At 40.0% G+C, this 71,924-nt stretch overlaps 2 protein-coding genes and 1 long non-coding RNA gene across 3 annotated transcripts; 1 reads left to right on the top strand and 2 right to left on the bottom strand.

The window, feature by feature from the left end:
• Positions 1-21,357: 21,357 nt before the first annotated feature.
• On the bottom strand, positions 21,358-24,263 carry LOC112180946 (cyclic nucleotide-gated ion channel 1). The gene is made up of 7 exons (XM_024319534.2): positions 24,157-24,263; positions 23,395-23,950; positions 23,040-23,252; positions 22,704-22,942; positions 22,443-22,554; positions 22,093-22,329; positions 21,358-21,978 (listed from the first exon to the last, which is right to left on the bottom strand). Exons 1-7 carry the CDS (start codon positions 24,174-24,176, stop codon positions 21,505-21,507), a joined length of 1,851 nt encoding a protein of 616 aa, XP_024175302.2. The 5' UTR covers positions 24,177-24,263; the 3' UTR covers positions 21,358-21,504.
• A 7,430-nt stretch (positions 24,264-31,693) lies between these two features.
• LOC112182018 lies at positions 31,694-32,469 on the top strand. The gene is made up of 2 exons (XR_002929247.2): positions 31,694-31,848; positions 32,239-32,469. It is a non-coding gene; the product is annotated as an uncharacterized LOC112182018 (long non-coding RNA).
• A 28,218-nt stretch (positions 32,470-60,687) lies between these two features.
• Positions 60,688-61,642, bottom strand: LOC112182817 (cyclic nucleotide-gated ion channel 1). Its single transcript, XM_040508408.1, has 2 exons — positions 61,484-61,642; positions 60,688-61,392 (listed from the first exon to the last, which is right to left on the bottom strand). Exons 1-2 carry the CDS (start codon positions 61,640-61,642, stop codon positions 60,688-60,690), a joined length of 864 nt encoding a protein of 287 aa, XP_040364342.1.
• Positions 61,643-71,924: the final 10,282 nt, after the last annotated feature.

Raw genomic sequence — 71,924 nt, 5'->3', positions numbered from 1 at the left:
ATAATGTAGCGGACTTATTTACTAAGTCGTTACCAAAATCTAGGGGTGGGCACATGTCGGGTCGGGTCGGGTTAGGGCCCAAACCGTTTCCAACCCGGATCCTTCGGTTGGGCCAAAACTCAAACCGCCACCGATTTTTTTTTTTGTGGGCCGGTTTTTCGGTTGACCCGGATTTTCGGGTTGGGTCGGTTCGGTTATGGACTTTTTAAATACTAGCCCAGTTTTCAGAGTTTACAAATTTTCTAAGGCCCAATATTGAAGTTTTCCATATTTTTCAACATGTTTAAGTGACTACAACTTTCAATGGCCCATTTTCTGGAGAAGAAAAATGAGCATCAAAGTTCTATTTCTAACACAAACATGTCACTGATCAAAATCATCAAATGATCAATATATGATCTATCAACCTAATAGTTTACCAACTCACAAAAACCAAAAAGCAAGCATAATACTAATCTAGAACCAGAAGCAAGCAACTAAGGCAACCAAGCAATACAAATCCAAAACAGTTCCGAACCACTTAAGTTTACAGACCAATTAAAATTCAAGAGTTCCAAACATTCAAACAAGAAGAAGAAAGTTCCAGAGTTGACAAGAAATAAAAAATGTTAAGAACATAAGCAACAAGTGGATTTGTCCTGTTCATTCTTCAGCTTGGCTTCTTGCCTTCTTCCCCAGTTCCCTTCCATCAACCATAATCTGTAAATGAAGTATATTATCAACTGTAAGAGATAGGCAGAGCTGCAGTAATAATCTAACAATAAACTAATCTAATTAACTTTGTATTTTGTACCAAGCACTCAACCACATCTGCAGAATCACTCGTCAATATCCGAAAGATTGGTAATTCCAACATCTAGCAAAACAATCATGAAAACAATGTTAGATAAAAAACTAACAGATTTGAGCAAAAGTGAAAAGTTTAAAGATTTGAACAAAAGTTAACACTTAAAAGAAGGAAATTTCTTTTCATTGAAAACTTAGAACAAAAGTTTACCTTGCTCGAGTTTCTCCAATTCACAGTAGACCTCAAGTTCAGTTTTGGTTGGCTCTTTGAATAGAGACTTTCCGGCAGCCTTCAACCAATCCGAGCAACACACGAGGCATTCAACCATTTTAGGAGTCAAGCTGGCCCTAAAAGGATCCACCACTCGGCTACCAAGGCTAAAAGCACTCTCTGAAGCCACTGTGGATGCAGGGACAGCAAACACATCTCGTGCAATTTGAGACAAGATTGGATATCGAGGAGCATTTTCTTTCCACCACTCTAAGATCTGGAACTTAGGATTAGAAGGGTCTTCAGCAGCCTCTAAAAGATACTTATCAACCTCATTTTTAATCTCCACCACATCTTTCTCTTGCCTCAACATCATAAATTCATGGATATTGGCTGCGTGGCTATCGTCCTCACCTTGAGCAGAACTGCTGGAATCAACTTTAGGTAGTGTGATATCCATACTTGCTTGTGCAGCCTCGGGATCAGAATTTGCATACTCATTAAAGAGTTGCAGAAACATGGATTTCACTTCATCAACCATCTCAGCCACCAAAGTTTTGTCTTGCTGCAGCTTTGGAAAAAAGTACTCCAGATACAACATCTTATATCTAGGATCCAACACAACCGCAATCAATAAGATCTTGTTCATGTTTTCTAACTTTTTCCAGTATTTGTCGAATTTTCGCTTCATTGATGCTCCTATGCTCACCATTAGAGGATCGTCACTTTTCACACACTTGTCTAACTCAGCAACAATTGTACACATCCATAACAGAGGCTGATTTGCAGTCACACACTTAGTACCACTGAATTGAAGAGTAGCATCATAGAATATTTTCAGAAACTTCACTAATCGAGCTGCTTTCTCCCAATCTGCACTATTCGGAGGCCCCTCCCTTTTTTTCCCACCAACCCTTTCTTGGAAGTAACTCTCAAACTGAGAATCTTCATCTTCCATTCTCATAAACGCTTTCTTAAACTTCACAGCAATGTCTAGCATGAAATAGGTAGAATTCCACCTAGTGCAGACATCCAATGGCACGATCCCACCCTTGCTCTCGATCTTTTCTTGAGCAGCACACTTCCGAAACCTTTCTAACCTAGCAGGTGAAGACCTTATATACTTAACACAGTTCCTAATCCCATCAATACTTGAATCCAACTCCTCCATGCCATCCTTAACAATTAAATTTAGGATGTGGCAGCAACATCTCATGTGCAAAAATGCACCATCTAACACCAACTCCCTCCAATTCCCTATTTTCTCCCTCATGTAATCAAGTGCCACTTGATTTGGAGAAGCATTGTCAACAACAATTGTAAACACTTTCTCTATTCCCCAACCTATAAGACATGACTCAACAAGTTTCCCAATAGTTTTACCCTTGTGATTAGGAATTACAACAAAGCTTAGGATTCTCTTATGGAGAGTCCATTGGTCATCAATGAAATGAGCAGTTAAGACCATGTAATTAACATTTTGGATCGAAGTCCATGTGTCGGTGGTGAGGGAAACTCGCTGTCCATAAGTGGCCAAGATATTTTTAAGAGCAGTTTTTTCATTTTGATACAAATCCCATATATCCCTAGCAATGGTTCTACGAGAAGGCAAATGAAACTTAGGTACTGTTACCCGCATGAATTCCTTAAAACCCTCCCCCTCAACATGACTAAACGGCAATTCATCTCTAATAATCATCTTAGCAAGCAAAAGTCTAGACCTATCCGGATCATACTGAACAGCCACAACATTACCCCCATTTTCAATGCTATCAAAAGTCAAGTACCTCTGTTTCTTGGCAGGTATGTACAACGGACACTTCTTGCACTGATAAAGCAGATGAGTTTTCATGCTTGATGTCCCATTAGACTTGGAGTGGCAGGCATAAGTCTGTGGGCAATAGTTGCACTTCGCTCGGGGTTTGGCCATTGGAGTCCCATCTGAATTCTTCATCTTCGTGAAGTGCTCCCAAGCCACGGACTTGTTCTTCCTCTTCGATGTTGATTCCAGTCCAGGAGCATCGGTATCAGCAGTACAGTTAGTGGGTTGACCTGAGACAAGGGCAGCAGGACCAGGTGGAACTGAAACAATCATAGCAGCAGCAGTAGGGCTTATTTCAGAAGCAGGGAATGAGGGAACTGAAGTCCCTATGCTTGATGCAGCCTCTACGCTTGTGGGAGTAGGCGTCACAGTGTTTGAATTCCCTTCCATCATCTGAACAACAACACAATTTACTGAATTTAGAACGGACACAAGCTATAACACAATTTATCAATACTGTGAAATGAATAGAAACAAAGCTCCCAAGCAACCAATTTTGATATATATATATATATATATATATATATATATGTATGCACTGTGAAATGAATCGAAACAAAGCTCATCAGTAACAATACAAGCTATAAATCAAAACCCAGTATAAAGTATAAAGTATAAACTGTGAACCCAAGATCGAAGAGATTTATTTTCTGAAAACTCACCAAAGAAATGAAGAAATCAATCTGCGAGAGAGAGAGACTGTGAGAGAGCGAGACTGCGAGAGAGCGAGCTAATGTGGAGAGTTTTCGTCTGGTCTGGAGAGTAGAGAGAGGCTGAGAGCCTCAGAGCCCGAGCGGCTGTGTGGAGAGATCCAGATGCAAATGAGAGCTAGGGCTCCCTCTTTTCAGTTTTATATGGCCATAGGGATTCTCTGAGGTAAGGTATATCATAAGGATATATGGACGAATAGGAAATAAACAACTAATAAAAATAAATAAATATATATATTAATTAAATTCGGTCGGGTCGGTTTTTGTTCGGTCGGTCTCAGACCCGACACCGAACCCGCACCGCATCAATTCGGATCGGCTCGGTCCTTTGAATTTTTCCGCTGTTTTTAATCGGGTCGGTTAACCGGCCCGTTTCTTCGGCTCGGGTCGGGCGGTTTCTCTCCCATTTTCGGTTTTGTGCCCAGCGCTACCAAAATCCACTTTCGAGAAACATGTGAAGAACATCGGATTGAGAAAGTTATCCGAACTCCCATGATTGTAGCAATCAGGGGGAGATATTGACATCAGGGGGAGGCATGATGTCTACATGTTCGATCTCGAAGAGTGAAGGACGTGTTGTGCTCTTTTTGTCCTTCGACCAGGGTTATTTTTGTCCCACAGAGTTTTTGTTACCTGGCAAGGTTTTTAACGAGGCAACAATCAAAGCGTCATCACCAAGTTTGAGCGGCACAAGGGGGAGTGTTGAAGGATGTCGACATTATGTGTGCCTCTACAAACTAGGGTTTAGAGTTGTAATAGGAATGTGTTCTAGGTATTCAATTGTAATCCGATTCTATTACCTTTTGGGTACCTTGTAACTCCCTATTTAAAGGGCTCCTATTATCAATGATAACACACAATTCTATTCTCCTACAACAATCTCATATATGTTTGGTAGACCATAGACATTAGAAGGTATATTTATTATGGAAAATAGGATAGTTCATATGGGTAACTGTGCGAACGAAAAATATCAGCAGCAACTTGACTGACTCACGGACGTCAGTGTGAATTATTCACACACACTACTAGCAAAACAACAATTACCCACGGATTTTAATCTGTGGGTAATAAGACTATCTCACACGGATTTCAGTGTGTGATAGATTTTACACACAGTACACGCACAGATTGGTGTTACCGTGCGGTTTGGAGGGGGGGTAATGCTCATCTCACACGGATTATGTTGTCCGTGTGAAATACTAACGTGGGCCCCACTATAATTCCATAAATCTAAATTACCGGAATGGAACACAATCCGTGTGAACAACTCTATTTCACACGGATTTCTGTGGCAAATGTGTAAATTGTATTTCACACGGATATCTGTGTCAAATGTATTTCACACAGATTTCTGTGTCAAAACCTATAACCTTATTGACACGGATGTCTGTGTGAAATCCCTATACTCTAACTCACACTGATTTCAGTGTGTAATAGTGATAGCATTTAAAAAAAAAAAATCTGCTAATTAATTGTATAAATTGAACATAATAATACTTTTATTTCTCTACAATAAACATACTTCAAACATCCACAATGAAGTGCTTAACATTAAAGAAGCAAAGAAATTGTACAAGACTAGGAATGACAACCCGCGCGATGCCGCGGGAAAGCATTTCTGCATTATGTTCGCTAAATTTCATATGTTTTTTAAGTGTGTGACTTGCAAAAATAACTAAGATGTGATAACTAAATTTCATACTGACAATATGATCTTTGCTACTACCACTAACAGCTCTTCTTCAATTTTTCTGGCCTTCCATCTGCTACTGCTTGTAAATCTTCCTTTCTCATCCTATGGTATATGACTGTTATTCTCACCGAGGTCTATGGCTCTGTTTAACTGTAACCTAAAAAGGAACACGGTTAGCATCTTCCTTATTGCAACCAAACTAATGCAGCGGCATTCTTTCAATTTCTAAGCAACCATTTATAAATCGAGCATATAAAATTCAATGCAGATAACCTGCATACTCAGCACTTTACATATAATAACAGTAAAAAATATATATATATATATATATATATATATATATCCAAATCCCTGCCCCTTGTAACTCAGTTCAGCAGAAGCAAGAGGCAACGAAGTGAAAATTGAGATTGACAATAAATAGGAGTGAATAGTGTTTCAGAGAAACTGAAGAGTGAATTGGTGAGTCTTCTTCTCATATTGAGGGGGTTTATATAGGGTTACAAAGTAGTGTAAATTTGCCCTACATACATTAGTATATTTGCTACACAATTTCTCTACCTCTCAATGTGCATTCCATACAAACCACACATTCTCCACTTCTTAAGTGCATACTCCATGATATAGACATTTTACATATTTACTACAACACTCCCCCTTGGATATATCATGTCAGTAGTATTGTCTTGGAGGTGCGCTTCTAATTTGCCTCGTTAAAAACCTTGCCAAGTAATAAAACCCTGTGGGAAAAACAACCTTGGTCGAAGGAGAAAAAGAGCACAACGCGCGTTGAGTGTGGAGTTTGTTTCTGGATAACATGGTGCTTCTCTTGTTGCCTCATTAAAAACCTTGCCGAGTAACAAAAACCCAGTGGGATAAAAATAACCTCGGTTGAAAGGGAAAAAGAGCACAACACACCCTTCACGCTTTTGAGACGAACATGTAGACATCTCCCCCTGATGTCTGTGCCTCCCCCTGATGACAACGATCATGGGAGTTCAGATAATTTCCGCAAGCCAATTCTTGCCACATGTTTCTCGAACGTGGATTTGGGCAATGACTTAGTGAACAAGTCTGCCACATTGTCCTCAGATCGAACCTGGTTCACCTTGATCTTGAGGAGCTTCTGTTGTTGCTGATTGTAGAAGAATTTGGGCGATATGTGCTTGGTGTTGTCGCCTTTGATGTAACCTTGCTTCATTTGTTCAATGCAAGCAGCATTATCTTCATAAATGCTCGTTGGCTCATCTGTGGTAGACTTCAAACCACAATTGCTTCGAACATGCGTAACTATGGATCGAAGCCATATACATTCACGAACTGCTTCGTGAAGAGCAATAATCTCTGCATGATTTGAAGAGGTAGCGACTAGGGTCTGCTTTGTAGACCTCCAAGATATCGCGGTTTTTCCCATGGTGAAAACATAACCAGTTTGGGAGCGACCTTTGTGTGGGTCTGAGAGGTACCCAGCATCAGCAAAACCTTCCAAAACACTTATATCGTTTTGGGATGGGGAGAGGGAACGCAATCCACCATGTGTGGCGTTCCTGACACTTGATGGGTCCGAATCCATCTTCTTTCTGTAGGGATAGAACAAGCCCATATCGATCGTACTACTTAGGTATCGAAAGATATCTTTAACACCAGTCCAATGGCGTCGTGTTGGCGCAGAGCTATATCTAGCTAGCAAGTTCACAGCGAATGAGATGTCTGGTCTCGTGCATTGTGCTAAGTACAATAATGCACCTATTGCACTTAGGTAGGGCACTTCTGCCTCTAGCACTTCTTCATCGTCATCTTTTGGACGAAATGGATCCTTCTTTGGATCAAGACTACGAACGACCATTGGGGTGCTTGAAGGCTTAATTTTGTCAGTGTTGAAACGCCTAAGCATCTTTTGGGTATAAGCTGATTGATGAATCAGGATACCATCTCTACGGTGCTCAAGTTCTAAACCGAGGCAAAACCGTGTTTTCCCAAGATCTTTCATCTCAAACTCGGATTTCAAGTGTTCAGCGGTTTCCCTTAACTCTTTAAGGGTGCCAATTATGTTCATGTCATCGACATAAACCGCTACTATTGAAAATCCGGAACTTGTCCTTTTTATGAACACACATGGGCATAGTTCGTTATTGACATATCCCTTACCAATCAAGTAGTCACTTAGACGGTTATACCACATCCGTCCGGATTGTTTTAATCCATATAGTGAGCGTTTCAATCTAATTGCAAACGCGCTCCGTGGATTAGAGCCACTTGATTTGGGTAGTTGAATTCCATCTGGAATATTCATGTATATCTCCGTATCTAGATCCCCATATAGATATGCAGTAACCACATCCATAAGCTGCATGTTCAGTTTTTCGGAAACTACCAAACTGACAAGGTAGCGGAACGTAATAACGTCCATTACGGGAGAGTAGGTCTCCTCGTAGTCGATTCCAGGGCGTTGTGAGAAGCCTTGCGCCACGAGACGAGCTTTGTATCTTACAATCTCGTTTTTCTCATTACGCTTTCTAACGAATACCCATTTGTGACCAACTGGTTTGGTGTTGGGTGGTATTGGTACAATTTTGCCAAATACCTTTCTTTTCGTTAGAGAATCAAGTTCTGCCTGGATCGCATCTTTCCATTTTGGCCAATCAGCTCTACGTTGACATTCATCAACGGAGCGTGGTTCGATGTCATCGGTCTCAATAATCTCACGCGCCACTGAATACGCGAATACATCATCAATGATGATGGAGTTTCTTTCCCACGTCCCATGTACACTAGTGTAATTTACAGAGATCTCTATGTTCTCATGGATAGGTTCTGACACTGAGGCGTCCCCCAATGATGTCTCTTGGACATAACCATAATCCGGAACATTCTCATGGGACGGATTTTGAGTATCGATGATCAAAGGATTTATTTGTGCCTCATTCGCTCTTTTTCTAGGGCGAGTATCCTTCGAACCAATCGGTCTACCGCGCTTCCTTGCGGGACCTGCAGCCATAGATGCCACATTATTGCCATGTTGAGCAATGGTGCCATCTCCTGGCGTTATAGGAGTGGCGTTATGTCCATTATTCGGGACATCAATCCTTGCAGGCACGTTTGCAGCAGGTATGTGTGATCTCGTCACTTTAGCAATATCAGAAAACGCATCAGGCAGAGTGTCTGCTACGTTCTGGAGCTCGATTATTCTTCGCACTTCAAGTTCGGACTGTGCGGTATGGGGATCGAGATGAGACATAGTGGGGACAGACCACGACAATTCCTGTCGTTCCTGTTGAACATTTGTGTTCTTATCTCCCCCTAATGATGGGAAGACTGTCTCATCAAAGTGACAATCCGCAAATCTAGCGGTAAAGAGATCGCCTGTCAAGGGTTCAAGATAGCGGACGATAGTTGGAGATTCATATCCAACATAAATGCTCATTCGTCGTTGTGGACCCATCTTAGTACGCTGTGGCGGCGTAATAGGCACATAAATAGTACACCCAAAAATGCGTAAGTGCGAGATATTAGGCTCGTACCCAGTCACTAGCTGTAACGCAGAGTAAGATTGGGTTGCAGTGGGTCGTAGACGAATTAGCGTCGCTGCATGTAATATTGCATATCCCCAAGCAGAAACAGGAAGATTAGTGTGCATTACCAATGTCCGTGCTATCATTTGTAGTCGTTTGATAGCAGCTTCTGCGAGACCATTTTGGGTATGAACATGGGGAACTGGATGTTCTACATCAATCCCCAGTGACATGCAATAGTCATCGAATGTTTTCGATGTAAACTCCCCAGCATTATCAAGTCGAATTGACTTAATTGGATGGTCAGGGTAGTGAGCCCGTAGACGGATAATCTGGGCGAGGAGTTTAGCATAAGCAGCATTTCGAGTGGACAACAGCGCGACATGTGACCAGCGTGTCGACGCATCAACCAATACCATAAAGTATTTGAAAGGTCCGCATGATGGTTGAATTGGTCCACAGATATCCCCTTGGATTCTCTGTAAGAACGGAATGAGTATTTTAGGATCCTTTGCGTAGGATGGTCTCGGTCCTAATTTCCCGAAGGAACAGGCTTTGCAAAATGAGCGAGGGGCCTTAGAAGCAACCAATGAGGATTTTGGTTGGGCCTGAGCGTCTGTAGCGCTATTAGAAGCAAAATGTGTGACTACATCTCCTTCTATGGCATTGTAGCCATTTGGAGGAACAATCATGGCGTTATGCTCATGGTTGGTGTCATCACATGGGACTTGGCCAGCCTTATGGCGCCCCAAGACGGCTGCAGCACCAGATGCTGCAATTGTTGCGGTCTTGTTAAGTCCAGGAATCAATTCTCGATTCTTGCTTCTTCTCACTCTGAAGAATGGATGTCCGTGTGAAGTCTTTAGTATACGGAGCATCATATCACGACCAGGGTGCCCTAGTCGGTCATGCCAAAGCCAATATGTGTCAGAATCCAAGAGATCTTCTCTTATGACATTATTGGATTCAATTGGTCGAATTGTAGTGACATAAAGTCCACTAGATTGACACATAAGTTTCTCTAAGATGCGCTTTCGTCCGCAATCATTAGAGGTAATGCAAAGGAACTCTTTTCCGTTCTCAGTATGCGTTTCCGCATGGAATCCGTTGGCTCTTAAATCTTTAAAGCTCAATAAGGTTCGATTTGCCTTAGGAGCATAGAGAGCTTCAGTGACTTTAATCAAGGTGCCATTTGGCAATAGGAATTGGGCCATTCCATGTCCTTGAACTAAACCTGATGGCCCAGCCATCGTAGTCATAGTGGAATATGTAGGCAACATCTCCAAGAATAACTGCCTATGCCGTAGAATGGTGTGCGTAGTCGCACTATCTGCGAGACATTGTAGTTCATCCATTCCTTAAGAGAAAAGCTCGTAATTAAAAAGGAGTCATAAAGGAAAGAACTCAACTTTTATTAATAAGCCAAACGGAATTACATCATCATTTATTTCATCAAAGAAAGCGTAATCCAATAAACTTAGTTAATGCAGAGCAATGGTAGTTGTCTAACTTCTTTCGGTAATTCCAATGCAAAGGTGACCAGGTGAGTAGAGAGATGTTGGTGGAGCAAAGGCTCGCTTAAGTACCAATTATCTCAAAACCTTCCTAGACATCACAATTACATTGAGTACGCCTACTTTTGAAGAAAGATTAATCCCATTGGCATCTACTATAGGATAATGTGGCGATTGCCTACATCTCTTGGAAAATGAAAAGACTTAATCAAAATCGCCAGTTTCTGGGTTTTGATTTTTGTCGTCTTCCACCCTTAGATCGAGATTGCCATCTTGATCTTCTTGTTCCATGTAATTTGCCTCCCTTGCTTCACGATACATTTTGTACGCGTTTGCAACATTCTGGGATGCTTTACATGCCCTTGCCCAATGTCCAGGTAGTCCACATCGGAGACAAGCATCATTATGGTCAGGTTCCCTTGATCGAGGTGCTTTAGGAGCACTTTGAAAACGGTTGTTTCCATTGGTGGTGTTACCACCATAACCGGAGGCTTGGCCTCGCTCTCTCTTCACACGTTTACCTCCACGGTTCCGTGCACGCCTATCTTGGCGGTTTCCTTCCTCTTTAGGGCGAGAATATGGACCTGAACGTCCATAATTATCCCTTCTTTTAGGGTTTCGCTCCTTGCGTCCTCCCTTGGAGGTGCGACTATAATTAGACTCCGGAATTGACTTGGTTCCCACGGGTCTAGAGTTATAGTTCTTCACAAGTATGTTGTCGTGCTTTTCAGCTACGTTCATGACACCAATTAGCTCATGAAATCTTGTGATGCGTCTAGCATTGATATCAATTCGATAGTTTTTAGCTATCATTAATGCAGAGACAGGGAAGGTAGAGAGAGTTTTCTCGATCAACATCGTATCAGTGATTTGATGTCCACAGAATTCCATCATAGACTTGATACGAAGTGCTTCCGAATTGTAGTCAAGAACTGTCTTGAAATCACAGAAGCGGAGGCTTTGCCATCTCTCTTCTAAGTCGGGAAGCAGGGAATCACGGACGTTGCCAAAACGCTGCTCGAGTTCTACCCATAGCTTTCTTGGGTCTTCCTCATTGAGGTACTCATTTTGGAGCGCGTCATTCATGTGCCTTGTCATGAGAATGATGGCTTTTGCTTCATTAGCCTCTCTCTTTGCTCTTTTTGCTTCAAAAGCAAGAGCTTGTTGAGGAGTAAGCACGTCCTGACTCGGCTCTTGGATCGTACTCAGGATCCCATCAGCCTTAAGATGCTGGCGCATATCACGGATCCACCTGTGGTATCCTGCGCCTGTTGTCCCTAGTGGGTTGAAGCTCAACTTGTTCAGGTTACTCATCCTGAAGAACAACAAGAAAATAGGGTTAGTTTCGGAGCGAAAAAGGCTACCACGAAAAACTATAAACTTTCTGAGCGTAATCGCTTTCAAGAAATTAGGGATTTTCTGAGCGTAGTCGCTTCCAAGAAAATCTTGATTCCAAGAGGGGTTTTGGATTAAATCGAAACAATGATGTATGTGGTCGATTGTTTTCTTCTCAACAAACTCTAAGTTTGGAGGACTCTACAAGCTCCAAGCTTGGAGTGAGCACGAACCCCCACAGTTCGGCCTTTTTGGTCTCCCCTATGAAGAAGAAAGGGGGGTAGAATAAGGGATGTTGGAAGTCCCCGTGAAAAGAAGAGAAAAGTAATAAAAACTTCAAAAACGGGAACTTTTAGAAAAGTTTACCTTACGAATTGACCGGAAAAAGTGTCCGGAAAGTCGCCGGAAAAGTGTCGGAAGTCGCCGGAAAAGTGTACGAAAAGTCGCCGGAAAAGTGTACGAAAAGTCGCCGGAAAAGTTGCCGGAAAAGTGGCCGGAAAAGTTGCCGGAAAAGTGGCCGGAAAAGTTGCCGGAAAAGTGGCCGGAAAATGGCTCGGCAGATCTGCCGGCAGGTGCTCGGCAGGTGCTCGGCAGGCTGTCGGCAGGTGCTCGGCAGGGGGGCTCGGCAGCTGTCGGCAGGTGCTCGGCAGGAGGGCTCGGCAGCTGTCGGCAGGTGCTCGGCAGGGGGTCTGCAGGGCTCTCGGCAGCTGCTCGGCAGGTCTCGGCAGGTGGTGTGCAGGGGTCTCGGCAGGTGCTCGGCAGGTCTCGGCAGGTGGTGTGTAGGGGCCTCGGCAGCTGCTCGGCAGGTGATGTGCAGGGCTCTCGGCAGGTGCTCGGCAGGTCTCGGCAGGTGGTGTGCATGGGCCTCGGCAGCTGCTCGGCAGCGGTTCGGCAGCGGTTCAGGAATTCCAGAGGCCGGTTCAGGCTGTTTTTGGCCGGTTTTGGAGGTTCTGAGCTTCTGGGATCAAGGGCTTTGATATGTGATAGGATTTGGGGTTTCTTGTAAGGTTGGTAAAATGACCTAGTTCGGATCAAGAACTTTCACTACTCTAATCGATTTCGATTCTAATTCTAGAGCGATTTCGTGCTGATAACGTGTTTCAGAGAAACTGAAGAGTGAATTGGTGAGTCTTCTTCTCATATTGAGGGGGTTTATATAGGGTTACAAAGTAGTGTAAATTTGCCCTACATACATTAGTATATTTGCTACACAATTTCTCTACCTCTCAATGTGCATTCCATACAAACCACACATTCTCCACTTCTTAAGTGCATACTCCATGATATAGACATTTTACATATTTACTACAACAAATAGCAATTTGATACAGAGCATCAACTAAAAGGAAGAGATAATCAAGTACACATCATACATCAAAACCAATGTAAATGAGATGAGCATGTATAATATAATGTAAAGCAAAAGGTAAAGACTTTGTTCCGAAAACAGATTTGAAAGGAATTGATGAATAAATATGCCAACACTGAAAATGAAAATCGATTCTGTTTCAGGCCATCATCTTTACAATCAGATAAACATGAAAAGAAAAGAAAAATAGATCAATTTCCATTGAAAGTCATCATACGTGCAAAAATCAGCAAAGAAATCGCTACCATAACTTCATGTAACTAAATACAGGGAGATCACTACCACCTATTGCAGATGATCAAAGGGTATATATAGAAGTTCATGAATGTAAATGAAGGAAAATTCACACGGATCTTGTATTCACAATTAGTGTTTGATAGGACCTAATTCAAAATTGAGAAACTAACACTTACCAAGGTCCTCTGCCTTCTTCAACCTTTTCCAAAGCTAATCGAATGGTTGTTCAAATGCTAATGAACTCACTAAGCTGTGGAGGCCCATTCATGATGCACTACTCCATTGTCTTCTCTGTTATGTCCCAATTTCACATAACCTACAGGAGCAGCAAAAAGTGTTTCATACTGAGAACCATATTAAGATAAATGATATTGTCTAAAACAGTCCCATATGTTATGAACTTATGATCCTCACATCATACTTAAAAACATTCATAGATATCCATGTATAAACCACAAAAAGGAAAATCATTGGTGACAGGAAATACAAATCACCTCGAGCGAGAGAAAAGTGTATGTAAAATAACAAAAGTTAGTGATATGAAGATTGTTCAAAAATCTATTAAAGAGAGAAAAGTCAAAATACATAATAAATTTTAGAAAAGTATCGATGTTAATGCACAAATAAAATTTTTTACTTAAAACTTCACTCACCTTTCACACATAGAAGACCAAATTATTGTTCACTTCTCTATTGTTACCAACTGATTTCAGTTTTTGAGATAGAACTGAAGTTGTACAAAGTAGTTTTCAGAATGAGGTTCATCTATTACAGAATATGAATAAATACAATTGTTAGCATTGGTTATTTACCAAAAGGATATGAAGTAGTAAACTGTATATGCTTTTTGCAAATCTTGACATGAAATATAGTAACTCACTTGGTTATAGTTTGATATTCATATGAATAAATGCTATGGTTAATATTGGTAGACATTCTTTTTCTTAGCAAATTGAAACACACGGATCAAAGAATATATATATATATATATATATATATATATATATAAACAGTAAAACCAGTATACAATTAATCAAATAACTTCAAGTGTTTTCAATTAATCAACCAGATTTGGAAGTGGAAGAGAAACCAAATTTCTAAACTGTAAAGACCTATATCAATTGAAGATGAACAATAAGCAAAAAAAAATGTAGCAGAAGCTCGTACGAATACTGGACATACAATTTACCAAGAATAAGAAGGTACTTACTCACACATACTGGTGGAATCACAAAATAACCCAGTATATGCAGAAATCATGTCGGTGCCGGCCAATTTCCTGGGCAGCGGCAGAGGCGGAGGAAGAGACGTCGGCACAGAGAAGAGGGAAGGATGGACTGGAGGGAGGCGGTGCTTGATGCTGGAGGCGAGCAATCTGGGTCGGTTATGCCAATGGAGTGGAGGGAGGCGGTGCTTGACATTAGTTGTGAGCAGCGTCGGCGCATCGATTGTTGCCGGAAGTCAAGGAGGCTGCTTTAAACTCGTCGGAGGTCGGTGAGGTCCGTGATGGTGGAGGTGAGTAATGGTGGTGATCGGAAGTGAGTGTCGGAGGAGAGAGAAAACAGATCTTGAGCTTTCTGTTTTTCTTGATTTGCAGGTGAGGGAGAGATGAGAGCGGGAAAAACTGAGAAAGTACCGTGTGAGACTATAGGATAAGAAAAACTAGGGTAGAAATTGAATTTGTTCCAAAAATGTGAGCGGGGAAAAATTTACCACGAATATCCGTGTGAGATACACATATATTTATCACAAATATCCGTGTGAGATACATTTATATTTACCACTGATATCCGTGTGTAGCTAATGGTTCTTTTCACACGGAATTCGGTAGCTAATGGTTCTTTTCACACGGATTTCCGTGTTAACATTTCACACAGATATTCGTGTGTTACTCATTTCACACAGATGTCTGTACCAAAAATCGGTCAATTCTTTAAACGCTGTTACTCCCATAAGGGGAGCCGACCATTGAGGAGATAAAATTTCAGAAATTTTTATATTAGTTGATATAGCTTCTACCCATGAGAGCATGAGAGTTTACAGATAAAAAAAATAAGTTACGAGTGAGCGGTTATGAGCATATTAGTTTTATGTAGTATTTAAGGTTTAGGGTTGACCTACTAGATCGAAACCCAAACGACGACGAAAATAGCTGAAATTTTGAACACAACCATTTATTCTTATCATGATAACATCCTACGGTCGATTTTGATAAAGTCTATTTCCTACGCATTGTTGCTTATGGAATGTATACTTTTCATTATAACTAATAAACTAGTTATACCACATTAGTAGACATATAAGAATTTTGTGCAATCCAAAAAATAAAAATTGAAAATTGATAAATTTGACATTACCCATCTATTTATAGAGTATTAATAGGTATGGTGTAAAAAAATTAACTCAATCCGCCATTATTTCAATATCAAATAAAGTGGTTAACCTTATATGCACATATAGTTCCCTAAGGGGTGTTAAACCACGAAGAGATAAATTTTGCAAAATTTTTACGTTATTTGGTATACCTCATATTCATGAGAGTATGAGAGCTGACAGATCGAAAAAATAAGTTGCGAATGAGCGGTTATGAGCATGTTAGTTTTATGTGGTATTTAGGGTTCAGGGTTGATCTAGTAGATCGAGACCTAAACGATAACAAAAATAGCTGAAATTTTGTCCATAACTATTTATTCTAATCATGACAACATCCAACGGTCAATTTTGATAAATTCAATTTCCTCCACATTGTTGCTCATGGAAGGTATACTTTTCATTACAACTAATAAACTAATTATACCACATTAGTAGACATATAAGAATTTTGTGCAATCCAAAAAATAAAAAATTGATAAATTTGACGTTACTCATCTATTTATAACGTATTAATAGGTACGGTGTTAAAAAATTAACTTAATCCGCCGTTCTTTCAATATCAAATAAGTGGTTAACCTTATATACACATATACTTTTTCACACAGAATTTTGTAGCTAATTGTTCTTTTCACACGGATATCCGTGTGAAAAGGTTTTAGTTTTTACACAAACATCAGTTACTGTTGCTTATTCACACGGATTTCTGTGTGTAGTCTCCTTTTTCACACGGAATTCTGTAGCTCATTGTTCTTTTCACACGGATATCTGTGTCAACATTTTCCAAGTCCTAACAATCATGTAAAATGCTATCTTGAGCTGGTGTGTATGCAACTACGCATCTATATAATTGATGCTATGTAGGGTTATTCTGAGACTGTGATTATACGCATTTATATGCTTGTAATTATATCTAAAACACTAGAAATAAGCTAATCCTTAAGTCAATTATTATGTAATTAATCCATTTTTATTATTTCGTAGGAAATAAACGGAGTTACGAAATCGAGATAACCGACACGAAAAAAATAGAGTAAATGAGGATTTTCTACCACATGACGGGAAGGTCAACCATGAGTCGGCGTGCGGTCAAGATACGCGGAAGTAATTTGAGAAAAAGAAATAAATAAAAGAAGAGGGAGATAACAAGCTTAATTAACCATTAGTTTTAATTAACTGTGGTTAATTAAGTGCTGCACGTTGCTTAATTGAATGAATTGGAAACCAAAACATGGCAGCAGCACATTGGTGGTTTAATTAAGCATGATTGTTTAATTAAACATAAGAAGCACAGACTTTTCTTCCGCACACTAGCTCTTTGGCACGTGCTCATTGGAGCAAATCTTGTTCATTCCTTCTGTCCTTGCCATCATGTGGACGGCCACCATTGATCATTCGATCTCACTATATATCTATCTCGCACAGTAACATGAGCAAAGGGGGGAGAACCCTAGCAGCTAGAGCTGCCGCACCAAGCCTAAAACAGAGGCAGCCCTTTTGGGCTGCTCTCTCTCCTCTCCTCTCCTCTCCTCCTTCTCCTCCATTTTTCATAATAGTTTTAGTTTTCTTTTGGGTATTCATAGAATTTCTCACACAAACTTCAAGGATTCATCAAGAGCTACAAGATTCAAACTTTAGGTATTTGTGGGAGTTGTAATTCAAGGGAAGTCATATTAGCTTCCTAGCTAATTGTGGCTACCTTTGTGTTCTCCTACACTTCTATAATCTTTTCTCTTTGAATTTTGTATCTCTGATGTTCATAGTTATGGGTTGTGAGTAATTTCTTTGTTGGGAGTTAGGGTTGTGAAGCCCTAACTCATCTTGTATAAATATTGATGCTTTAATTTTAATAAATGCAATTTCCATTGTGTATGCTTTAAATCCGAATGTATTGGTCCTTAGAAGCATGTTTCTAGGCTTTGTCACCCTTTGAAATTATGTTGTGGGAAATTGTGATGAATGGATTGATAAATTGACAACTTATTGGTCTTGTTGCATCTAGGATTTAAGTGTGGTAACCATTAGCTAGCTTAATTGTAGCTAAGCTTGCTTGGGTCTCTATTATCTTGCACTCTAGGCCTCTAATTTTGGATATTGCGGCCTTAACCGGCGTAATGCCCAAATTAGAGAGTTGATTGTGGCCCTAACCGGCATAATCGATACACCGAAAGGATAATTGGTTTAGTAGCCTTAACCGGTACTAGATACGGGACTTGACACATATAGGAAATGCATGCATTTATGAAATTGACATCGATATTTGCAAGAGAGTTAGTGTGAATCACCCGACACTCCCATATTCCCATTAATTTGAAAACCCAAATTTAATTTTCTAGTTCGTTAATTAGTTGTTTAGTTTATTTTTCGATTGCATTTAATTTAGTTGATTCCCAATTCAAAACCCCCTACAAATTTCGACTCATTTGTGCATATCCACCACTAGGCTCTTAGTTTTGATTAGGCTTTGGTGAAAACCAAAACCGAGCATTGCTAAGGCTTGGTGCCTTAGATTAGCCTTTTTATTCACTTTATTTTTATTTTGTTTGCTTAGTGACTTTAGTTCCGACCACCCAAGGATTGTGGGTTAGCCACTAATCCCCGTGGTACGATAAACTTTGGGCATAATATTTCCCTATTTTGACAATGATACGTACGCTTGCGTAAATATGCATCAAGTCAGACTGCAGCATGGGCAGTGTTTAGTGAGAGAAACACTGCCCTCCTTATACGTACTAGTAATTCAAGAGATCCGTAATTCAAATTCAACTGCGAACTTACCTGTTGGAAGTCATTAATGACATGAGCAATCAATTATCAATGATTATGAAATTGAGTCCAGTCTTCACTCTGGGCCCAAATTTAACCTAAAGATTCTAAGTGCCCCAATTATTGTAGGGACACCATTAATGTTTGGACCCGATTTTGGGTCGACAATAAGTGCTCATATCTTCAAGTTGTGCTTCATTTGCGTATTAGCCTAATTCATCTCAATTTTTTCTACTTGGAAAACTGCTGACCCGCAAGCCGGTGGATCCCAAAGTTTTCAAGGCTCACTTCCATCGTACCTGGATGGTGGATAAGGATTTTAGGGTTCATGAAAAGGCTGGAGATGTGTTCCTGTTCTCCTTTGAATCGGTTTGTGATCGTAACAAGATACTTCGGGGAGGGGTTTGGTCCTTTGATCAAGCTCCAGTTTGCTTTGAAGAATTGTTTGAACCTAAATTTGGCAAGGCCCACGTAGCAGATAATTAAGCTAGGGCCCACAGGAGGCAGGGTTGGGTAATGGTGGGCCGTGATATAATAAGTATTTAGCAGAGGCTCGGCTCACTTCAGCTGAGGTTCAGCTCACTTCACTTTAGCCGAGGTCTGGCTCACTTCACCACAGCCGAGGCACGGCTCACTTCACCTTAGCCGAGGTCCGGCTCACTTCATCACCTCAGCCGAGGCCCTGCTCACCTCACCTCAGCCGAGGCCCGGCTTCACTTCAGCTAAGGTCTGGCTCACTTGGCCTCGGCTCATTTCAGCTAAGGCTCGGCTCGCTTCACCTTAGCTGAGGTCTGGCTCACCTGAGTAGATTTCTGGTTTACTTGTGGCTGAGATAGTCCTAGCTAATGCGTTTCAGTTAGTCAGGGATGCTGATGGAGAGTGTCAAGCCCCTGATTTTTAACACAAATAAAAATCGATATATAATCTCATAATTATACATACGTGATCGTTCAGTCATCAATATCAATTACCTGGAAACTTTTTCCCTTTAAACTAAATACATACTAATGCCCTGAACCCACTATGTCAATATTGACCCACTCCGTAAAGTCATATATTACATAAGCTTACGAATTAAATTATCAACAACAAAACAAAATAAAACGTAAATGCTCCTCAGAGCTAACTACACAACGGAAGTCTTTATCAACAGTAAAGTCACAAAAATGGCTTCTTACTGTAAAGTTGCAAGGCGCTACCTCAGCTTCAACCACGATTATGCTAACCTGCAGGATTAACCCCTACACCGTTTGAATGGTGCACCGGTTGCCACACAACAAACCCGGTAAGCTTTTGCAAGTCTGTATGAATAACTCAAAACCACCACAAATCAACTCACACCAAAATGAAGAAAAACAACTCACTCCTTGATTCCTTAAACACCACCCAAAGAAAGCAACTCACGCCTTGTTTTCTTTCAATTCACGAAATAAGGAAAGCAACTCACACCTTGATTTCCCATTCAAATCAAGAAATAAGGAAAGAAACTCACACCTTGATTTTCTTAAAAGCACGTAACATAGAAAGCAACTCACTCCTTGGTTTCTATCAAAATGTAACATAGAAAGCAACTCACACCTTGATTTGTATCAATCGTACCATAGAAAGTAACTTACACCTTGATTTCTATCAATCGTTAATAAGGAAAACAACTCACACATTGTCCCCTTAAAAACCGTTAATAAGGAAGCAACTCACACCTTGTTCCCTAAAAACACAAATTCATGAGTTTAGATATAACCTCGCACCGTTACCCCATGAATTTCAATGGCAAACAGAGTAGAGCTATAACTGAATTCATAACCACTCGTCCGGCCAAAGACGTGATTACCTGATATTCTGCCCAAGGTCATATACCTTCATTCCTCGAACTTTTCGGTCTCTTGGAATACCACGGATGAACCTACATACATTTATGAGGATAATGCAGCTTGTATTGAGCAAATGAAGTTAGATTTTATCAAGGGCGACAACACCAAGCATATATCGCCTAAGTTCTTTTATAATCAGCAACAACAATCACTTCTAAAGATTGAAGTGAATCAAATCCAATCAGAGGATACTGTGGCGGACTATTTCACTAAGTCGTTACCTAAATCCACCTTCGAGAAACATGTGAAAAGCATCGGATTGAGAAAGTTATCCGAACTCCCACGATTATAGCAATCAGGGGGAGATATCGACATCAGGGGGAGTTATGATGTCTACATGTTCGATCTCAAAGAGTGAAGGGCATGTTGTACACTTTTTCTTCTCCTCGAGCTTGTTTTTGTTCCACAGGATTTTTCACTCGAGCAAGGTTTTTAACGAGGCAACGGATGAAGCGTCACCACCAAGTTTGAGCGGCACAAGGGGGAGTGTTGAAGGAAATTAACTAATGTGTGCCTACTCAAACTAGGATTTTCATGATTGTAATAGGAGAGAATGTTCTAGAATTCATAGTCCTATTCGGAATAGTTTTCCTTATATCATTAGAACATTTACTTTTTAATCCCTATATATAGGGCTCCTATTCTCAATATTGAATACACAATTCTCTCATCAATTTCTCTCATTCTTAAACAAGCTTGGCTTTAAGTTTTTGAATTTACCTATTAGCTTCATTCAATTAAAGCCCCGGAGTCCAATACCAGCTTAGTTCTTCTAAATCAAACCAAGCCACTTATCTTTGTTCTTCTAAAAATTAAAACCAACATTTAATCAAATTTTGTTCTTCTAAATTAATGGTGGTTAGGCCTCCTAGTTGGGTCAGGTTTCAAACTCCATTTCGAAAAAGAAAAGAAAAAAGATTAATGGTGGTTCTTCAACTCTTTTTAGTCCTTTTTGATATGCTTCTTGAGATCATCACTAGGATAAGGAAGATGACAGTTTTTAAGAAGCACCATACAGTGTCACAAAAATAGATCTCATCAAAACTAAAAGATCGAGTTTGCTTTATTTTGCTCGACTTTCATTTCATGCTGCTTAATGTTGCAAAAGCTTTGGATTTTGGCTTAGGACAAACATGAATAGCAAGAACTAAATCAAACATTCATGGTCTAATTAGTTCTTCATCAAATCAAGTTACTAATAAATCAGATACAATGTTATCTTGAACTAATGTGCATGCATCTCTAGATGCTATGAAGGGAATGAGAATGCAGTGCAGTGCAGTGGGCGGCAGAAACACACCGCCCTCCTTAGACGGTTAGATTGGCGAGTCTTTGACGGTATTTATGGCGGCGCCAAGCTGCTTGCAAAGCCTGAGCTGCCCTTGGCTTGCGTGCTTGCTCCAACCCAGAGCTGGGGAAAAGCCACCAGAACTTAGACACTACATTTTTCAAGTCATTGGCCCTTAGAGCAAACACTTCAACATCCGTATGCGCTTGGACTGTTTTGGTAGAGAAGGGAAGGTTGGATACGCCGGGATTGGAATAAGTCCTTAGCACCCAGTCAAGAAGTTCTTGGCCATAGAAGTCGTCCTTTCCGAGACAATCAGCACCTGCACTGTTTGCGGTGGTGTAAGTCAATAACTTACCGCAAGTGATGAACAACATCTCATCAAAAGGATCTCCTTTCCGGAATATGAAGTTGCGCTTTATGTAAAGCACTGGCTTTAGATGATCACATATTGCATCGAGCAATTGTTTATCCATATTTTGAAGCATTGGAACCTGCGGATGGTCATCATCTCATCATGTAATATTGTACAATTGATAGCATCGTGTACATGTTACAACTTACATATATATACTATATAGGGACAGTTTTCAATAGAACATACTCACTTTCCTGAGTGAACTGGAGCATAGATGGAGCTTAGTTTCTCTTCTGATGTCCCGGGGAAGATTGTGAAGAAGACTCTCCACATCAACACCTCTAGTTACTTGCCATTTGTATTTCTGGTATCGCCTTATTTGCGTCTTGAGCTCCCGAGGAAGGGAATGGATTGCCATCCACAAGTCTATCTCTTGCCCCTTCAATCTCATTTTCTCCAGCCTTGCTATTTTCGATTGCAAATATGTCTGTTCCACAACAAATGGCAGTTATTGTCAACACAAATAAGAGGTGTTAAATCCGTGAGGCGTAATAACTAAATAACTGAGAACTCAGAAGTCAAACTTCATTAAGGACCAACCTGCATATTTCCAATAAGAAAAGCCAACAATATCAATCCAAAAAGTGAAACAAAACATGAGAAGCAGACTTCCCACACATAGGTACTTGTTTCGAGGTTTTGACCCAAATAACTGTAGAATGTCAAATTGAAATGTACCACAAGTTAATATCAAAAGGGTAGCTAGGTAAACAAATGTGCAGGAACAAATTAAAACTCTACAAATATGTAGAAATTATAACTTTTAATTTCTTGATCTACAAATTAGAAATGTGTGTACACCTCAGGTTTTGCAGTCCCCACCAAAAGCAGTAAGAGATCTTTGTCATGAAATCTGTTGATCCAATGACAGCAGATGCACCCTTATATATTCCAAAATTAAAATCTGTGGAATTTGGTGTCTTTGAAAAGCAGGACTCATCCAAAGAGCAACAGTAAGCAGTAGCATGAGTTTTACAAGCTTTTAGCGAGCAAGATGCTCTTCTTTCTATTGAAAATAAGTACCAAAAGGCTCCAACAACCTACAGGCCGGCCAACAAAACCCATCGATAGTTAGAACCAAGTTTTTGAGATCGATGAACTAGAACAGGATGACTAAACTGATCATGGATAACTTACATGACTGGCAAGCACATAAAGAAAGAGATTGAAGGCAGCTTTAGCCCATGCAGTTTCGAGACGGACGCCAGAAGACCGTATAGCTTTTTTTAACAAGGAGCAGATTCGAAGAACCCTTAGCACAAATTGACAGATAACTATAAAGTACAATGACTGTATTGCATGGAATACCCTCGAGTTATTTATTCGTAGAATGATAGCAAAAACTACCGCCTGCACAGATTGGAGCAAGTTATGAGTTTGTAGTTTTAGTCGAACTCTAAATTAATGCCCATTTTATAAAGATGTAAACTTGAAGTGCTTCAACATTTCTACTTATGCAATCTGGCAAATACATAATAGCTCTCTTAATTACCTGTGGAAGTGGTAGAATTACAAGTATGTCAAATAGGAAGTACAACAACAAATATCTCCATGCTCTTGCTCTAGTATCTGGAACCGGTTCACCTTCTCTCGATGATTGAGACGAAAGAGTGGCAATGCTAGCACGAAATTGATAAATGATATAGAACACATAAAAGAAATCGACCACAAATCGCAAAACAATAGCTATAGCTCCTAATGTTCTGTTCAATCCAAGGCAGTTCTTCTCATTATTAACCTCAAGAATATAACAAAACAAAGGATCCAGTGAGAGCGCGATGACACACAGAACAAGAAGCATCTTATTCCACCTTAGCTGGTTTAATTTCTGGCGGCGAAGAATTTTATCATTGGAACTCAAGCCTATAGACAAAACTCCATAATAAATTTTCATGATTTTCCCAAAACTCTTTAGCCCTTTATAACCAGGCCCCATAGCTCTATAGACCTTATTCACAGCAGAGTGCACTGATGCTAAACTTTCCCTTGAATTAGGACCATTAACACTCTGAATTCGCTCTTCACCATTTTCTTCTATATCACCAGTCCTATATAGATCACGCAGAAAAACAGAGTAGCTTAGCATACATGGACTGAGCCTAAAGCAGTTCTTGTTTAAGCTTAATTATCATCATCAGAGGTAGTAATGATCATGAAATAACATTCATATCATACATGGTGGGGTGTAAACAAGTGAACCACAATCATAAATTCCCAAAAGCGGAACAAAAAAGACAGAACAATATTCACTTACTGTGAAAGTTGAATCGACATTGTTGTGAGGATAAAGAAGACGATAGGTTCTAAGAGGAAGCGAAAGGTGTGGCAAATATCTCATAAAAATCAGAACATGAAGTTGCTTTAAGTTTAACCAGAACAACTTTCAAGGGAAAGCTGCTATATATAGAAAGTTAGTGAAGACCACGAGGATATGATCAGAGGAGCCCAACGTTGGAATCACTGACACCAGCAATTAATTATTTTAACGTTAAGGGAGTGTGATGACAACCCTGTTGTAGGAGAATAGAATTGTGTATATTATTGATAATAGGAGCCCTTTAAATAGGGAGTTACAAGGTATCCAAAAAGGTAATAGAATCTGATTACAATTGAATACCTAGAACACATTCCTATTACAACTCTAAACCCTAGTTTGTAGAGGCACACATTATGTCGATATCTTTCAACACTCCCCCTTGTGCCGCTCAAACTTGGTGATGACGCTTTGATTGTTGCCTCATTAAAAACCTTGCCAGGTAACAAAAACCCTGTGGGACAAAAATCGAAGGACAAAAAGAGCACAACACGTCATTCACTCTTCGAGATCGAACATGTAGACATCATGCCTCCCCCTGATGTCAATATCTCCCCCTAATTGCTACAATCATGGGAGTTCGGATAACTTTCTCAATCCGATGCTCTTCACATGTTTCTCGAAGGTGGATTTTGGTAACGACTTAGAAAATAAGTCCGCTACATTATCCTCTGATCGGATTTGGTTCACTTCAATATTTAGAAATGCTTGTTGTCACTTTGATAGAGGGGAGGAGGAGCACGGAAGGTGGCATTTTGCCTTGTGGGGTCCGATCCCACACTTCCGTCATCTCTTTTCTCTGTAGGGGTAGAACAAGCCCATATCAATCGTACCTCTCAAATATCGAAAAATTGTCTTTATACCAATCTAATGGTGTTGCGTTGGCGCGGGGCTATGTCTAGCTAACAAGTTTATAATAATTGAGGTGTCCGGTCTTATATTGTGCTAAATACAATAATGCGCTTATTGTACATAAGTAAGCACTTCTGCTATTAACATGTCTTCGTCATCATCCCTGGGACGAAACGGATCCCTTTTAGGGCCAAGACTACGGACGACCATTGTGCATCTTTGACTTTATCAAAAATGTCTCTTGACACGGTATACAAGTTCTGAATCTAGACAAAACCGTGTTCTCCCAAGGTCCTTCCTCTCAAACTCGGATTTCAGGTGTTCAACGGTTTCCGTTAACTCTCAAGGGTTCCAATTATGTCTATCAACAAAAACCGCGACAATTGCAAATCCGGAACTTGTCATGGAAACGCATGGGCATAGTTCATCATATCCCTTCCCAATCAAGTAGTCATTTTAGTGAGCATTTCAACCTTGTTGCAAATGCGCTCCTTGGTCTAGAGCCACTTGACTTGGGTAAATAAAGTCCACAAGAACCTCCATTATATTCTGTATCTAGATCCCCATAGAGATACGTAGTGACCACATTCGTAAGCTGCATGTTCAGTTATTTGGAAACTACCAAACTGATAAGGTAGTGGAGTGCAATGACATCCATTACGATTCCAAGGCGTTGTGAGAAACCTTGCGCCATAAGGTGAGATTACCATCTCTTTTTCTCATCACGCTATCTAACGAAGACCTATTAATGTCAATAGGTTTTATGTTAGGAGGTGTTGGCATCTCAGGCCCGAAATTTTTCCTTTTCGTTAGTGAATCCAATTCAACCTGGATCGCATCTTTCCATTTAAGCCAATTTTCTCTACGTTGGCATTCTTCAACGGAGTAAGGTTCGATGTCATTGGTCTCAATAATTCCACGTTTTCATGTACACTAGTGTAGTTCGTAGAGATCTCTATATTCTCAGGAATTGGTTCTAACAATGAGGCGTCCCCCAACGATGTCTCTTGGACATAACCACAATCCAAAATATTCTCAAGAGACGGATTTTGAGTATCAATGATCAATGGATCAAGTTGTGCCAAACTCGCTCTCTTCTTAGGGCAAGAATCCATCTAACCTATGGGTCTCCTACTCTCTCTAGTGGAACCCATGGCCTATGACGCCATTATGCCACCTTTGTGGCGTCACCATACCACCATCTTCTCTGGGTGGCACGGTGTCCTCTTGTGGGGACATTAATCCTTACAGGCATGTTTGCAGCAGGTATATGTGATCTCGTCACTTTTAGGGGATAAAGATGAGACATAGTGGGGACAGACCACGACAATTCCTGTCGTTCTTGTTGAACATTGATGTTCTAATCTCCCCCTAACGACGGGAAGACTGTCTCATCAAAGTGACAATTCGCAAATCCAGTGAAATAGAGATCGCCTGTCAAGGGTTCTACATAGCGGACTTATAGTTGGAGACTCATGTCCAACAAATATATATATGCATTCGTTGCAATGACTCATGTTGATAAGATGTGGCGGCACAATTTGCACATGAACCGCACACTCAAATAATCATAAATACGAGATATTAGACTCGAACCCCGTCACTAGCTGTAACGCAAATAAAAGTTGAGTGGTTGCTATGAGTCATAGACGAATTACCATAACTGCATGCGATATTGCATAACCCAAGCAGAAATATTGGTGCGCATTACCAATGTCCGGGCTACCATCGTAGTCGTTTAATGGTGGCGTTTCCGCGAGACCAATTGGGTGTGTACATGAGAATATGATACTTGATATCAATATCCAATGATATGCAATAGTCATCGAAAATTTTCGATGTAAACTCTCTAGCATTATCAAGTCAAATTGACTGGATGAGATGATCTGGGTAGTGAGCCCGTAGCCATATGTTATGTGCTAGGAGTGTAGTATAAGCAGCATTATGAGTGGATAATGGCACAACACGTGACCAGCGTGTTTGCGTAGCAACCAACGCCATAAAACATCTATACGGTCCACAAGTTGGTTGATCAAATCCACAGAATTCCCTTAGATTCTTTGTGAGAATGGAATTATTTCCTTAATCTCGTTTGCATAGAATGGTCTCAATCCTAAATAACAGGCTTTACAGAACAAAACATGGGCTTTATAATCAACCAATGAAGGTTTTGGTGAAGGCATAATGTCACAATAGACTTGAGAAGTAGAGAGAGGAGTTTATGGCGTCAATGCCATGTATTTGCCGCAGGGGGTAGGCGGCGCCGACCATATATGGCCGGTCTTTGCACAATCATGGCGCCATGAGGCGCATGTGCAGCTCCTCGAACCAATTCTTGGTTCTTACTTTTCTTCGTTCTGAAAATGGATGTTCCTGTGAAGTCTTTAATACACGGATCATCATGTTAAAGCCTATATATGTCAGAATCTCATAAGTCGTCTCTCATGACATAGTTGGATTCAATAACTCAAATAGTGGTTGCATACAAACCACTAGAGCGACACATAAGTTTCTCTAATACTCGTTTATGTCCCTAGTCATTAGAGGTGATGTAAAGGAACTCTGTCCATTCTCATAATGTGTTTCCACATGAAAACCATTGGCTCTTATATAATAAAGTTCAAATTAAGGTATGTCCAAGACATTAAGTAAAAGAATTGGCACTTTATTAATAGCCAATGATTACATCAAAGTTTCCAAAATATAATCCAAAAGAAAATCAAACTAAGACACATTGTAGTCACTCTATCCGTTTGGTAACTCCAATCAAATATGACCTGAAAAGTAGAGAGAGATGTTGGTGGAGCGAGGCTCTCTTAAATGTCAATAATCTCAATGACTTTTCTAGACATCACATTTTATTGGGTCCGCCACCTAAGAAATAGTTAATACAATTGTCATTTATTGACTAAGGCAAATTGCCACTACAAAAGTTCTTGGAAAATAAAGAGGACTAATCTAATCAAAGTCTGCTGCATCCTTGTGCAATTCATCTTCAGCTTTGAAGTCCTCTATGGTGAGATTGACATCTCCACCATCTTCTTCTTCTTCTGCAAGATACACTTCTTGCTCTCTCAGGTCCTTGTATGCCCTGTATCTTTCAGCTAGTTCCTCGCTTGCCTTGCATTTCTTGAACCAATGCTCAATTGATCCACATCGATGACACTCATCATTGTGGTTGCCTCCCTTTAATTGAGGTGCACGTTGTGCACATTGCGGGCGTTCCCTAGGAAGGTTGGTGCCACCACCACGACCCATTAAGCCACCATTACGGCTAGGGATACCACGACCCCCTCTCCCACGTGTGGCATTACCACCACGTGTATCCACACCAAACTTGCGGTTTCCTTCCTGGTTAGGGCGGTTATATGGGCCCATACGTCCCTCATGTCCCCCATTCTTAGGGTACCGCTGCTTGCGCCCTCCTTTGGGTGCATTATAATTCGCCTCATGAACGCTCTTAGTTCCAATTGGCCTTGAATTATAATTCCTCACGAGTATGTTATCATGTTTCTCAGCTACAGATATAACATTGATAAGCTGATGAAACCTCGTGATCCGTCCAGCATTGACTTCAGTACGGTATTGCTTTGATACCACAATGGCTGAAACATGGAAGGTGGAGAGAGTTTTCTCAATTAACTCTTGCTCTGTGACTGGTTGTCCACAAAACCTCAACATGGACTGTATGCGAAGAGCTTCTGAATTATATTCAGCAACAGACTTGAAATCAGCAAAGCGCGGATTGTTCCATTGAACCTTCAAGTCAGGGAGGAAGGAATCTTGGACATTGCCAAAACGCTCTTCTAGCGCTACCAATAGCTTTCTTGCATCCTTGATCGACATATACTCCAATCTGAGTGCCTTGTCCATATGGCGTCGCATCAAGTTTCAGAGTTAAACTTCCACGAAAACTAAAACAATAAGATTTCCGAGCTATGCTACCAAGAAATCAATTTCCAAGAATCTCTTTTGGATTAGACCAAACAATAATGTTTTAATATGGTCACAATTTGATGTTTACGGACGCTCTTAGTCCAAGCATTGTGAACACTCGTAGTTCACACGAACACTCTTAGTTCGTTTAATTATGAACACTCTTAGTTCGTACGAACACTCTTAGTTCGTACGAACACTCTTAGTTCGTTAAGCGTGAATCCCCATAATTCCGCTTTGTTAAATATCAAAATCATTTGGCAACATATATTCCAATATTTGCATAAAATAAAAGGAATTTAAATACAAGAAAGCAGCAACCTTAATTATAAAACTTACGTGATTGTTCTTGGCTTGAAGACACGCGCGTGTTGATGCAGGCGTATAGCTAAATTAGGATTGCTGGAATCTGGTCGGAAATTGGCAGTTGGTGGGCTGCCCTTCTCCCTTCCTTTTTTTTTTCTTTCCGGGCCCAGCCATTCTCCTTTCCCTTTTTTTTCTTCCTCCTTTTTTTCTTTTCGCGTCTTCTTTCTTCCTTCTGGTTATTCTCCTTCTTTCTTTCCTCTGTGCTTCCTCCTGCAGCGATCAACTGTTGAGCAAGTGGGAGGGAGGCTGCTTCAGTTCGCCAATGGGAGGGAGGCTGCTGGGATCGGAGGTGCTGGTGTTGGGCTGTTCGCGGCCTGGGCTGCTGGCGGCTTGGGCGCAGGGAGAGGCAGGAGGGCTCGGTGTGCAGAGGGGGCTGACAGGTGGGCTGCTGCGGTGTGTAGAGGCTGCAGTGTGGATCCGCGCTGGGCAAGACTGCAGGACGGAAGGCTGCAGTGTTGGGCTGGTGCACAGGCTATGCGGAGGGCTGCTGGGCAGTAGCTGCGGTGATGCTTGCGGCAGATCGTTGCTGGGCAGCAGGGAGGTGCGACTAGTTCGACCGGCTGGTGTGCAGAGCAAGGGAGGCCGGTGTTGTGCGGCAGAGAGAAAAGTTTTTTTTCTTTTTCAAAAGCTAGGGTTAGGGCTCGTGCTGATAACGTGTTGTAGGAGAATGGAATTGTATGTTTATTATTGATAATAGGAGCCCTTATATAGGGAGTTATAGGGTATACAAAAGGTAAGAGAATCCGAATACAATTGAATACCTATAACACTTTCCTATTACAATCCTAAACCCTAGAGGCACACTATGTCGACATCCTTCAACAACTAAGGATTTCTTACTGTTTTTGGTGGGGACTGCAAAATCTAAGGTCTGTAAACATTTTACCCTTTGATATTTATAAGTTCAGATTTTTTTAATAAATTTTTGTATTAAATTAAACCCACTAGAATGAATATTTAAAAGTTCAAAATTAAGTTCAGATATTTATAAGTTCAAATATGATCCAACCAATCTGCTGAGGTTCATAACTTCATATCTCCTCTCCTTAATACATTTATGTTTATTATCTACATATAAGTTGCTTCGAATTGCTTGATGTCCATGTAGGTTTGAGAAATGAATAGTCTTCCCTTGAATTCAATTAAATTTTTAATTTTTGATTGTTTTTAGGTCAGATTGAATTTGATCACAATTTCACTGATTAATTAGTTAACATGAAGAGTACTTTATACTGCTCATGATGTTGGTTAGAGTGTCAATGATTTTTGTATCTCCATATGGATCTACATGAGTTTTATCTACTTTGTATGGATTGCAAAGGAATTTTTATCTCTAATCATAAGTCTTTTTTGTTTTTTGTTATACACTTCAGAGGTACGTACTGTTTGATTCTTGTCTGCTTTCTAATCACTTGCTGAGCAAGTTCACCCGTTGAGTTACTGGGTCAGTTACTATTCATTATTTTTTAGTGTTTATTTTCACCCTCTAGGGAAGATTACAGTTGCAGGGCCATGAACGGGGTCTACATTGAATAATGAGGAAGAAGATGATGGGCAGCCAAGGAAGAAGATTCGGCGAGGAGTAGTTGCTCGACAATGGATATAAATTTTCATTGCTAGGATGCCAATGAACAGAAGTCTAGTCATATCAAGAGAAAAATAAAAGTTTGAAAGATTGTAGTAACCAAATTTTGGTTTTTATGTGAACTAACTTGGAATAACAAAGTTCCGGGAAGCAATGGTCTAGACAAATGAAAATTCTTCCACCCACCGAGCTGGTGGGTGGCCACGGTAATTATAACTAAGGAGATGGGTAAAATGTTAGGGGAATACCAATAGTCCCAAACCTAGGGCTGGGCACCTAAAACCGAAGTCCCGGTCCCGTTTCGAAACCGTCCCGAAATTTGCCGGTACGGGCCGGGATCAAAATATGAAATTTACTATTTGGGCCCGTCCCGTGGAAACGGGCCCGGTACCGGTACTAGCCTAGTCGAAACCGATTGATCCCGTCCCGTCCCGTTTGAATTAATTAAATTAAATCTTTAATTTTTTATATTACTTGGTTGGTTTTGATTGGGTAATTTAATGTGGGAACACAAAGGAATGACCACACCTGATCAAAACCTTTTGACCTAAACGACCTAAGTCCCTAAGCCGCTAAACGAAGTCTGATCCCCAATTCACTTCTCTTCTCTTCTCTTCTCAGTCTTCTGATCTAAATCTCTGATCTTGGTGGAGACGACGATGTCGGAGCGCTTCCAGCCCAGATCGCGTATGGCCTAGCCCATGATCTCCTCGGCGTGGCCGCTCGCGTAGACCTCGGCGTGGCCGCTCGCGTAGACCTCCGCGTTGTCGAAGAAGTTGACGCCGTGGTCGCGGCAGCACTGGAGCAGCGACTTTGCCTCCTTCACGTCCAGCGACTTCAACTTCGCCATATGACAGCTGGCTCACCTTCAGCCCCGATCCGCTGCCTTAATTGTAAGCCTTTGATTTTTCAAGACTAAAAAGAAAGTTAAATCGTTCGATGATAGCTGCTGATTCATAATCAATTGGCAGCCAACCAAACATTTGCTGGGAAGCTTGTTATTCTGGATATGTTATAATCTCTTAGGTTGAATTTGCTAGAATTGGTCTATTTAGTTGCTAAAATGGAATTATGGCTGGCTTGTTCTTTAATCAATCCTCTGTAGCAATCTGTTCAAGTTTTGAAGGTTCGCGGCCAGCAATATTTACTCTCTTTTGATTGTTGTGGAACATTAACATGATAATCTAATTCACTATAAGGAAAATCTTAAATCAAATTATTGTAGTTTTTAATGAATTTTAGTTGGTCTTATATGCCCTCTGTTTGTTGATTTTGTTATGCAGATTTGAGCAGTATGTTGATTATGCTCTTGATGTTCCCATGTACTTTGCTCCAAGTCAGTTATTCACTTATTTGATTCAAATCGTTCGATGGCTAGAGCGAAGAAGGTAGCTGCTCGGCCTCATCCAACCGCTTCGGGACTTTGAATTCATAATCTGCAATTTGCAGTTTTGCACATATTGTATTATTGTCCATCTTCACTAGTTCATTTCTTCTTTTCAAGAATTCTTCAATTCATTTTAGTATTTTACATTGTTTGATTTGGTTTAAGGCAAAATTGATTGTGTAGATTTATAAGTTGCAGTGCTAAGAGGACAGTTGCATCCTATAATGATTGAAATCTAGAAATTTTGGATAGCTGTTCAAGTACTTGAGTGTGGAAAAAAAAAAAAAAAAAAAGGGATTCGGGTATCCTGAATTGGGCCCGGGCCCGACCCGATCCCGGTCGGTTTCGGTACCTTCGGTACCAACTTTAAAAAAACGTAATCCCGTCCCGGCCCGTCCCGAAAAATATTTCCGGTACCGGGTTCGGGATCACTCAATAACCGGCCCGTCCCGGCCCGTGCCCAGCCCTACCCAAACCCTCTCCCTAATCACAGGCCCAAGTCCAATTGTATCAACATCTTGTATCTTTTTTTTTTTTTTGAGAATGGAGTATCTTCTACCTTGTACCCTACAACGTTGTAGATCTCCACCGATGTTGATCAGACTTAGGACTGAGTCAAAAGTTGTCTTCAGTAGTGTTGGGATGTTTTGTCCTCCTTCTCAGTAGTCCTAGTCCTTGTACCTGTACGGCTCAATTATGGGCATCTATGAATGAAAATGCTTTTCTTTTAATTGTCTTTCCTTTCAATTGCCTCAAGCACCTAATATAAAATGACTACACGTACAGACGAATTAATCAAACAAGAATTGATAGAGCGAGGTAGGGGAAATAGATGGAGTGGTCCAAAAGTAAGTAGATTGGGAGGATGCACCATGAAAATCGAAACATGCATAGTCATGTGATTGATGAATCGAAGGTCGATCCGGGAATGTTGCGGTAATTTTGATTCAAATGGGGGTGGAAGAAAAGCCCAAGATGTGAGGCAAGAAGAGGGAACAAAGAAACTGAGCGAAGTTTTAAATAATGGGTTTGATTTTCTGGTTAGTATATAGCTCATGAATATCTAATGGGATATGTGGTGTGCATGTGTGGATATCTAATGGTTTTTTTTTTTTTTTTTAATGACAAAATAACCTTACAACAAAAAAGAAAAATCATGAGAGACACCCCTTCCCAGCTGATCCAAATAGAACGTTGGGCACATCGAAAGGGGTAGGCAGTAGAACCAAGCTTGAGGACACTGGAAGTTATAAACTAAGGATGCTAAATAATCGGCTACAAAATTGGCGTGTCTAAACGTATGTCTAAAAATAATATCGTGAAACTGAAGTGCCAATTCTTTAATGTCTCTGATTAGGATATCTAATGGGTTAATCTAGTTGTTTATGCTTAATTGCAGTCGAGTGGTTGTAATGAGTTTCTGGGCTGGTGAAATAAGGCAAGAAAACTAATCCTTAATTCTACTGAGTTTAGTGAAAGCGGAATTTAGAAGGACCCAGGTAACCAGGTTCTGGCGGAGATCTAGGCCGAAGAAGAATGAGCAAAATACGTCAGTGCAGACGAAACCAGTATAACTGTGGGCATTTTTTTTAATTTTTTTTGTCAAACTTTGAACTGATGGCGCGTGCATACACGCTCCGTTAATGACCAAGGGGAGAGCATCCACAATCTCCGCTAGACAATTACTGATGGAGTTAGCTATTCAATTTAGTTGTAGGTCTTGGAAAATGGAAAGTACTACTACACTACGAGTATTAGGAATGTGGTGCACTTTTACCATGCAGTTTTGTTTTCCAAGAGGAAACTATTTGGAAGGGCCGCAAGAGTTTCGTACAGGTGGAGTCATATATTTCTGATTATTTGTGTAGTTGCACCGTCACAGCTGGATCCTTTGTTCTGTTATATGTCGTGAGCTGTCAACCATATGCAGCACTAGATAGGAATGATTATGTCTACCTTTCAGAATTGACAACCAATCTACAACTAGGATTAATGATTCATTGAGCTGTAGTGTTAGTGATAGATCAGTGCACCTTTTGTAATCCTATTTATACTTCCGAAGAGTCTGCTATGTAAGATGAATAGAACATACCGATTTACTCGATATCTGACTTTATATACTCCTGCTTAACGACGATCACAATTGCCTCAGATTGGACAGAAAATTTGGGAACATAGCCATTGTTTTCCGTTCCATCATTGATTTCTTCCATATTCTTCATATCATTTTTCAGTTCCGTTCCCGTATTGCTTGCCTTTCTTCTAAAGCTTCAGAGATTAATTCGGGTAGAGATTCACGCAGTTCCATGGAGATATTTCTTGTACTCCCTAGTCGACATACTTCTAATTCTCCCACTGCCACAGGCCCACAGGTAAGGAAAGCTTACTTGAGTTTCAGCATTTTGCATTTTGTGTTTCGTAGTGTAAGTCTCTTAACAGTTTGTGATCAATCTTGCAGCTTTTAATATTTTGTTAGGTATGAGTCTTGGCGGTATATGCGAAGGATAGGCACATTTAATACTTTATGAACAGTGTTCTTGGCTGTATGTTGGAGATTGTGTTCCTTGTGTGCGTCTTCATCACTGGTCATGTATTAATCATCACAATATAAGGGGTTTGTGGAAAGATACATTATGTCGATGTGCCTCTACAAACTAGGGTTTAGAGTTGTAATAGGAATGTGTTCTAGGTATTCAATTGTAATCAGATTATTATGTCGATGTGCCTCTTCTACAAACTAGGGTTTAGAGTTGTAATATGAATGTGTTCTAGGTATTCAATTGTAATCAGATTATTATGTCGATGTGCCTCTACAAACTAGGCTTTAGAGTTGTAATAGGAATGTGTTCTAGGTATTCAATTATAATCAGATTCTATTATCTTTTTAGGTACCTTGTAACTCCCTATTTAAAGGGCTCCTATTATCAATAATATACACAATTATATTCTCCTACAACACGTTATCAGCACGAGTTCTAACCCTAGCCCAAAAGAAAAAAAAAAACCTAAAAACTCTCTCTCCCAAAAATCTGCCGTAAACTCTCCTTGCCCACAAGACCCTAGCTGCAGCCCAGCCTCCTGCCGCACAGCTGCAACCTGTGCACCATCCCGCACACGTCCCTGCACCAGCCTGCAGCCTCCCTGCCGCAAGCCTACAGCCCACTGCCGCAGCAGCCCGCCACCCTACCTACTGCCCAGCACCGTAGCCTTGCCCCTGCAGCCTCCTACCGAACCAGCTCCAGCCTCCTGCCAAACTAGCTGCAACCGAACCTGCTGCCCCCTGCAAACTCCACACCAGCCCGCACACCTGCGCACCCGAGTGCCTACTGCCCGCGCAGCCTCTGCACACTGACCGCTTGTTGCCTTGTGCTACTGCCCTGCTGCAGAAGCTGTTGCTGCCTGCCGAAGCTGCTGCAAGCCCGCCCGCGCCCTGCCTGCCTGCCTGTGCCACTGCAACCCACTGCTGCCCACGAAAGAAAGAAGAAAAAAAACAGAAAACGAAAGGAAGAAATGCACAGAAGAAAAAGGGGAAGGAGTGGGCCCAGAAAAGAAAAAACAAAAAAAAAAGGGGGGGGGGGGGGGGGGGGAAGCAGGCTTGGGCCCGAAAGAAAAAAAAGAAGAAGAAAAAAAAGAAAAGAGAAAGGCAGCCCACCAACTGCCAATTTCCTACCGGATTCCGGCAATTCTAATTTAGCTACATGACTGCATCAACACGCGCGTGTATAAAGAATCGTGAAACAAAGCTTCAAATTACCAAGTAAGTTTTTACGATTAAAGTTCCTGCTTTCTTGTATTTTAAATTCCCTTTATTTCCTACAGAATTTTGGAATATTTGAATATATGAACATGTGTGGTTTTGAGAATTTAACAAATCAGAATTGTGGGGATTCATGCTTAACGAACTAAGAGTGTTCGTATGAACTAAGAGTGTTCATAACTAAACGAACTAAGAGCGTTCGTATGAACTAAGAGTGTTCATAATGCTTGGACTTAGAGCGTCCGTAAGCATCAAATTGTGACCATATTAAAACATTATTGTTTTGTCTAATCCAAAAGAGATTCTTGGAAATTGATTTCTTGGTAGCATAGCTCGGAAATCTTATTGTTTTAGTTTTCGTGGAAGTTTAACTCCGAAACTTGATGCGATGCCATATGGACAAGGCACTCATATTGGAGTATATGTCGATGAAGGATGCAAGAGGGCTATTGGTAGCGCTAGAAGAGGGTTTTGGCAATGTCCAAGATTCCCTCCTCCCTGACTTGAAAGTTCAATGGAACAATCCGCGCTTTGCTGATTTCAAGTCTGTTGCTGAATATAATTCAGAAGCTCTTTGCATACAGTCCATGTTGAGGTTTTGTGGACAACCAGTCACAGAGCAAAAGTTAATTGAGAAAACTCTCTCCACCTTCCATGTTTCAGCCATTGTGGTATCAAAGCAATACCGTACTGAAGTCAATGCTGGACGGATCACGAGATTTCATGAGCTTATCAATGTTATATCTGCAACTGAGAAACATGATAACATACTCGTGAGGAATTATAATTCAAGGCCCATTGGAACTAAGAGCGTTCATGAGGCGAATTATAATGCACCCAAAGGAGGGCGCAAGGAGCGGTACCCTAAGAATGGGGGACATGAGGGACGTATGGACCCATATAACCGCCCTAACCAGGAAGGAAACCGCAAGTTTGGTATGGATACACGTGGTAGTAATGCCACACGTGGGAGAGGAGCTCGTGGTATCCCTACCCGTAATGGTGGCGCCATGGGTCGTGGTGGTGGCACCAACCCTCCTAGGGAACGCCCGCAACGTGCACAACGTGCACCTCAATTAAAGGGAGGCAACCACAATGATGAGTGTCATCGATGTGGATCAATTGAGCATTGGTTCAAGCAATGCAAGGCAAGCAAGGAACTAGCTGAAAGATACAGGGCATACAAGGACCTGAGAGAGCAAGAAGTGTACCTTGCAGAAGAAGAAGAAGATGGTGGAGATGCCAATCTCACCATAGAGGACTTCAAAGATGAAGATGAATTGCACAAGGATGCAGCAGACTTTGATTAGATTAGTCCTCTTTATTTTCCAAGAACTTTTGTAATGGCAATTTGCCTTAGTCAATAAATGACAATTGTATTAACTCTTTCTTATGTGGCGGACCCAATAAAATGTGATGTCTAGGAAAGTCATTGAGATTATTGGTACTTAAGAGAGCCTCGCTCCACCAACATCTCTCTCTACTTTTCTGGTCATATTTGATTGGAGTTACCAAACGGATAGAGTGACTACAATGTGTCTTAGTTTGATTTTATTTTGGATTAGATTTTGGAAATTTTGATGTAATCATTGGCTATTAATAAAGTGTCAATTCTTTTACTTAATGTCTTGGACATACCTTAATTCGAACTTTATTATATAAGAGCCAATGGTTTTCATGTGGAAACACATTATGAGAATGGACAGAGTTCCTTTACATCACCTCTAATGACTCGGGACATAAACGAGTATTAGAGAAACTTATGTGTCGCTCTAGTGGGTTGTCTGCAACCATTATTTGAGTTATTGAATCCAACCATGTCATGAGAGACGACTTATGAGATTCTAACACATATAGGCTTTGACATGATGATCCGTGTATGAAAGACTTCACACGAACATCCATTTTCGGAACGAAGAAAAGTAAGAACCAAGAATTGGTTCGAGGAGCTGCACATGCGCCTCATGGAACCATGATTGTACAAAGACCGGCCATACATGGCAGGCGCTGCCTACTGATAGGCGCATTTTAATGTGATATTTTAAATGTTAATTCCTCACATTTTGCTTAGTTATTCCTTAACGAATCGATTTTTAACTTAATTTCTATTTTTAGGTACATTGGAGTAGATGAAGAAGAAATGAGTGTTACGTCCATAATTACCTAGAAATGATGGAGAAGAATGAAAATGCACTAAAAAGTTAACCTTGAATATTTTCTTACTCCGGCTAGGAGAATCAGAGCCAAGCAAGGAAGAAGGAGCGGCCACCTGACCAAATGAACTCGAAATGAGCTGAAACTCTCCAGATCCATTCTAGACACCCAAAGGATCATTTCTTATGAAGAGTGCCAGAGAAAAATATGAGTGGAAGGCCTTCAAACAATCAGCCCAATTTTCTACAGAAGCAAAACCGGAAAACTGGACCTGTAAGAGGTCCAGCAGCATTTCCGGCCCAACCACATGGAATAAAGCTCTGAAAATTTTTGAGGATGATATACACTCATAGTGGAACATTTTTTATGAAGAAGTCGAAGGCTCATTCTGAAGTTTTGATGGAGAAATAATTGAAGGAATAAAGGGGAAGAAACTGACCTGAAAACAGCTCAACACCACATATTCATGTTTCCCACCCATATGAAGAAAGCATTTCTTTTTCCTTGGATACAATTTTTCTACCCTAAAAGATCATCATCACTTCCACATTTCTTCACCTTCATGCTTTGCTTTCATCATTACCTCATCTTTTACATATTTTACAAACCACTCTCATACTCCACTTTCATTATTTTTCTTCATCTCATCATTTCACTCTTCTTTTTCTTCCCTATTTAAACACCTTCTCCTCTCACTCTCAATCACCAATTCCTTCATCCATCTCATCTTCTTTGTCTCTCCATTTCCTTTCCATTTTTCCACATAATTCCTTCATCCATCTCATCTTCTTTGTCTCTCCATTTCCTTTCCATTTTTCCACCAATTCCTTCATCCATTCCATCTCCTTGTCTCTCCATTTCCTCTCCATATTTCTTTTCCATTCTCTAGTTTTCTTGTTCTTCATTTTCAAGCCAAGAGAAAGAGAAGCCATGCAATACATCAATTTCCCAACCGCCATCCACCCTTGTGTCGTCCCTAGAAGATTGCTTGCTTTCAAGGATCTTCAAGTTCTTCGTCTCAAGGCTTTATCATTCATCTTTCAAGGTGTATTATATCCTTTCTCTTGTTTTCTTTGTTTGATCTTGTAAAACTATGAATTCTAGTTAACAAATAATGTTAAGGGCAAAGTTTAAAGCCCGTTTATATGTTTTGAGATAAAGTTGTGATTTCTATATGTTGATTTTTATGTTGCTTATGTGGGTTTGTTTAATTAAATTTGCATGATAGAAAACTTTTGTATTTTAATCTTATGTGGTTGCAAACACTTAGGGTTTTGATATAATTGGTGCTAGGTTTAAGAACATGAAATTGACTTTTCGTTTTGTGTAAACTTGAATCAAAGTAGTAAAGGTTTTGTGCAAAGACCGAATTTAATTAAAGAGGATTGCAATTAGGTGGACTTTTCCATACTGTACACTTGAGTTGATAGCCTTTCTCTATGTCTAATGCGTTGAACATGTCATGATTGACTAGCTTTCTAGGGCTTGATTGCATGTTTGATAGGATTAATCTAGGTGCTTTCGCTTAGGTTAATTAGCATTGAAAAGTAAAATATGGGAATTCATTTGCTTTCGAATGTTTCACATGATCAACTCATCTCTCATGACATTTAAAATCAACTATAGGAATTGTAATTGGATTTCTTGCATATGGATGTGGTTTTGATCTTTGTTCCTTGCGTTCCACCCTTTGTATATATGTTTTTACGTTTTCTTTATTTTATTTATTTTAATTTTAATTTTAAGAATCCTAATCCCCCCCCTTATTTGTGTTTACTTGTATATATTTATTCTTTATTTTATTTTTGTAAATAATACTTTATTTTTAATTCTTTATTTGTTTATACAATTGTATATATTTATATTCTTTATTTTATTTTTGTAAATAATACTTTTCTTTATTTGTTTCACAATTACAAGTGTACCCTCAATCCCCGGAATAGAACGATCCCTATTTGCTTATACTACTAACGATATTTCAGGGTTAAATTGCGCGCTTGCTAAAAGCGCATCACCTACCCCCTGCGGCAAATACATGGCATTGACGCCATAAACTCCTCTCTCTACTTCTCAAGTCTATTGTGACATTATGGCTTAACCAAAACCTTCATTGGTTGATTATAAGGCCAATGTTTCGTTCTGTAAAGCCTGTTATTTAGGATTGAGACCATCCTATGCAAAGGAGATTGAGGAAATAATTCCATTCTTACAAAGAATCTAAGGGAATTCTATGGATTCGATCAACCAACTTGCGGACCGTATAGATATTTTATAGTGTTGGTTGATACGCAAACACGCTAGTCACGTGTTGTACCTGTTTGTACCTGTTTTTTGCACGTCGACCTACTAAGCTCTCACTGTTGGATGAGAGAGAATTTTGGCTGAGATTAAGTAAGGGCCAAGAATGAAGTCACTCGATCATTCGGCCGAGAATGAAATTAATTGGTCATTCAGCTGAGATGAGGAAATTAGTCAAATAAGCATTAGGTCGACCGAGAATATAAAATTTATGTCATACGGCCGAAATGAAGGTGTTGACCGAAATAAGAGTTTCTCGGTCACTCGATCGAGATTGTAGTTTTGAGTCGTATGACTAGGCGTTGTTCAGTCACTCGACCGAGATTAGAGTTTTGAGCCTGAGACAAAAACATCGTTCAATCACTCGGCCGAGGTTTGAGATTTTGGGTCGAACGACCCAAAAGATGATGAAATTGGATTATACGGTTGGTTACATGGTTGGAAAATCCAAGTTCAAATGAATGACTACGCAGATGGGCTGAGAAGGAGCTTAGATATGCTCAGCCAAGCCCAACTGACAAACATCGGCCGAGGAGTCTGTTCAAGGAAGGAATCCTCACGAGGAAAGAGTTCAAATCAATTATGGATTTCAATTGTGAAGATTCCAGATATCAGCCGAATCATAACATTTATGGATGAATTAACCCAAAAAAGGAATATGAATCCTACTTGAATTCCACGTCTTAGAGAGCAAGTTATCCTAGGTTTTTGATTTGTATATATAGCACCTTGTAACTCATTGTAAAAGGTCCTGCACCACACAAACAAATCAATATACAACTTTTACTCAAACCTTTCTCTTACTCTTTCGTAGGTACTTTGCCTTCTATTCAACTTTCATAACTTGTTTTCATTTTTAGTTTCTTATTTCAATTCAGTACTTTACATTCAAGCATTTTACTTTCTTGTTCTTTATTTTATATGCACTTTACTTTTCGCACTTAGGAGTAGTTCGTAACATAGAATTATCATCCATTGATCTCTTTCGGCCAGTCCGGATTGGATTGATGCGATTCGCCATTCACACGCATATCATCTCACAACGTTTTGACAACCGAAACCACTTCACCTTCGTCTTTACCGTGATTTGCGAGTACCTTCACCTAATAGATTTCTCGCTTGTCACCCGAACCTTTGAGTTTACCCAAGAAGTGAGTGTGATAGAAGATCCCGGTCAGGATTGACGCCTAACCGAAGTCCTTGCAACAGAGGCATCAGAACCTAACGGCCGAGAGGGTTCCTTCCTCGGCCTACAATCATTTGAAAGAAGTCAGATCACGCACCATTCAAATCAGAAACCTCGCTCGGCCGTTCGGCCGCGAGTTGGCACGCCCGCGCAATTTCAGAAGGACAATTCAACCACAAGTCCCTCGGCTCGCATTTCAGCCGAGACGATTTTGAGGCAAACATCTTTTGGCACGCCCAGTGGGACAGAAATGTATTAGCTAGCATATTTACAAATGAGTTTCTATGAGCCGAATGCAAACGGCTCTAATTCAATATATGATGCCAATGGTGGATACAGCTATGCGACGTACAATAGTTTTGTTGATTTGAATAGTCATGCCGAATGGAGTTTACAAACACCAACAACTCAATATGGTTTTAATGGCCAATACATGGATGGAACATGGACTGATCAAAAGACCGAATATTTGGTCAACCCACGTCCAAAATTTGTTTCAAATCACCAACGAAATTGTTGGAAAATCATGGAATCCATAAAAAAGAGTACAGAAAGCTTATATGAAAACTCTCAAAAGAGCCAAGAAGAGTTGGATGAATACTTTCAAAAGCGTAAAGAGAAACTGGAAGAGGATTGGAGGAAGTATGAGGAGGAGTCCATGGAGAGAAGGAGAAAGGCCGAGGAAGATTATCGAGCACGACAAAATGCATATATGATTTCAATGGTATCTCATCCATCTCACCCATTCATCCAACACGACGAAAAAAATTTTAGTTCGGTTGTAGAAGATAAAGTCGGCCCAGAAGCTCCGCGGTTGGCTGATTTGAAGATTGAGCCCAAAATTGGTCACTCAAGTGCGTTCGAAGAAGTAGACAATCATGTGGTTAAGTACGGAGATCAATTGGTTGAAGAAATTGAACATTTTGACATGAGTGTTGGAGACAAAGCTGATCAAGAGAAATCACAATCATCAAAATTTGAGGTAAAAGCTAAAGCTTGTGATTCAGAAACATGTCCGAAGGTTGAAATGTTGGCCTACACAGTGGCCAAAAATCAAGAACATGCTACAAGGGTTTTGAGTATGATGCTTTATGGACTCCAGAAGCTTGAACCAAATGCTGAAAACAAAGAAACTTATGAGTTTGAATTAAAACATCGTTGGCCACCTCCATAACAGCCACAAGAATTTTACATTTTGTTCTCTTGCTTTCGTTTTGGTAAATATAAAAAAAAATCTCGGCCGAGGTGACCAAGAATTGGATCGGCCAAAGTACTTTAGAAAAGTCGGCTGAATCGACTAAGATTTTGTTTGGCCGAAGTAAGATGAAATCTCAGCTGAATCCATAAAATTTGGTTGGCCAAAGTAAAAAGGAAAGTGTCGGCCGAGATAAAAAAAAGTTGGGTCGGCCGAAGTGCTTTAGAATTCGGCTGAATCGACCAAGAGTTTGGTTGGTCGAAATTCAAAAGTTGGCTGAATCGACCAAGATTTTGTTTGGCCGAAGTAAGATGAAATCTCAGCTGAATCCATAAAATTTGGTTGGCCAAAGTAAAAAAGAAGTGTCGGCCGAGATAGAAAAAAAGTTGGGTCGGCCGAAGTGCTTTAGAATTCGGCCAAATCGACCAAGAGTTTGGTTAGCCAAAATTCAAAAGTCGGCCGAATCGACCAAGATTTTCTTTGGCCGAAATAAAAAAAATAAAAAAAATGTCGGCCGATTTAGATAAATTTAGTTGGTCAAAGTAAAAAAAAAAAAATGTTGGCCGAAATAGAAAAAAGTTAGGTCGGCCGAATCGACCAAGAGTTTGGTTGGTCGAAATTCAAAAGTCGGCTGAATCGACTAAGATTTTGTTTGGCCGAAGTAAGATGAAATCTCAGCTGAATCCATAAAATTTGGTTGGCCAAAGTAAAAAAGAAAGTGTCGGCCGAGATAAAAAAAAAAGTTGGGTCGGCCGAAGTGCTTTAGAATTCGGCTGAATCGACCAAGAGTTTGGTTGGTCGAAATTCAAAAGTTGGCTGAATCGACCAAGATTTTGTTTGGCCGAAGTAAGATGAAATCTCAGCTGAATCCATAAAATTTGGTTGGCCAAAGTAAAAAAGAAGTGTCGGCCGAGATAGAAAAAAAAGTTGGGTCGGCCGAAGTGCTTTAGAATTCGGCCGAATCGACCAAGAATTTGGTTGGCCAAAATTCAAAAGTCGGCCGAATCGACCAAGATGTTGTTTGGCCAAAGTAAGAAGAAATCTCAGCCGAATCAATAGAGAATTTGGTTGGCCGAAGTAAAAAAGAAATGTCAGCAATTTGGTTAGCCAAAGTAAAAAAGAAAGTGTCGACTGAGATAGGAAAAAGTTAGGTCGGTTGAAGTGCTTTAGAAGTCGGCCGAGTCGACCAAAATTTGGTTGGCCGAAATTCAAAAGTCGGCCGAATCGACAAAGATTTTGGTTAGCCGAAATAAATAAGAAGAGGGTTGGCCGAAGTGCTTTAGAAGTCGGCCGAGTCGACCAAAATTTGGTTGGCCGAAATTCAAAAGTCGGCCGAATCGACAAAGATTTTGGTTAGCCGAAGTAAATAAGAAGAGGGGTTGGCCGAAGTGCTTTAGAAGTCAGCCGAGTCGACCAAAAATTTGGTTGGCCGAAATTCAAAAATCGGCCGAATAGACCAAGATTTTGATTGGTTGAAGTAAAATAAAATATCGGCCGAGTCGACCAAGAATTTGGTTGGTTAAAGTAAAAAAAAATAAACGTCGACCGAGGTGACCAAGAGTTGGGTTGTCCGAGGTAAATAAGAAATGTCGGTCGAATTTTAATCAAAAGTTGGGTCGGCCAAGTTAGACAATGAAATAGTTGGCCGAGATGTATAAAGAAAGCGGCTAAGTCACTTTACAAAATTAACAGCCGCGTCAACCAAGACCATACACATAAAGATGGTTAGACACTACAAATGAGTTCAAACGGCCGAGTAAAATATTAAAACTCAATGGCTTCTCTATCATTTTCCAAACCTTGCATGACGTGATTAACTTTCCGCTTCAAGAAGTCTCTTATTGTCACAAGACTTGGCTGAGGACACAATAGAAATACGCATGGCAAGGTCATGTTTCAGATAGAGATTGAGTATAATATCATGACCGAGCTTTCGATCAAGCGAAAAAAAAAAGGGTTACGAACCAAGTTGTGGGTTGCAAAAAATCATGTTTGAGATGATGGGTCAACATGGCAGTCTTTATGTTCCACAACTCGGACGACCAAATTCTCAAATCTTGGATGTCTCGGCCAAGTTTTCAAGTCTTGGATGTCTCGGTCAAATTTTCAATCGAATTTTCAAGTTCTGCATGACTCGACCAAGTTTCTCGGTCACATGACCGAGTTGTCTTAAGGTATTATACTTTTATTTAAGTCTCATAACCACTTGGCTTGAGAGCCAATGCCTATGAGACTAGGGGGGCTATGTTTGTACCTGTTTTTTGCACGTCGACCTACTAAGCTCTCACTGTTGGATGAGAGAGAATTTTGGCTGAGATTAAGTAAGGGCCAAGAATGAAGTCACTCGATCATTCGGCCGAGAATGAAATTAATTGGTCATTCAGCTGAGATGAGGAAATTAGTCAAATAAGCATTAGGTCGACCGAGAATATAAAATTTATGTCATACGGCCGAAATGAAGGTGTTGACCGAAATAAGAGTTTCTCGGTCACTCGATCGAGATTGTAGTTTTGAGTCGTATGACTAGGCGTTGTTCAGTCACTCGACCGAGATTAGAGTTTTGAGCCTGAGACAAAAACATCGTTCAATCACTCGGCCGAGGTTTGAGATTTTGGGTCGAACGACCCAAAAGATGATGAAATTGGATTATACGGTTGGTTACATGGTTGGAAAATCCAAGTTCAAATGAATGACTACGCAGATGGGCTGAGAAGGAGCTTAGATATGCTCAGCCAAGCCCAACTGACAAACATCGGCCGAGGAGTCTGTTCAAGGAAGGAATCCTCACGAGGAAAGAGTTCAAATCAATTATGGATTTCAATTGTGAAGATTCCAGATATCAGCCGAATCATAACATTTATGGATGAATTAACCCAAAAAAGGAATATGAATCCTACTTGAATTCCACGTCTTAGAGAGCAAGTTATCCTAGGTTTTTGATTTGTATATATAGCACCTTGTAACTCATTGTAAAAGGTCCTGCACCACACAAACAAATCAATATACAACTTTTACTCAAACCTTTCTCTTACTCTTTCGTAGGTACTTTGCCTTCTATTCAACTTTCATAACTTGTTTTCATTTTTAGTTTCTTATTTCAATTCAGTACTTTACATTCAAGCATTTTACTTTCTTGTTCTTTATTTTATATGCACTTTACTTTTCGCACTTAGGAGTAGTTCGTAACATAGAATTATCATCCATTGATCTCTTTCGGCCAGTCCGGATTGGATTGATGCGATTCGCCATTCACACGCATATCATCTCACAACGTTTTGACAACCGAAACCACTTCACCTTCGTCTTTACCGTGATTTGCGAGTACCTTCACCTAATAGATTTCTCGCTTGTCACCCGAACCTTTGAGTTTACCCAAGAAGTGAGTGTGATAGAAGATCCCGGTCAGGATTGACGCCTAACCGAAGTCCTTGCAACAGAGGCATCAGAACCTAACGGCCGAGAGGGTTCCTTCCTCGGCCTACAATCATTTGAAAGAAGTCAGATCACGCACCATTCAAATCAGAAACCTCGCTCGGCCGTTCGGCCGCGAGTTGGCACGCCCGCGCAATTTCAGAAGGACAATTCAACCACAAGTCCCTCGGCTCGCATTTCAGCCGAGACGATTTTGAGGCAAACAGTACCATTATCCACTCATAATGCTGCTTATACTACACTCCTAGCACATAAAATATGGCTACGGGCTCACTACCCAGATCATCCCATTCAGTCTGATAATGCTAGAGAGTTTACATCGACAATTTTTGATGACTATTGCATAGCATTGGGTATTGATATCAAGTATCATATTCCCATGTACACACCCAATTGGTCTCGCGGAAAAGCCACCATTAAACGACTACGATGGTAGCCCGGACATTGGTAATGCGCACCAATATTTCCGCTTGGGTTATGCAATATCGCATGCAGCTATGCTAATTCGTCTACGACTCATAACAGCCACTCAACTTTTATTTGCGTTACAGCTAGTGACTGGGTTCGAGTCTAATATCTCGTATTTATGCATATTTGAGTGTGCGGTTCATGTGCCAATTGCGCCGCCACAGCGCATCAACATGAGTCATTGCAACGAATGCATATATATATTTGTTGGACATGAGTCCCCAACTATAAGTCCGCTATGTAGAACCCTTGACAGGCGATCTCTATTTCGCTTAATTTGCGAATTGTCACTTTGATGAAACAGTCTTCTCGTCGTTAGGGGGAGATTAGAATGTCAATGTTCAACAGGAATGACAGGAATTTTCGTGGTCTGTTCCCACTATATCTCATCTTGATCCCCTAAAAGTGACGAGATCACATATACCTGCTGCAAACATGCCTGCAAGGATTGATGTCCCCACAAGAGGACATGGTGCCACCCAGAGAAGATGGGTACTGCACCACTACCATGGATGGTGGTATGGTGACGTCACAAAGGTGGCATAATGGCGTCATAGGCCATGGGTTCCGCTAGAGAGAGTAGAAGACCCATAGGTTAGATGGATTCTCGCCCTAAGAAGAGAGCAAGTTTAGCACAACTTGATCCATTGATCATTGATACTCAAAATCCGTCTCATGAGAATATTTTGGATTGTGGTTATGTCCATGAGACATCGTTGGGGGACGTCTCAATGTTAGAACCAATTCCTGAGAATATAGAGATCTCTACGAACTGCACTAGTGTACATGAGGACGTGGAATTGTTGAGACCAATGACATAGAACCTTACTCCGTTGAAGAATTCCAACGTAGAGAAAATTGAGTTAAATGGAAAGATGCGATCCAGGTTGAATTGGATTCACTAACGAAGAGGAAGGATTTCGGGCCTGAGATGCCAACACTTCCTAACATAAAACCTACTGACATTAATAGGTCTTCGTTAGATAGCGTGATGAGAAAAAGAGATGGTAATCTAGCCTTATGGCGCAAGGTTTCTCACAACGCCCTGGAATCGACTACGAGAAGACATATTCTCTAGTAATGGATGTCATTGCACTCCACTACCTTATCAGTTTGGTAGTTTCCAAATAACTAAACATGCAGCTTACGAATGTGGTCACTATGTATCTCTATGGGGATCTAGATATAGAATATAATGAAGGTTCTTGTGGACTTTATTTACCCAAGTCAAGTGGCTCTAGACCACGGAGCACATTTGCAACGAGGTTGAAATGCTCACTAAAATGACTACTTGATTAGGAAGGGATATGATGAACTATGCCCACGCGTTTCCATGACAAGTTCCGGATTTGCAATTGTCGCGGTTTATGTTGGTAGACATAATTGGAACCGTTGAGAGTTAAGGGAAACCGCTGAACACCTGAAATCCGAGTTTGAGAGGAAGGACCTTGGGAGAACACAGTTTTGTCTAGATTCAGAACTTGTATACCGTGTCAATAGATGCTTAGGCATTTTGATAAAGTCAAAAATGCACTCCCATGGTCGTCTGTAGTTTTGGCCCTAAAAGGGATCCGTTTCGTCCCAGGGATGATGACGAAGACGTGTTAATAGCGGAAGTGCTTACTTATGTACAATAAGCGCATTATTGTATTTAGCACAATATAAGACCGGATACCTCAATTATTATAAACTTGTTAGCTAGACATAGCCCCGCGCCAACGCAACACCATTAGATTGGTAGAAAGACAATCTTTCGATATTTGAGAGGTACGATTGATATGGGCTTGTTCTATCCCTACAGAGAAAAGAGATGACGGAAGTGTGGGATCGGACCCTACAAGGCAAAATGCCACCTTCCATGCTCCTCCTCCCCTCCATCAAAATGACAACAAGCACTGCTAAATATTGAAGTGAACCAAATCCGATCAGAGGATAATGTAGCGGACTTATTTACTAAGTCGTTACCAAAATCCACCTTCGAGAAACATGTGAAGAGCATCGGATTGAGAAAGTTATCCGAACTCCCATGATTGTAGCAATCAGGGGGAGATATTGACATCAGGGGGAGGCATGATGTTTACATGTTCGATCTCGAAGAGTGAAGGACGTGTTGTGCTCTTTTTGTCCTTTGACCAGGGTTATTTTTGTCACACAGGGTTTTTGTTACCTGGCAAGGTTTTTAACGAGGCAACGATCAAAGCGTCATCACCAAGTTTGAGCGGCACAAGGGGGAGTGTTGAAGGATGTCGACATAGTGTGCCTCTACAAACTAGGGTTTATGATTGTAATAGGAAAGTGTTATAGGTATTCAATTGTATTCGGATTCTCTTACCTTTTGTATGAAGGAATTGTGTCCTAAAACAATCATTTTGATGTAATTATTATTAATCAAAAGGGCAAGTTTATTGTTCATTGCTTATATTTGATATTTGATTGAACAAGGTCCATGGAATATGAGTTAAAGATAAAGTAATCTAAAGAGTTAGATGTGTGAGACCTTTACTCTTTCACACTCTTATCCTAAAAGGTTCCTAGTCATAGGATTATCACTTGGACATTGATAATCCGGAAAGACTAGCACATACTATGTATGCTCAATATGGAGGATGATATGTCTCTTGTCATTTGTGTGGAGACACTAATACAAGTATGTGGGTGCTCTTAATTTAAAGAGTACACTGAACGCGATCATTAGAGTTCTTGTATGGAGTCTTACTTACATGTCAAACTTGAACTCTAAATTGCAATAATACAAATTAGTCCTTTGACCTGAGACACCATAGTTGTCTTATGAGTGAATTGATTATTTCTTGATGATGCAATAATATTGTGTCCCTTAATGGATATAATAGATGCATTCATTGGTATAATCAATTCGGTCATGGAGACATGTGAGTGTACAATAAGGAATCTCTATCCTTAAGTAAATAAGGTGTATGTTCAAAGATGTGATTCAATAAGTCTTTGGCCAAAGCATTGAATGAGATTAAAAAGGAGTTTCTAATCACATTCTAAGAATCACATAAGAATGAAAATCACATTAGGGGATTGACATATCAATTCCATACCCCGATGATGTGATTTAGAACATAGTGTTAGAGAAGGACCGTATTGTATTGTAATTCCAATTGAATAGGTTCTTTGTCATTCTACATTAACTAGGGTAGTCATGATATGTTGCAAGACGTCACTCATGACTTGTGAAGTCCCCGAGGATTAATAAACATTTATAATCCTAATAACAAGGGAGAATCAAAAATGGAGTTTTTGATTCGTAAACAAAATAGAATGGTTTCTATAAACTTCACTGCCTTGTTAATTAGAACCTAAGAGATCGCACACCATATAAGTGGATCATTGAGATTGTATATGAAGAAGATTAAACAAGAGTTGGTTATGACCAAATAATTAATTAGATTTATTATTTGGACATAATTAGGATTTTCTGGTAAAACCGAACCTATTGGGCCTAAACGATTGTCGGGTTTTTGGTGTGGACTTGGGCTTCACTAAATGAGATTTAAATGAAAGCCCAAGACACATTTTTAGTGCCCAATAACATGTATGGACCAGCCAACATATTGGCTTTATGAAAGCCAATATTTTTCTTTTAGTAATTGGAGTTATTTCCTATTATATAAAAGTGAAAGCATGGACATAATAATAAGTGTGTCTCCACACTATTATTTTCAGATTTGAGATTTGAGAGAGAGAGAGAAAGAGTTCTCCCTTGGTCCATTACCAAATTAAAGGAAAGAAGAACACTTGCATAATTTCTTCTTTTCTTTCATCTTTCTTCATCTCTTGATTCACTTGGTGAAGATCCTTAGAGGCCATATCTTTTTGTGGCTTTCCTTACTACATCAAAGAGAAGATTACAAGCACAAGAAGGAGTACAAGAAGGAGTTCTTAATCCAAGGTGCTTCAAGGTGGAGGAAACACACACAAGGAGAGATCAAGGAGAGGAACTTTGGTGGTTCACTTGGATCGGATTGAGATCACGCTCCAAGGGTGAGTAGAACATAAACTCCCTCTTTGTTCTTCCTTACTATGCATGCTATGTTTATATACATATCACAATAAGCCAAGATCATGGGTTAAAGGAATGGATTTTATGTTTAGTTAGTAGTTTAATGGTTAAACTAATTCCGCACTAATTAAAAAGTTTTGAAATCCATCCATTCCTTCAATTGGTATCAGAGCCATTGGCTTAATTTTGGTATGTTATAAACATGGCTAAGTATTTTGGTTGATGTGATTTTCTTAAGCTTAGAGTAATATGTAATTTAGATCATAAAATTTGCTTTGTCATAAAAGTTATGAAGCATGTGATGTAAGGTAGATTTTATGATAGCTAGAAAAAGTTTCTGGAAATTACATGTAAGAAGTGGTTTAAGTTTTATGAAACTTTGATGCATATGAGATATGTATTAAGGGATTCTATATGTTTCTTAATTAAGGTGTTAATCTTAGAAACATATTAGATTATATATGCCTTAGGGTATGCATGATTTTTGGCTTCAAAGATGAAGTAAACAAATGTTCAATGGAAGAACACAAAGCTGGAATTTTATTTCCAGCTTTGGAACATGTCTAAACTAGTTATGAACTAGCTAATTTTTCATGGTGTTTGCTCTCACTTTTGATCCATAAATTCATGAATTGAAATTTATCCAATAGTTAGTGATGACATAAAATCAATTCCATGATTCCCTCACCAAAAGGTTGGTAGAGTTAGTCATCTTTACTATTAGTTTCTCTAAATTACCCACCAAAAGTTGGAATAAGATAAGAGACATGTCTCCCTAAATTACTCACCAAAAGTTGGTGAATCATGATGTAAAACATCATCCCCTAAATCACTCACCAAAAGTTGGTGATGCATGATGTAAAACATCATCCCCTAAATCACTCATCAAAAGTGATGTGAGACATCATCCCCTAAATTACTCACCAAAAGTTAGTGATGCATGATGTAAGACATCATCATCTCCTAAATCACTCAACTAATTTACTTGCATTAAATTAAAGTAATTTAGTGGTTAACTTATTTTGATTGAGTTAATTATGCTTGTTTAATTAACCTTATTAATCTTGGTTAATTAAAGGATGATTATGGACTATGGCCAAATATAATTGAGCATGTGATTGGCCGACTATTCATTTTGAATGAATGTGGTTATGTAATTAAAGTAGTTAATTCATTTGGGTTATGTAATTAAAGTAGTTAATTCATTTGGTTGTGTAACTAAGTAGCTTATTTAATTTATTCAAGTTTGATTAAATTTAAATGGGAGCTTGTATGCCCCTAATCCACTCTTGTAATCGAAGATGGATGCACATGAGGATGATCCAAAGAAGAAGTTTGAAGTCATCTAGCCTTGAAAGAAGTTCAAGTGCAAAGTGTAATAGCTTAGCTTAGTTATTTAATTTTCGTAATCGTTACGCGTAATTAAAATCAACCACCCAAACATGACCTTGATCCAACATATTGGCTCATGTTGGATCAAACAACAAGTCCATAATCATCCTATGTGACCTATTATAATTGCATGTCCATTGCACTTGATCAAGTAATTTTATATTTCCCATGATTCCATTTGAAAAATGTTTTTGATGAAATCAAATTGTTTTTCTGAAAACAATTAGTGGGAGTATTTTATTATAGATCAAGTATAATGAATGTGTGATTGCAATAGGATCAAAGCAAATGCAATGTGATTGTTATTAATAAGATTATTAAAGATGAGACCTTAAAATTCCCTCAAAGTGATATTAAGTTTAAAAACGAAGAAGTCATTATGAATGCTTCTTTGTGGCCTTCCAACATTGTAATCTCCTAGTAAATGTTCTTGCATGTGAATATCATTCCGAACGGAGGTATTTCTTGCTAGGAGCATTAAAGAGAGGTTATTCAACATTTGATGTTGTAAGGTAGGGACAAATCTTGGTCAATATTCTATTATGATGAGATTTAATTTTTGATCTCTATACTTACATGAGATGTTGGGTATAGCTTAACTAGAGTAATTTATCAATATCCTATTATGGTGAGACTTAATTACTTTAGAGGCCAAAGTTATGGATATTCACATTTGATGTGATTGGATAAGAGTATCCTCTCATGGAAATTAAGTTGACTTATAGTTCTATTATGATGCGGTTGGCTTAATGAATATGAGTCTTCCATACTCACTAAGAGTTTTAATTTATACTCTCGAATTCCTTGAGGGATTTGGAATTTGATAAAATAGTGAGAGGGTGCCATTTGATTCTTAAGACCCGAGTCACTTGGTTTTAAAATAAATCTTATTTATTTTATTTTTTATGTTATGTAGATTGCAATATGTCAGGACACCCTATCACCAAAATTCTCAATGAAAATCGTCTTGAGGGCCCAAACTTCAATGACTGGCTCCGCAATTTGAAAATTGTATTGACATTCGATAAGATCGCTTATGTCTTACAAAATGCACCCCCTCACACTCTTTTGGCTCAAGATGCAACCGATGAGCAACGTGTTGCTTATCAAAAGCATAAGGATGATGACACTCAAGCTAAATGTGTTATGCTTGCATCCATGAACTCACAACTTCAGAAGCAACATGAGAATATGGATAGCGCCAGTTTTATATTACTCCATCTCACTGAATTGTTTGGTGAGAGAAATAGAAATGTGCGCTTCACAGTAGTCAATGAGCTTATTAAGACAAAGCATGTGAGGGGTGCACCTGTTCATCAACATGGTCTAAAAATGATAGGCCTTATTGAGCAAATTCAAGACCTTGGATTTGCACTTGATGCGGAGCTAGCTCAAGATCTTCTTCTTTCCTCCCTAGATGATTCATTTTCTCAGTTCATAATGAACTATAATATGCAACAAATGGATCATACTCTTTCTGATCTTCTCAATATGCTGGTAACAGCTGAGAAGCAAATTAAGAAAGAGAGTGGGAGTGCGGCTATTATCGCTTCTTCTTCATCCAGTAAGTCCAAATGTAAAGGCAAAGGGAAGAAGAAACAAGTGATAAAGCCTAAGGGAGTAGTCCAAAAGAAGAAGAAGAAGGAACAAAAGGAACCAAAAGGTATTTGTTTCTTTTGCAACAAAGATGGGCACTGGAAGAGGAATTGCAAAGCTTATCTTGCATCCTTGAAGAATAAGTCTTCAACAGAAGGTACGATCAATGTGATTGAATCGATATTTACAGTTAATAATACTTCCACTTGGATAATTGATTCAGGTGCATCCCACCATGTTTGCACTTCGTTGCAGGACCTAGTGGGAGCAAGGAAGCTTAAAGCTGGAGAAATCACCCTGCGTGTAGGAAATGGCACAAGAGTTGACGCCAAAGCCGTGGGGACTTATATTTTGAAGTTACCATCAGGAGATACATTGGAGTTAAATAATTGTCTTTATCTTCCTATATGTATAAAGAACCTAATCTCCATCTCCATGCTTTTGAAGGATGGTTATAGAGTAGTTTTTGATAAACTAAGTGGTTTTGTATCTATTAATGAACGCATGATATGTCATGCTAATATTATTGATGGTCTCTTTCATCTAGCTTTAGATGGTAGTATTAACTGTATGAAGGAAAATGCTTTGGGATCTAAGAGATCTCGAGAAACGGTTAACCCCATTAAGATGTGGCACCTTAAACTTGGTCATATTAGCCAAGATAGAATTCACAAATTATCCAAAAATGGATACTTAGAGTCATTAGGATCTGATCCTATGCCTACTTGTGAGTCTTGTCTAAAAGGAAAAATGACCAAGTCACATTATGGTGGACAAAGAACAAGAGTTAAAGAACTCCTAGGCCTAATACATACCGATGTATGTGGTCCCATGTCCACTATTAGTAGAGGTGGGTTCTCATACTTCATAACCTTTACCGATGATTATTCTCGGTTTGGTTATTTATACCTTATGAAGAACAAATCTGAAGCCTTTGAAAAGTTCAAAGAATTTAAGAATGAAGTTGAGAAACAAACCGACAGAAGTATTAAGGCTCTAAGATCTGATCGAGGAGGCGAATACTTAAGCAATGAGTTTATTGATTATCTCAAACAAGAAGGCATTGTTTCTTCATTAGCTCCTCCTGGAACACCACAACTCAATGGTGTCTCTGAAAGGAGAAATCGAACTTTGTTAGACATGGTTCGTTCCATGATGAGCTATACTGATTTACCTATATCCTTTTGGGGATATGCACTTCAAACAGCAATTTATTTGTTGAATAAAGTGCCTTCCAAGTCCGTCCCTCTTACACCATATGAGATGTGGCATGGGAAGAAACCAAGTCTCAATCATATTAAGATTTGGGGTTGTCCAGCTTATGTCAAAAGACTAGAAGCAGGCAAGCTTGAAGCTAGATCAAGCAAGTGTTTATTTGTGGGATATCCTAAAGATAGTTTAGGATATTATTTCTATCAACCTGAAGAACAAAAGGTGTTTGTTAGCAGGAATGCCACTTTTCTTGAAAGGGACTACGTCCTTGATGGAAATGTTGAGCAAATGGTAGAACTCAAGGAAGTGTCCAACAAGCCACAAACTAACACTCCATTTCCCATTGAACAACTTCCTGAACCAACTATAACACAAACTCCAAGAATTTCTAGTAGGATCCGGATACCTCCCAAGAGGTATGGTTTGTGTCATGAAAGCCTTGGGGAGTTAAATCTCCTTGGTGACAATGAAAACCTGTATGATCCTTCTAGTTATAATGAAGCAATGTCAAATGTTGACTCAAAGCAATGGCAAGAAGCCATGGAATCCGAGATTGACTCTATGTATACCAATCAAGTCTGGACTCTCGTTGACCCTCCACCTGGTATTAGACCAATTGGAAACAAATGGGTCTTCAAGAAAAAGATAGGCTCAGATGGTAAAATAGAAACCTACAAAGCTAGGTTGGTGGCAAAGGGCTATAAGCAAAGAGAGGGCATTGACTATGAAGATACGTTCTCTCCTGTTGCCATGGTTAAATCTATTCGGATATTATTTGCTATAGCTGCTCACTATGATTATGAGATATGGCAAATGGACGTAAAGACTGCCTTTCTGAATGGCAACCTTGAGGAAGACCTTTATATGGATCAACCTGAAGGCTTTACGTCTAAAGATGACATTCATAAAGTGTGTAAGCTTCATAGGTCCATCTATGGACTCAAGCAAGCTTCAAGGAGTTGGAACATCCGTTTTGATGATGCAGTCAAATCTTTTGGTTTCACACAAAACATGGATGAACCTTGTGTTTACAAGAAGGTCAGTGGGAGTGTTGTTGTGTTCCTTGTACTTTATGTAGATGACATCCTACTATTTGGGAATGATGTAGGAATGTTATCTTCAATTAAAGTTTGGTTGTCCAAGACTTTCCTTATGAAGGATCTTGGAGAAGCTGCCTATGTACTAGGAATAAAGATCTATAGAGACAGATCAAAAAGATTAATTGGATTATCTCAATCCTTGTACATAGACAAAGTGCTGAATAGATTTCACATGGAACAATCTAAGAAGGGTTTTCTGCCTGTCAGACATGGCATTCACCTTTCTAAGAAAATGTGCCCACAAACGATTGAGGAAGTGCAAAAGATGAGCAAGATCCCATATGCATCTGCAATAGGGAGCCTCATGTATGCGATGCTATGCACAAGACCTGATATCAGTTATGGCGTAAGCATAACCAGTCGATATCAGTTCAATCCAGGTTTAGAACACTGGAATGCTGTTAAGAATATCCTTAAGTACTTGAGAAGGACTAAAGATTTATTCCTCGTTTATGGAGGTGGTGATTTGCAATCAGAGTTGCAAGTGGAAGCATACACAGACTCAGATTTTCAATCTGATGTGAATGACAGAAAATCCACATCAGGGTTTGTCTTCACCTTGAATGGAGGTGCAGTAAATTGGAGAAGCTGCAAACAAAGCGTTACTGCAGATTCCACTACTGAGGCAGAATACATTGCAGCATCAGAAGCTGCAAAGGAAGCAGTTTGGATGAAAAAGTTCATCACTGAACTTGATGTTGTTCCTACCATTGAGTCACCGATTCCACTTTATTGTGACAACAATGGGGCAATTGCTCAAGCCAAGGAACCAAGGTCTCATCAAAAATCCAAACACATCGAAAGACGCTTCCATATCATAAGGGAGATTGTTAATCGTGGAGACATTAACATTCTCAAAGTAGCATCTGTTGATAACATATCAGATCCATTCACTAAGCCTTTATCACAAGCAAAGCTAGAACAACATCTTGAGAAGATGGGTGTACGTTTCATGGCTGATTGGGTTTAGTACAAGTGGGAGATTGAAGGAATTGTGTCCTAAAACAATCATTTTGATGTAATTATTATTGTAATTATTATTAATCAAAAGGGCAAGTTTATTGTTCATTGCTTATATTTGATATTTGATTGAACAAGGTCCATGGAATATGAGTTAAAGATAAAGTAATCTAAAGAGTTAGATGTGTGAGACCTTTACTCTTTCACACTCTTATCCTAAAAGGTTCCTAGTCATAGGATTATCACTTGGACATTGATAATCCGGAAAGACTAGCACATACTATGTATGCTCAATATGGAGGATGATATGTCTCTTGTCATTTGTGTGGAGACACTAATACAAGTATGTGGGTGCTCTTAATTTAAAGAGTACACTGAACGCGATCATTAGAGTTCTTGTATGGAGTCTTACTTACATGTCAAACTTGAACTCTAAATTGCAATAATACAAATTAGTCCTTTGACCTGAGACACCATAGTTGTCTTATGAGTGAATTGATTATTTCTTGATGATGCAATAATATTGTGTCCCTTAATGGATATAATAGATGCATTCATTGGTATAATCAATTCGGTCATGGAGACATGTGAGTGTACAATAAGGAATCTCTATCCTTAAGTAAATAAGGTGTATGTTCAAAGATGTGATTCAATAAGTCTTTGGCCAAAGCATTGAATGAGATTAAAAAGGAGTTTCTAATCACATTCTAAGAATCACATAAGAATGAAAATCACATTAGGGGATTGACATATCAATTCCATACCCCGATGATGTGATTTAGAACATAGTGTTAGAGAAGGACCGTATTGTATTGTAATTCCAATTGAATAGGTTCTTTGTCATTCTACATTAACTAGGGTAGTCATGATATGTTGCAAGACGTCACTCATGACTTGTGAAGTCCCCGAGGATTAATAAACATTTATAATCCTAATAACAAGGGAGAATCAAAAATGGAGTTTTTGATTCGTAAACAAAATAGAATGGTTTCTATAAACTTCACTGCCTTGTTAATTAGAACCTAAGAGATCGCACACCATATAAGTGGATCATTGAGATTGTATATGAAGAAGATTAAACAAGAGTTGGTTATGACCAAATAATTAATTAGATTTATTATTTGGACATAATTAGGATTTTCTGGTAAAACCGAACCTATTGGGCCTAAACGATTGTCGGGTTTTTGGTGTGGACTTGGGCTTCACTAAATGAGATTTAAATGAAAGCCCAAGACACATTTTTAGTGCCCAATAACATGTATGGACCAGCCAACATATTGGCTTTATGAAAGCCAATATTTTTCTTTTAGTAATTGGAGTTATTTCCTATTATATAAAAGTGAAAGCATGGACATAATAATAAGTGTGTCTCCACACTATTATTTTCAGATTTGAGATTTGAGAGAGAGAGAGAAAGAGTTCTCCCTTGGTCCATTACCAAATTAAAGGAAAGAAGAACACTTGCATAATTTCTTCTTTTCTTTCATCTTTCTTCATCTCTTGATTCACTTGGTGAAGATCCTTAGAGGCCATATCTTTTTGTGGCTTTCCTTACTACATCAAAGAGAAGATTACAAGCACAAGAAGGAGTACAAGAAGGAGTTCTTAATCCAAGGTGCTTCAAGGTGGAGGAAACACACACAAGGAGAGATCAAGGAGAGGAACTTTGGTGGTTCACTTGGATCGGATTGAGATCACGCTCCAAGGGTGAGTAGAACATAAACTCCCTCTTTGTTCTTCCTTACTATGCATGCTATGTTTATATACATATCACAATAAGCCAAGATCATGGGTTAAAGGAATGGATTTTATGTTTAGTTAGTAGTTTAATGGTTAAACTAATTCCGCACTAATTAAAAAGTTTTGAAATCCATCCATTCCTTCATTGTATACCTTGTAACTCCCTATATAAGGGCTCCTATTATCAATAATAAACATACAATTCCATTCTCCTACAACATTAGTACAAAATCTACGGAGTCAATGACACCAGATTCAAGAGCGTCGAAGTATATTATCCCAAAATATAAAAAAATGTGACATTTGGTGTCTTCGCAGAGCAAGAGTCATTCAGAACTGTGCAAGCTCCAAATGTGGCAACACAATATAAAGAACATGGGTAAGCACCGGCATGATTTGCACATGATTCTTGCCAACAAGCTGCTTTCCTTTCTATAGAAAACAAGTACCAAAAGGCACCAACAACTTACAGGAGCAGCAAACCACTTGGTCAGAATCGGAGAGAACCAATAGCAGGATTATGAGAAAACAACAGAAATATAGTTATATATTAAAGAGAACTTGTTCAATAAGTAATCATCAGAAGCTCTCCGGTGGAACACAGTGTCTAATAATATTGACTGGCATGACTAGAATTAATGACTAATTAGAAATGGTTCTGAAAAAACTTACATGACTAGCAAGCATATAAAGGAAGAGATTAGCCCAGGCAGTTTCAGCGAGGATGCCAGAAATACTTGTAACCCTTCTTAACAAGGAGCAAATTCGAAGAACCCTAAATACATATTGAAAGATGACAATAAAGTTCAATGACTTAGTTGCCTTATAAAACCTCGAATCATTTAATTTTGGAACTATAACAAAGATAACCAATTTCTCGCAAAGATTGGAGCAAAGGTGATGAGTCCACAGCTTATACATAAACAACACTATAAATATAATAGCTAAAGTAATTGCAGTAACTTCTTATACCTGTGGTAGTGGAAGAACAACAAGTATGTCAACTGGAAAGTAGAACAGAAAATATTTCCATGCTAATGACCGAATCTCTCTAACTAATTCACCTTTTCCAGATGCTCGAGAAGAAAGACTAGCAATACTTGCACGAAACTGAAAAATGATATGAAGTATATAAAAGAAATCAAAGATGATGCGCAAAATAACATCTATGATTCCCAGTTTTCTGTCCAATCTGAGGCACTTGTTCTCCTCATCAGAAACAAGTATATAACAGAACAGAGGATCCAGAAACATGTTATTCCATCTCCGAATCTCCTGTGGACCAAGAACTTTTGTTCTTGGAACCCAAGACTCCTACTTCAGTGCTTCTTTAATAATCATAATTCTTAAATCTCTATTGTAATGGAACCAGAAATCTCTTCTTAAATGTAAACCATCAAGTATTCGAATTTTTTTTAATCTGATATAGGCTGCTGGGTAGCGCCGGTGAGTCTACGAAATTCAATGGTCAAGTCTAAATCTTTTTCCATCTAGTGGACAATTAACTAGGAGATTCAAAGTCTACGAGGATCATTCAACCTTTCATTATGGTATCTAGTGGACAATTAAACCCTTACAAAATTCAGATACACAAAAGAAAATGCAAAATCTCTCGCATGTTTCGTGAAACCAGAAAAACAATCAGGCATTGCCATATACAATAATATACTTTACAGACCTAATACACTTGATGGAGTGGCTGTAGCATTCTACCATTGTGCTGTCACATTTTTCTTGATTTTCAGTTAAATAGTTCATGTTACATTTTGGCACAACAAAACAACGAAGCCAAGATTATAATCAATCAAAACCTATCTACATATACCTATTGTTCTTCAGCAGTAAAATCCGGCTCTGCTGGCTTCTGAAGTAGCATGGGCGGTATTCTCTCTGGCACCCTTCCCTTGCGTGTACCACTGCGCCGCAGCCGTACAGCGCGAAGTACATTAGCAGCGAATCGCGAGGCATAAATGGTGGCACCAAGACTAGGGGAGCTTGTCTCTGCCTTCGCAAGTGCATCTTGCAACCTATTCTCCTCTTCCCGCAGAGACTCTTCAAGCTTCTTCTTACTATAACGACGCCATGCTGCCTGAATAAAGCAAGCCGCCCAAGTCCTCCACTGTTGAGAGTAAAACCTGAATGTGTGGCGGAGCTGCTTGCTGTGAAGCCGTCGAAATTGGGAGGCTACAAACTTCAGATCGTCTGCTTTCAAAGCAAAGGCTTCGACTTCACTAAGGGCTTGGACAGTTCTAGTTGAGATGGGAAGATTAGGAGAGGTGTGAGGATCAAGAGCCCATGTGAGAAGCTCTTCACCACAGAAATCACCGGCCTTGAGATATTCAGAATTGAAGAACCCAGTCCTTCCACCATTTGTGGTCATAGTCAATAGCTTGCCTCGCATTATGAAGAGCATTTCATCCACTGGGTCTCCCTCCCGAACAATGTAGCTGTCTTCAGTATACAGTACTGGCTTGAGACGGTCACACATTGCATCCAACAATTGGTCATCCATTTTCTCAAACATTGGCACCTGAAATGCATTTGATGAAATTTAAAAAATAATAACACATGCAGGTAAAGGCACTCAAACATTGATCATGGTCATATGCACTCAAACTCACCCTCATTAGTAGAGCCAAGCAGAGATGGCGCTTTATGTCCCTTCTAAGGTCCTTCGGAAGATTACAGATCAAATTCTCTTCATCTACACCTCTGGTTTCTTGCCATCTGTGTTGCTGGAGAGTACCTTCAGCTGGTTTTCCGGCGACGGTGGCTGTCATCGACGGGATTTTTGTGCTCATTATACATTATGTATTATTCTATGGGGTTCCCCAGAGCACGCCTCGTCAAAGTTCAATGTTCGATGCCGCTGCCACTTGGTTTTGTCTACGCACGCCTCTAGTGGGTTTCACAGTTTCAGACTTCTGTGCTTGATTCGGTGCCTGGTGGGCCTCCACTGCACGCAAGGAAATAAATAAATATTATGGCTGGCCATGCAGCAATATGCCCCTGTCGTTCTTAGATGTTGAGAAGCACATTTTGCATCGCTCGTATGCCTCTGTACTTGCAAAACCGGTGATTTCTGTGACCGACCTTCCGCCGCCGGAAATCCATGAAGGCAGAACGACAGTGACGATTTCGGAGGAGGGGTACCGCCAAGGATTGGATAAGTGTAAAAATATGCTTCTGGCACGCCTTCATTTGGCATCAGGAGAAAAACAATATTCTCTTACTGACCTTCATAAGAAGTTGTGCCTTGTATGGGGAGAGATAGGTCCCTGGCGTATCATTCCCATGGGTAAGGGTTATTTTACCTTCTGTTTTTCCTCAGAGGAGGTGCTTGCAATGGTATGGGGAAATGGGGCTATTGCGTTAAAGCCGGGAATTTTGAGATTTTTGCGATGGACTCCCAATTTTTCTCCCTCCAATCAGAAGAACACCAATGCTCAGGTGTGGGTGCGGCTATGGGACTTAGGTTTGGAATTCTGGGAACCTATTACTCTTTTTGAGATTTCTAATGGAATTGGTGTTCCTATTAAAGTTGATCAACAAACCTTGGATAGGAGGTGTGGCATGTATGCTAGGGTTTTGGTTGATGTAGACTTGTCCTCTGTTCCTCCATGTGAGTTGACTGTGTGTAGGAAAACGGGGGACGTCGTGGTGGTGGAGGTTGAGTACGAGCGCCTCCCGGATTTCTGCTATCACTGCGGGAATGTGGGGCACAGGGTTTCTTCATGCAACTTGGTCCAGAAAATTCCAATTTCTTGCCAACTGGAGGAGACTGATAGCCTTCGCGGCCGTTCGAGGATGCCTCGTCGCCGCCGACGGAAGACTAAGCAGGTTTATGTTCAGAAACAGCATGATAAGCCTGCCAATGGGAAGCAAGTGATTGTTGATAATACTCCTCCTACGAGGGATGATCCTGGTGAGGGTCCGTCTTTCGCTAGGATGTCTCCTGCTCCTATCCCTGTTGCAGTACAAAACTACAAATAATGGAGATTGCAAATGATTTTGTTGGTAATGCTGGGCATGGGGTAGTCAATATGGAACCTGTGGTGACTATTGCTCAACGAACAGTAGTGAATATTAATAGTATTGAGAATGTTGTTTCTACTGTTATTGAGCCACATGTGCTTCCTTCTGTTCCGACTATCAATAACTTTCTACCTCATGTCAACTAATATTGAAGATGTCATTGTAGTGGGAACCAAAAGTATCATTCATGAGGTAACAGAGAAAGAGAATGAGGCTCTTATCGCCCTATCCCCGGATCCGGTGAGGGATTGCCATGTCTCTCACTCTAATTGGTATGAAGAAACAGAGAGGGAAGCTGAAGAGGAATTCACTGCAGTTTTATCCAAATCCCAAAAAAAGCAACTACGCTCTGCGGCCTTGGCTGAAAACCGTGAGGCCTACATTCGACGCTCCAAGGGTGCTTCTAAATGAAGATTCTATATTGGAATTTACGGGGTATAGCTAATGACCCCACTCAGAATGCTCTGAAGAAGTTTGTTCGTACGCATAATCCGGAAGTGTTATGTATTTCTGAACCTTTTGTAGCTATGAGCAGAGTTCCTGCCTCTTTTTGGCGCTCTTTGAATTTGGCTGCTGTAGGCACTAATGATAGAGGGAGTCTGTTGCCAAACCTTTGGGTTTTTTGCAAAGCTTCTTTGGTTCATTCAGTTCAAGTTCTCTTTTCTTCTGAGCAGCAGGTGACTTTCCAAATTATGTTTGATTCCATTAATTGTATTCTAACTGCGGTTTATGCAAGAACTACGATTGCCGAGCGGCGTCGTTTGTGGTATGATATTGCAGATATTAAAGCTCGTTTTGTCTATGGGCCTTGGTTAGTTTTTGGGGATTTCAATGCAGTTTTGGGCGCTCATGAAAAGAAGGGTGGTGCTCCATTATCTCGTCTGTCTTGTGAGGAATTTCAGGCTATGTCCGACTTGTGCGAATTGGTGCATGTGGACACTAAGGGTGCCCAATTTACTTGGGTCAGGAGATGTGGAGTACGAGGTAATGTGGAGTTACGTCTTGATAGGTGTCTTGCAAACATACAATGGTTGGACTCTTGGGAGTCTTTTACCTGTTCTACTTTGCCTCGGCTTACCTCAGATCATAATCCATTACTTATGTCTTTCAAGAAGTCTGATGGGGTTCGTCGTAGTTTTTTCCGATTCCAGAAGATGTGGCTTGATCATAGGGAATTTCATGGTTTTGTGAAGCAATGTTGGGATTCCTCTACATCCTCTGGTTGTCCATTGTTGGTTCTCCAACATAAGCTGAGGGTTCTTCGAAAAGCTCTTCGTACTTGGAATTGGGAGGTTTTTGGTGATGTTAACCGGCGAGTTGATGCTAATTTGGCAGAGCTTGAGGCTTTACAGTTGTCCATTGCTAATTCAGGGGGCTCAGATGTCGACTTTGCAAAGGAGGTTGAGTTACAAGCCAATTTGTGTGAGTCCATGAGGGTGCAGGAGTCATACTTGCGTGAGAAATCAAGGCTGCGCTGGTTGAGTGAGGGCGACCGCAACTCTACATTTTTCCATGCAATGTGTAAGATACGGAAAGCTCATTCTTCCATTTCCTCTCTCAAGGATGGCAATCAGGTTTTGGAGGATCCTGCTTCTATTGAGCATCATATTGTTGATTATTATACAGAGCTTTTCTCTAATCATGGCAGTTGCCAAGACACTGGTCTTGTTTCACGAATTATACCATCTTTGGTTACAGATGCAGATAATGCCTGCCTTATTGCTCCCCCTTCAGAAGAAGAAATCTTAGTGGCGGTGAAAGGCATTGACCCTGCTAGCGCCCCTGGCCCTGATGGGTTTAATGGTTATTTTTTTGTGTCTTGTTGGGACATTGTGGGTAAGGATGTGGTGGCAGCGGTGAAGTCTTTTTTCTGCTTTGGTACTTTGCCAGGTTCTTTCAACTCGAGTCTTATAGTTTTAATTCCGAAGGTAGAGCATGCTGATTCCATTAATCAATTTCGTCCGATTGTTTTGGCAAACTTTGTTTTCAAGATTATTCCAAAAATATTGTCCATGCGCCTAGCTGTTATTGCCTCCAGAATCATCACCCCTCAACAACATGCTTTTGTGCCGGGACGTCAAATTTCAGATTGTATCTTATCGACGTCAGAGTGTTTCAATCTACTGGATACTAAATGCTACGGAGGTAATGTTGCTATTAAGGTTGATATTACGAAAGCTTTCGATACTTTATCATGGGACTTTTTGCTATCTGTTCTTCAAGCTTTCGGTTTTCATCAAACTTTTGTTGGTTGGGTCCAAGCTCTCCTTCTTTCTGCTAAACTCTCCCTTAATGTGAATGGTAAATCAGTTGGGTATTTCTCCTGTGGCCGTGGTGTGAGGCAGGGTGACCCCCCATCACCCTTACTTTTTTGTTTAGCAGAAGAAGTGTTAAGTCGAGGTCTTGCTAATCTGGTGACAACCGGTCGCATTCGCACCATCTCGTCTCCCCGTGGTGCTCAATCTCCATCACATGTTCTGTTTGCCGACGATGTTATTGTCTTTTGTCAGGGTGATCGGCGTAGTTTAAAGGCTGTTATGGACTTCTTTGAGGAATATGGTATTAATTCGGGTCAAGTGATTAATCGAGCCAAGTCCAATGTTTTCATTAGCAAGCATATTCGCAGGAGGCAGAACTCAATTGTTTCTACTTTGGGTATGAAGTTGGGTTCGACAGAGTTTACATACTTAGGTGTGCCTATTTTTCGGGGTAAGCCTCGCTCATCTCATTTTCAGCCAATTGTGGACAAGATTCGCTTGAAATTTTCGAGTTGGATGGGCTCTTTACTATCAATGGCGGGTAGACTGCAGTTGATTAAATCTGTTATATATAGTATGTTAATATACAGCTTCCAAGTCTATGAGTGGCCGGTTTCATTGCTTCGGCGTTTGGAGATTTGGTGTAGGAACTATTTATGGTCAGGTTCTATTGAAAGGCGGGGTGTCCCTCTTATTGCTTGGAAGAATTGTTGTTCACCGATGGAAGAGGGTGGCTTAGGCCTTAAGCCATTGCGGGTTCTAAATCACTCTCTTCTTCTCAAAAAAGCGTGGGATGTTTCATTTTCGGTGTCAGATGGTTGCTCTTTACTTCGAGCTCGCTTTTTTCGTGCGGGAGGATTGAGGAGATCGTATGCTCTATCTTCTATCTGGCCTGGGGTGAAACGTTTTTGGCCACTCATTAAGGAAAATGGCAGATGGTTAATTGGAAATGGGGAAGAAATCTTATTCTGGAGGGATAATTTTGTGGGCCGCCCATTATATGAATTGTTTGGTTTGCATGCTGGTGCAATGAATCAACTTGGCACTTTAGTTGCAGACTACATTTCTAATGGAGAGTGGACCTTCCCATCTTTACTTCAATTACACCTTCCAGGCTTGTGTAATTTCATTCAACAACATGTTCCACTCTCAATTAATGATCAAGCAGTGGACCAATGCATCTGGATGCCTTCTCATTCAGGTACACTTTCCGCACGTGAAGCTTATGGTTTTCTAAGGCCCCGATCCGCTGTTGCTAATTGGGGAAAATTAATTTGGACAAAGTTTATTCCTCCTCGTATGTCTCTACTAGTTTGGAAGGTGTTAAGTGGTCGTATATTATCGGATGACTTCCTTCAAAAGAGAGGGGTCTCTCTCGCACCTCGGTGTTATCTTTGTCACATTCAAGTAGAGTCTCTTGAGCATATTTTTCTCTCTTGCTCTTTTGCATCATCATTATGGCAACGCTTAGTGCATGTGTTTGAGCTCGGCATGGTTCATGGTCCCCTTATGGAGAGGCTACAACGGGGCTTGGATCATAGTCGCAGTCCCCAACTGCGTGAGCTATGGCTCACCGCTTTTGTGGCTTTGTTATGGTGCATTTGGCTTTTTCGAAACCGGGCTAAGTTTGATGGTGTGCAGGCCAACAAGAGTAAGGCCTGGAGATTAATTAAAGGGCAAGTTAGCTCCTCTAATAGAATTGGTTCTGGTTGCATGTACAATTCTGTTCAAGATCTTACTATTTTGAAGCAGTTCCCTGTCCCTTGCAAGCCCCGTAGGACTCCACGTATTGTCGAGGTTAATTGGCATCCTCCACTTCTTGGTTGGGTAAAGATTAATACTGATGGTGCTTGGCGTAGCTCTTCTGGGCATGCGGGCTATGGTGGCATCTTTAGAGATTTCAGAGGTGGTATTATGGGTGCTTTTTGCTCTAATCTCCTTATTCCAAGTTATGTGGCAGCGGAGATTATGGCTGTCATTAAGGCTATTGAGTTAGCTCAGGTCCGGGACTGGAAATTTATTTGGTTAGAAGTGGACTCGGCTCTTATCCTTTCATACCTTCATTCTCCTCACCTGGTACCTTGGCAGCTAAGAATTGAGTGGCATAATTGTTTGCATCGTATCTCTCAGATGCAATTTCGTTGTTCACACATCTATCGTGAGGGAAACCAAGCTGCAGATGCTCTTGCTAACATGGGTCTTTCTTCTACTGGTTTAACCTGGTGGGACATACCCCCAGATCTTATTCGTTCTCATTGTCGGAAGGACTCCTTGGGGTTGCCTAATTTTCGTGTTCGTTAGTTACGCTTTTTCTTGTACTTAGCATTTGCTTTCTCTTCCTTTGGTTCTATTTGGAGGAGTTTTTGGCTTTTTGCTGTTTTCTTTGGAGGAGTTTTGGTTTTATGTCCCCTCCTCCCTTTGTTCCTTTCTTTTCTTTTAATCGAAATAATCTTCAATGGGGGATGAGCCGTCTAGGCTAATCCTCTGTTTAAAAAAAAAAAAAAAAAAAACCAGAAAAACAATCAGGCATTGCCATATACAATAGGGATATACTTTACAGACCTAATACACTTGGAGTGGCTGTGGCATTCTACCATTGTGCTGTCGCATTTTTCTTGATTTTCAGTTAAATAGTTCATGTTACATTTTGGCACAACAAAACAACGAAGCCAAGATTATAATCAATCAAAACCTATCTACATATACCTATTGTTCTTCAGCAGTAAAATCCGGCTCTGGTGGCTTCCATCTGAAGTAGCATGGGCGGTATTCTCTCTGGCACCCTTCCCTTGCGTCAGTTGCGTGTACCACTGCACCGCAGCCGTACAGCGCGAAGTACATTAGCAGTGAATCGCGAGGCATAAATGGTGGCACCAAGATGATGCTGCAGGCAGGAGCGGATACAGGATTCAATTGTTGTCTAGGCTAATTAGAAGTGCAATTTTTTTTTTTTTTTGAGGTTTGGAACCCAGTGGGAGGCTCATCCTCACGCCTTTATTATTTTCAATCAAAACATATAACGGAGGGGACATAAAACCAAACCCCGTAAATTAAAAACTACAAGCATACATTTGTTGTAAAACAATAATAAATTAACTAAATCGTATCCTCCGAGGCCCACTCACTTCAAACTCAGCAATCACTGAATCATTATCAATGCTCGGCAAATTCTTTTTCGATGTAGAGAACCATCAAATCATCAAAAAACTCATCTTCCATCTTATTTCGAAATTTATTTTTTATGATGGTCATAGATGAAAATGCTCTCTCTGTTGTTGCTGTAGAAACTGGCAGAGTCAGCACCAGACAAATCAATCTATAAATCATAGGAAATAATGCTGACTTTCTTGATTCAACTAACCGCCGACACAAATCAGACACAGTAGTTGTGTTGGCAAATCTTGGATCCTTCTGAATATCTGCTAGAAAATAGCCACACTCCATATCTAGAGCAAGCATATCATATGATGTAAAATCATGAGGATAAAACTTCAAAGCAAGATTGCAAACATCTTCACATTTAAATGATCGAAAATTATCTCGTGGATCTAATGTAGCACTAAGAATAAGGAGCTCCAACGAATTATCTGCAAATCTACTATCCAACTCTGCCAACTGAAAGTCTATCACAGCATTAAATGTATTGACCCGATAATAATGCTTACTTGTAATATTTTGTTCACAAGCCCTTGTACTTTTCTTGTAAGGAGCAGACATATCTGGCATAATAATATCATACTGACAACAAAATGATTCAACCCTCATAATCAAATCATCTCAACCATCTTCTCTCATATCTTGAAGTTTTGATTTTGTTATTGAAAGAAAATTGAGAGCATTGAAGATATATATGACTTTTTTTTGCAATGACTGACAAAGAAAATAAGCAATCTTCATGACATCATGCATCAAAAGCAAGCAAAACACAAAATCAAAACGCTTCATTGCATTACCTACACTCTTTGCTTCTCCTTGTACTTTATTTGGTTCATTTGCAACCAAATCTGCAAGAGTTGTTTGGGTAGCTCCAAATAACTTGATCAAACTTGAAATAGAGCGAAGATGTGAACCCCAACGAGTAGCCCCTGCTCGTTGCAAAGTGCAAAGCTGATTAGCACCTCTACCAGTCTCATGTGCTCCAGCAGCCACTAAATCTGCAATTTCTCTTCTCTGATAACTCTCAAAGCTGAATGTCTTTTTGCAAAAGAATCAACAAAATTTATAATCAAACTTAGAGTTGAAAAGAATTCCCAAATATCATGCACCCCTTTAGCTACAGCATTTAAAGTCAATTGTCAGCGATAAGCAAAACAATGAACATAATATGCATATGGACACTCTTCACGAAACAAAGCTTGTAAACCATTAAATTCACCCCGCATGTTGGTAGCACCATCATATCCTTGTCCACTCATATTTTCTACTTGAAGATCATATTGAGTAAGAACTTTGAATATCTCATCTTTTAGAGTTTGAGAACAAGTGTCTGCCACACTAAGCACTTTGAAAAACCGTTCTCTAATAAACCCATCACAATCAACAAATCAAAGAATGATAGCCATTTGTTCTCTATTAGATACATCAACAGCTTCATCAACAAGGATACAAAATTTGGCATCTCCCACTTCCTCCCGAATCTGGTTCTAACTTTGTTACCAAGTATATTTAAAATTTGTTTTTGAATAATGGGAGAAGTATACTTGGCATTCCTAGGAGCATTTTGTAAGACTCTGTGAATATCAATATTCATTCTTCCAAAGGAATCCACAACTGCATTGAAATTGCCACCATTAGATGAATTAACCGATTCATCATGGCCTCTAAAACCATATCCTTGGCGTGCCAACAACCTTACACTCTCTATAGTAGTAATAAGCGGGAGTCAGTTATCTACTACTTCTTGTGATGATTGTGTGCTAATCACCCTTTCAATATGCTTAGATGGGTTTCTTAGTGACTCTCACTTGCCATGGCAATATTATGTGGGGAATTTAAGACTCCCATGTGAGAGACAATGCCAGATTTTTTTGACATAACATTTTTCCAACCTTGAAACTCATGCTCAGTAAATGTTGGATGATGGGATGGATAAATATCAAACAAGAAACAAGGAAAGCAAAATGCTTTATCCAACTCTGCGGAATACGAACCACTTAGGATTAAATTTTCGTCCTTGACCTCCGTCAAATGATAATGGTTAACTACTTGAGTGAGGTTGATATGGTCCTAAGACCACATAAGCTCTTCGAATATTGTCACGCTCATTCAAAGGGTACTTGCATATTGGACGCTGTATTCCTGGATCACGTTCTAGAGAACTAACATCAAAACTTTCTTCTCTCTCAATTCTTTCATTATGACACTCTTCTAGTGGAATAAATGGAGAAGGGTTTAAAGGGACATCATTAACAGAATTCTCAGTCACATTTCTACTCCCACTCCCACTTCTAATCTCATCAACACTATCACTTGATGGAGTACCACTTGTAAACCATGACAAAAGATTTTTGTACCTCTTGGGTTTTCGGTGATCTGTCATTATATTCAATACCTATAATATTATATAGATACCACCATTAGAATTATACAACTACAACTAATTATACATTACTATTAGTTACTAACTAGCAGCAGACTTTAATGTCTAATGGATTTATTAGTGCCTCCTCAACATATATATAATAACATATATATAATTCTAATGGGTTTGTGAAAGAATATAAAGTTAGTAACACTAACCAGATGGAAAGGGCATCAACAGCAATCTTGGTATCATGCATAAACCCAGACACTATCACCAAAACTCTCAAATAAAAATTCTCCAATCTGCAACACAAAATGCACATCTTTAAATAAATAAAAAATCACAACATAATCAGAAGCAAAAGAAAGCATCAAGAAATCCCAAAGCTAGCGGCTAGCCCAACAAAATTACAAAAGCTCATTCAGTCATTCACTTATTGTTACTTGATTTTTTCTTTTTTTTTTAGCCAGTAATTTATCATCAAATACATGACTCATTCCATTCAGTCGGTAATTCTAACTAAAAATAGTTAAACTACAAATCTACAATCATCAATTCATCAAAGCATTCATTATCCATTTATCCACCGACTGACCAAGACCGACCATGATCAAGAATTCAAGATCCTCAGTTCGGCAATTCCAATCCTCACTCCTCAGCGGGCAGCGGCTCAGCTAATAGCCTAACATGGAATCTCTGTCTGACTATCTCTCTCCGCCACTGGCAGCACCGTAGCAAACAGAATCGGCGAGACTCTCGATCTAGGCAGACTGGGCGAGAGGAGATCTGGGAATCTGGGATTTCTTTGAGAAAGTCAGAAAACCCCAGTTCGGTAAAAATAGAGCAGGAAGATCCGAAGAAGAACATGGGAGATCAGGAGATGGGAGATCGATAAAGCACATACCTCGTTACGAGAAGGAGAAAGGTGTGAGCTTCAGCTGCTGTGACTCAGTGAGTGTGAGTGGGTGACTGTGTGAGGGCAGTGACTCCCACTAAGGCACTAAGGCTGTGACTCTGCGAGCGGTGAGAGTGATACTGATGGGTAATTTTTTATTTTTTCTTTGGGCTGAAAGGTAAATATATATATATACCTAAGGGTTTTTAGCCCAAAATCTTGTCTAGGCTTGAGCCCATATAGCCTTCCATGTCGGTCCGCCCCTAGCTGCAGGGGCAGTAGGCGGCACACGGGTGCGCAAGGGCTGCAGGAGCAGCACACGGTATGGCTAGCAAGGGCTAGGAGCTTAC

Source organism: Rosa chinensis, chromosome 1 (assembly GCF_002994745.2).
Source record: "Rosa chinensis cultivar Old Blush chromosome 1, RchiOBHm-V2, whole genome shotgun sequence".
Lineage (NCBI taxonomy): Eukaryota > Viridiplantae > Streptophyta > Magnoliopsida > Rosales > Rosaceae > Rosa > Rosa chinensis.
Note: the sequence above shows the minus strand (reverse complement) of the source record. Positions and strands in the feature narration are given on the sequence as shown.

Bases quoted from the DNA above. Each gene is read 5' to 3' on its own strand.
- LOC112182817 (XM_040508408.1), bottom strand. From the start codon at position 61,642: ATGACAGCCACCGTCGCCGGAAAACCAGCTGAAGGTACTCTCCAGCAA. The intron at 61,393-61,483 runs GTGAGTTTGAGT...AATGCATTTCAG, and splicing joins GCTTGGCTCTACTAATGAGG to GTGCCAATGTTTGAGAAAAT.
- LOC112180946 (XM_024319534.2), bottom strand. From the start codon at position 24,176: ATGTCGATTCAACTTTCACA. The intron at 22,555-22,703 runs GTGTACACACAT...GACATTCTACAG, and splicing joins TGGGGACTGCAAAACCTGAG to TTATTTGGGTCAAAACCTCG. The intron at 22,330-22,442 runs GTTGGTCCTTAA...GTTGTGGAACAG, and splicing joins TTCTTATTGGAAATATGCAG to ACATATTTGCAATCGAAAAT.